This window comes from Gigantopelta aegis, chromosome 9 (assembly GCF_016097555.1).
Source record: "Gigantopelta aegis isolate Gae_Host chromosome 9, Gae_host_genome, whole genome shotgun sequence".
NCBI lineage: Eukaryota > Metazoa > Mollusca > Gastropoda > Neomphalida > Peltospiridae > Gigantopelta > Gigantopelta aegis.
Genome location: NC_054707.1, coordinates 72,828,567 through 72,890,884, shown reverse-complemented (window position 1 = coordinate 72,890,884; position 62,318 = coordinate 72,828,567). Strand labels below are relative to the sequence as shown.

The 62,318-nt window shown below is 35.5% G+C and overlaps 3 protein-coding genes across 13 annotated transcripts; 2 read left to right on the top strand and 1 right to left on the bottom strand.

Annotated features, from left to right (window-relative positions):
* Positions 1-3,567: 3,567 nt before the first annotated feature.
* Positions 3,568-16,481, bottom strand: LOC121380552 (probable splicing factor, arginine/serine-rich 6). 8 transcript variants are annotated; one of them, XM_041509410.1, is made up of 6 exons: positions 16,323-16,481; positions 12,621-12,632; positions 10,366-10,406; positions 6,576-6,668; positions 5,140-5,318; positions 3,568-4,347 (listed from the first exon to the last, which is right to left on the bottom strand). In XM_041509410.1, the coding sequence occupies exons 1-6, from the start codon at positions 16,441-16,443 to the stop codon at positions 4,017-4,019; spliced, it is 777 nt and encodes a 258-aa protein (XP_041365344.1). In that variant the 5' UTR covers positions 16,444-16,481; the 3' UTR covers positions 3,568-4,016. The 8 variants fall into 8 exon arrangements, with proteins under 8 accessions (XP_041365344.1, XP_041365345.1, XP_041365346.1 ...); XM_041509411.1 differs by having other exon boundaries at positions 5,140-5,315; XM_041509412.1 differs by having other exon boundaries at positions 6,582-6,668.
* Positions 16,482-22,578: 6,097 nt separating this feature from the next.
* On the top strand, positions 22,579-36,986 carry LOC121380529 (ADP-ribosylation factor-like protein 1). Its single transcript, XM_041509375.1, has 6 exons — positions 22,579-22,700; positions 28,119-28,253; positions 29,289-29,370; positions 30,059-30,170; positions 31,394-31,572; positions 32,388-36,986. Exons 1-6 carry the CDS (start codon positions 22,697-22,699, stop codon positions 32,416-32,418), a joined length of 543 nt encoding a protein of 180 aa, XP_041365309.1. The 5' UTR covers positions 22,579-22,696; the 3' UTR covers positions 32,419-36,986.
* Positions 36,987-39,037: 2,051 nt separating this feature from the next.
* Positions 39,038-52,968, top strand: LOC121380789 (serine/arginine-rich splicing factor 2-like). 4 transcript variants are annotated; one of them, XM_041509762.1, is made up of 7 exons: positions 39,076-39,164; positions 45,059-45,070; positions 45,887-45,927; positions 46,393-46,698; positions 47,453-47,539; positions 48,223-48,356; positions 51,663-52,968. In XM_041509762.1, the coding sequence occupies exons 4-7, from the start codon at positions 46,606-46,608 to the stop codon at positions 52,003-52,005; spliced, it is 657 nt and encodes a 218-aa protein (XP_041365696.1). In that variant the 5' UTR covers positions 39,076-39,164; positions 45,059-45,070; positions 45,887-45,927; positions 46,393-46,605; the 3' UTR covers positions 52,006-52,968. The 4 variants fall into 4 exon arrangements, with proteins under 4 accessions (XP_041365694.1, XP_041365693.1, XP_041365696.1 ...); XM_041509761.1 differs by having other exon boundaries at positions 47,453-47,545; XM_041509760.1 differs by lacking the exon at positions 46,393-46,698 and having other exon boundaries at positions 39,038-39,164.
* Positions 52,969-62,318: the final 9,350 nt, after the last annotated feature.

Sequence of the window (62,318 nt, the reverse complement as noted above, 5' to 3'; positions counted from 1 at the left end):
CAGCTCTCATAGACTTTCAAATTTTACATGGAATTAAATCTTTAAAATTTTGTTAAAAATTCAAGTTTGAAACTTCCAAAATATCTAAGACTCTTACTAATAGTCTGTGGAGACTGCCAAGGAGAATCATAGTATCGAATTACAGAACTATTCAATCAAAAGCTAAATATTAAAAAAAACACCAAGTTATTAAAAATCACAAATTCCAAAATACCTAGTAGTTTGTAAAGACGGTTTCTAAAAATAATTATACTAAATTTCAGAACAATCTAATCAAAACTCTGAAGATATACCTTAAAATTCCTGTGTGAAATAAGTAGTTAATTTTTTTTTTAATTAAATAAAAAAACTAAAAAAAAAAACTATTGTTTTGTCAAGTCTATCCCTGGGTAAGTATTGTACTGATTTTCATAATTATATAATCAAACCTCTGTTGATCTGATTAAAATCAAGTCCACTGGGTCTTTAATTGCCAGTAGTAGGCCTACAGGCCAGTGGAACCGATTTTAATCAGATTAAAACTTTTGAAAGATCTATTACCGGTACTATTAGTTTGTGAAGACTCCCCTGAGAATGATTGTTTTGAGTAGTGGAGGAGTCTGCCATGTCTCTCGGTTGCATCGTGGTTAAGCCATCGGATATAAGGCTGGTAGGTACAGGGTTTGCAGCCCGGTCCCAGCTCCCACAAAGAGCGAGTTTTAACAACTCAGTGGGTAGGTGTAAGGCCCTCTTCTCTCTAACAATTAATAACTAATCCACTGTCGTGGACAGACAGCCCAGATAGCTGAGGTGTGTGCCCAGGACAGCATGCTTGAACTTTAATTAGATATAAGCACAAAAATAAGTTAAATTGAAATGAAATAAGTTGTACATTACTGAGCCAAAACTAAGTTTTTCCAACTAAACAGATCTGATCACTTAAGCTGACATACCACAAATGTTTGAAAAGATGTGCAATTTACTGGTATGCAAAAATTACATAATTTTAATTTTTTTTCCATCCTCAATGTTTTTCCTTTTTTGTCTCATGGGAGCTTGTATGAATTTTGAATGTAGATAAACCTAGCAGGGAAGATTGTGTTCATTATCATGCCACGATGATTCACTATGCAACTTTCAGAGATTGCTACACAATTTTAAAACATGAAGCAGTAGTTGCTGATCAGTTTTCAATCAACTAGAAATATCGCCAATCAAGATTCTGCAAACAATATGTTCCCTGCCTAGGTATATATCCCTACAAGGATAAATAAAATTATACTCATAGACAAACACAGAATGTTGGCTTCAGTCATCGAGTGAAGGTAAGAATGCGGAACTACACAAAACTTCAGACGAGAATTCCCCATTCTTCCCAAACAGGCCCCTGCTTATAAACCTTAAAGTCTAGACTTTAATAAAGTCCAGACTTTAATGTCATGGCAACACCATTCAAATAGCATTACGTTAAAGTCTGGACTTCATTAATGTCTAGACTAAGTTTTATAAGCACAGGGCCTGGAAATCATATTTTTATTCTGTAGCTTGTAGCAGCAAAGAGCAGTTTGTTTTGTTTAACACCACCACTAGAGCACAAAGATATATCATCAGCTGTTGATATCAAACTGTTGGTAATGTTTTAGAGAGGAAACCTGCTACTTTTGCTATTACAGGGATCTTACCCTTGAAAAACATAAAATTCAAGGACTTTTCCAGGATTTTTTTTTTTTTTTTTTCCAGGACATGAAATGAATCAAGGAATATTTTTATTACAAATTGTCTGAATTTTGACAAGTTATGAGAATAAAAATATAATAAAGATATGAACAAATGTTTGGCCTAAACGTCCATGACAATAAAATTTAATGCTTTTTCCTGGAAATTCCATGCCTAGATTTTAAAATCACAAAATTCAAGGCCATTCCAGGATGCATAAGAACTCTGTATTAGTAGCAATGGATCTTTTATATGCAATATCCCACATCCTTTGATATACCAGTCATGATGCAATGGCTGGAACAAGTAATAGCTATATAGGCCCACCAATGGGGATTGATCATTGACCAACAGCATATCAGGTAAATATTTTACCATTAGCCCAAGTCTCACCCAGATATTTGATAATTATGAAATATAGTCAGAGGAAATTCACTATACTTTTTTATTAACAGAAAGGGATCTTCTATATGCACATACTAACTTGTGTAATTATGACTAAGCTATGACATTTTTGGGAAGCAATATTATAACACATGGCTATCCCAATCTTATCTGAGAATTATTTTCTTTATGAAACGCATTTACTTTATTGCACTTATACATACCCGAGTAAGCAATGTCCAGACTTAAGTCTATGTGCAATATTGTAACCACATTTCATTGATAAAGTTCATTATAATTTTATTTTATTTTTTGTCATTGATTGGTCATTGTATTTTCTAACCAGTCATAGGGCACTGATTGGAATGGGGGGAGGGGGGGGAAGAAAAAAAGAAAGAAAAAAAAAAAAGGCTCGGAGAATGGTTCGTTTTGTTTAACAACACTATTGGTTGTCAAACATATAGAGATTTATTATAACAACTTGTGTGTCGTACTGATTTTACGAAACGAGGGTCAGGATTATTGTATTACCCGAGCGAGAGCTCGGGTAATACATGAATCCCGATGTTATGACGTCGCTTCCCAAAATTAAGTCATTACACTTGTTATTGCACGTGTGCTTCGTATGATTATTATTAACTCGGTTATGTTGAACCACATGGATAATAATTGGCAATTTTTAGACTTAGACGAAACCCACTTACATTTGTCTATTAACAGCAAGGGATCCTTTTATATGCACCATCCCAGACGGGATAGTACATACCATAGCCTTTGATGTACCACTGGCTGGTACGAAAAAAAAATAACCCCGACATTGACATGGATAGATCACAAACAGACGGTGCATAGAGCGAACACTCAGAGAATGAAATCACTAACCAAGATGGAATCCTAAAAACTACTTTTAGGTAAGGGCTCTACCAATCAAGCTAAATCCTGCCCTTGCTGAATGTAATTTTTATTATTTTTTCGTTTACACCCAGCGAAGAAAATATTGCGACTTACAGGATCATATGGCAATACCCAACACACTTGGCAGATTGACGTGCAAAGACAATGGAGGATTCAGATGTCAAAGCCGCATCCTAAAAACAACACTACAGGTACCAGTTTTTATGCCTATTTTTAAAGAAACGTAGAAGAAACAATACTAAATTCATGTCCGTTAAAAGCACATATTTTACAACTTAAACGTATCCAACGTCTTTTCAATTATCAGACATGTTTTGAAACACTATATGCACCAGTTTTTATGTCCATTTTTTAAGAAATGTAGAAGAAACAATACTAAATTCATGTCTGTTAAATACCACATATCTTACAACTTGTTTAAAAACGTATCTAACGTCTTTTCAATTATCAGACATGTTTGAAAACAACTCATAAGATAAATGGTATTTAACACGGAAAACATTAAAGCTAGAATAATACATCATATCAACAAGATTTTGACATAAGCCTATAAATAAAACCCAAAGAGTATCAATCTTTTAAAAGATTTTTATTATTACTGTAATGACAAAAAAATGCATGATTTTACATAAAATATTACCAGTTGTAATGTCTTGCAGTACATGATGTAAACAAACTGATGTACTACAAAATAAAAGAACTGACACCTCTCTACTAAAATGACAAAATTCTTAATAAACCTGCCACGAGTAACTTTCAAAAAAACTCACACCATGATAAAACACAATGATGAACGAACGACAGAACAAATAAGTATCTTATGCCAAAATATGCCTTCACAATGGATGAGGATAGATCCGTCAAAATACAAGAATATTAATGAAGGCCCTGTAGGGCTTGCTTTTATAAACACAGATCTGCTAATTTCAGTCATATTTATAAACATATTCATAAGGCATAACATTTCGAAGTCTGTAAAATCCAGGTAACACCATTTTTGTTTAAGACATAATTGTTCAGCTTCAGAACTGGTCTGGCTTGGGGCTTGCTGATCTACTTCGTGCTTTAGGTGAGCGACTTCGTGACCGTGACCTTTGATTTTGCTTGTCTCCGTTTAACTCAGGACTCCTTGACGGACTCCTGGATTTTGATCTGGAAAGTGATCTGCTCTTGGACTTGCTGCCTAACTTCCTCTTTGGACTACCGGACCTGCTCTTTGACCTCTTCCGTCTGTCGTCACTGGGACTCCTGCTTCTGTTGCTTCTGCGTCTGCTCTCTCGGTCCCGACTCCGGCGCTTTCGGTCACTGCTCTGACTCCGACTACGTCTCCTGTCTCTGGACCTTGAACGTGATCTGAAAGATGGGGACACAAACATGAATACACAAAAGATGGAAAAAAATATATGAAAAGAAATATAAAATCAACTTCTAAAAATCAACTAAAATTGGTGACCAATTAATAGTGACATTCTGATGAACCTGATCTGAAGATGAGGACATAAACATTACATGAATGAAAATGAAAACAAGAAAAATCATACGAAAAGAAATTATTTAAAAAAAAAAAATTGGTGATCATTAATAGTTACTTCTGATAATCGATTATAAAACAAAAGAAATTATTTGTTCGCTTCTATCCGATGTGATGATTATGTAATTTATATGATGAAATATATGCAAAATCTACTGTAGTTCAAGCTTGTCGTCGTGTAATCAAGGGAAACAAATAATGTATAGATATTTAGGTGAAATTTGTGTGGAGTATTTAAATGAGCTCAACCAAACATGTCATAGTTCTAATAATTTAAATCTGTCTCAAGTTTATTTCAAGTTTAACCATGTGTAATCGAAGGTCGGTTGGTGCAAACCGATTACAACTGGTGATAGACGATGAAATTACAGGGCACAATATTTCAAGCAAACCGTTTTTCTGTTCATGTGTCAGGTACACAACTATAAATTCACATGAACTGCTAATCACTTAAGTGGAGAACAATTGTACAGTTTGAAAGTCATTTCATGAAAAAAAATGTTAGTTTGTTTTGTTTAATGGCACCACTAGAGCATCATACTGCACTGGCTGATTTAGTAAGCGATGCTGAAATATTCTATGTGTTTATAAAGATGTGTAGAGCAAAACTTTACCGTCGTCTTCTGCGAGGAGAAGGTGATCGATTTCTCCTATTGGAACGTCCCCAAGAGCCACCGCCCCCACCACCCCCTCCGCCTCCGCCTCGTCCACCGTAACCTCCATAACGCTCCTCTGGACAGTCTCGAGCCCAGTGTCCTACACTGTGGCATTTATAGCATTCATCATATCCCTGCTGAAAAACCCAAACATCACAGCAAATATACGAAGAACTCTTGTAAAATTATAACTATCTGTAATCCAACTGCACATTTTCACAAAAACATAACATTTATCTTTGTGTGTGTAACTGAAAATATGCTAACCACTCATTAGAGCACAGTTGAATTTCTAGTCCAATGGGAGCTTCATATTTGGTCACGTGAAGTACATTTATATCCCGATAAAGTACTTCAGACATTCACTTTATAAGCGGTATTGCTGCACGAGATTTTGGCTCTGCTCTAAGACAGTTAGAGGACGAGAACAATACTTTATCGGCGTATAAAGGTAATGTCGCACGAGAAAATGCTCGGCTAACGCCTCGCCTTTGTCTCGTGCGACACTACCTTTATACGCCGATAAAGTATTGTTTCTCGTCCTCTAACTATTACTTAAGTACTATCAAGTCATCCACAGACATTAATGTTTTTTATGTAACTCAAATGGCATAGTAATTACATTAGTATTATTAAATTCATTAACTCCTAACCAGTTCCACAAATGTCAAAATGATTTCAAGTGATGCTACAAAATAAAAGCAGTAAAAATAAATATCCAATAAATATTCAAGTATAATGAACCAAACACTTCACGGTATGATACTCACCATGGTTTCTAGACATTCATGTATGAAAAAAGACAGTGAAAATTTTATTCTTCATTTCAGAGGAACTACAACTCTGAACATGATTAAGTATTTCAGATGATACTGATTGCATGAAAGCAGTTTTTAATCACTGCAAATTGCATTTGGTAACTAAATAGATGACAAAGTAGGAATTGTTTTTAGATCTGCATTCTCTGCAATAAAAGAGGGTGTTGTTTTGTGCTCCTCAGATTCAAGTCAGGATTCTACCAATTCGATACCTATGTATACCAAGTGGCCAACTTCAAGATAACAACGGTCACTGACAGTTAAATAAGCCATAGTTTAGTTATCAATTATAGATCTCTCGAAAAGTTATGCCATTTCTTTTTTTTTAATCTTCAATATATCAACAATGGATGTAAAAAATTCCATATTGTTCCACAACTTCTGTACTAAGCATGAACCCTGACATATTTAAATATGCCATGGATTAGTTTATTATTCTCTAAGAAGGTTATGCAAAAACAAAAAGTGTTCAATATGTGAACAATGGAACATATGATTCCATGACTTCTGTACAAAGCATGAACCCTGACGTGTAAGCAACACATAAATATAAATAATAAGAAACTATCAATTTACCCTCACCATGGGCTGCCTTGGATTTCCTTTAGCCCACTCAACGATTATCGCTTGACCGTTAACTTGACGCCCATTTTCATACTTCACACAATCCTGAAGTAAATAACCATTTTTAAATTGAAATATAAATGTCATATGACAGTAAATCACTTTCATTTAATAAATCAGAGGAATTCACATATTAAGCACAGGCTTCCTGTCAGAAAATAATTTGAGGGTACGTAATAAAAATAAAACGTATCAAAAGTGCCATTAGTAGGTGGTTATTGGTATGAAATCTTTTGAAATTGGACACTGCATTTCACGTATTTTCACAAATTCTAAACAGCAGATCTTATACTATCATCTATCTAAAAAAAAAAAAAAATATGCATTAATTAATTAATGCATTTTAGGGCACATCATTTTACCCTCCGTACTTTCTGGCAGAAACTCTGAAGAAATAAATCAAGATGAACACACGTTTATTATAATTAAGTATTTACCATAATGAACCACATCGGAATTAACTATTACGATACACTAAAACAATTTCAATTTACAAAAAGACATTAAATTATCAATTAATACTGAGATTCCCAACAATATTAAATCTATGACAAAAATAGTGTTCAACTTTTTTTTTTAACTTAAAAATCATTGTAACTTAATAATTTAAAATAAATAAACACACACACACAGCTGACAGGGTAACAACAATTGTATCAGTTTTCAGATGATAAATTGCCAAATCATAACCCTTCTGATTGTAGTTAATAACTACAATTATATTAAATTAAATATTAAATAGCATTTATTAGCGGTCAAAGTTATCAGTGGTTAGCTTAACAACACAGAACATAAAAATGTCTGTGGAAAATAATGGATGTTAATAAAACTAGTAAATCCCATGCTGCATGTCAAATCATCCTTGACTATCCCTGTGCACCTGTTACTGACTGTACAGCAATAAACTAGCAAACTGATAAATGGTAATATAAAAGAATAGCCAGACCATACCAGTACCGTACCAGTTATTCGCTATCAAACAAATGTGATGTGCTTTCCAAAACGATCACCACATGTCACCAGCTATCGGTGCCACTAATGCAATTACATTCAAAGGAATAAATTACAATTCAGAGCACCCACTCACTTTTCTACAGAGGTTAATTAAAACAGTTTAAGAAAACGGTACTATACAATCACTGCAAGTTTTATATACCAGTAAATTATTTGAATATACTGGTAACCATACAAGTATTACAAGCTCAAGCTTCCATAATTTGTAACATTGTTCAAAATTCCTGAATGAGTTAATACTTGTTTTTTCCACTCACCCCCCACCCACCCACCCCCACCATTTCCAAATAAAAATATTGTTTCAAGTAGGAATATTTTATGACACAAGCTCATCCACATAAAAATGCAGGCAAGCTACATAATACACACACCAAAAAGGATCAAGTATATATACATGTAGAAAGAAAAAAAAATCTTTCAAGCACATACTGAAATCCATGGAGGTTTATGGTCCACCTGGACAGATTTGAAAGATGATGCAACATGGAGGAGCAACATGTAGGCATGTTCGGCTTGGTCAAACATGGTCAAAACTTTGGAGACATGATCGTGATCAGGTCATGCACAAAACTGGCAAGGGTTTCGACCCAGAGACATGGGTCATTGACGCGTGGGATTGGCCTGGGTTATGGCAAATGTAGACTTGCTGCTAAGGGTCATTGTCAATGGCACCTCAGTGGTTCTATGGAATTGGCATGCCTCTCTTTGACGGAGAAACTCAGAAGAAATTTTCTGGCAATGGCTGGTGCGTTATTTAATCGAAATACATGTAAATGCAAATGATCCAAGTGTGCATGATCAACATGGAACAAAAAATTCTTCTTGCAATTTTGACTGAAAAACAAAACCTACAAAATAAGAATATTGTTTTAAAAACAAAATTTTATCACAATAGTCTTCATACTGAAATCACTAGTTAAATTATAATACAAATATTGTTTAAATTTTCAGCTTAACAATTTAAAGAATAAACTATTAAATGAAGTTAATGGTAATCACAATTAAAATCTTGCAAAATGTTTTTAAATGGGTGTCAAATGTATATGCTCAAATATGCATTTAGTCAGTGTTAAAAAAATTACATTAAGTGACCAATTACAATTTCAAAAAGACAAAGCACAACTTTATGCAATGCAAAATTATTTTATGCTACTGACCTAATTAAAACAGAAGCAACAGTGGGGATGGTTACACTAACAAAGTCACATATCAAAGCTTATGCATTTGGCACCAAAAGTTAAGAATTATGAAATGCAATATATTCGTAAATATAAAAAAGCTATGTTTGTTTATATCTGTAAAGAAACTAGTATCAAAAACATTTATATTTAAAAATAAGCTTACAAAATGACACGATTACTTTAATTTAAATTAATAAAAAGTCCTATGTAACTACATTCCAGTGACGATATATACAGAAATTAATATCACAGAACTTTTTAATTTGTAATTTTGTATGAAGACTATTAGTAGATTCACCAAATAAGTGTTACATTTAACAGAAAAGACACCTGTCATTCACCAAGCCATATGATATATATATATATATATATATATATATATATATATATATATATATATATATATATATACACACACGATTTGCATCTTTGAAAAAATTCAATTACTATAATAAAGTTAGTTTGTTTTGTTTAAAGACACCACTAGAGCACTGATTAATTACTCATCAAACATTTGGTAATTCTGACACTTAAGTCATCAAAGGAAACCTGCTACATTTTTCTATTAGCAGCAAATATATATCTTGTATGTGCAATTTTCCACAGACAGGAAAGCTCACACCACGGGGCATTTAACCAGCTGTGGTTCACTGGTTGGAATGATTAAAAAAAATTAAAAAATCAGTTGAATTGATCCACTGAGGTGGTTCAATCCTGCAACGCAAGCACTCAATTGATTGCCCCTTATTATAATAAAGGTTATAAATAAAAATACTTCAGTAAAATAAACTCATCCATGTTTTAAAAGTCTCTTTCCAGAACAGGGTTGAAACAGCTACTCATGAATTAGGTATTGTCACTGCAATGTTTCAGTCTCATTAAACAGCAAAAACACCCAATTATATTTCAAAGCAAAGAAATAATAATTTTCAAAATATATTCCAGTTATTTGAACCGAACCTAAACCCATTCTTGATTTAACTAAACAAATATTGGCTACAATATACAATAATTAAACTTCTGTTACATTCCCAATGGTTCAGACGTAGCAACAGCAATGTGTTCATTACTCGAACGTAAAAATTATGTCATCAGGAAACGTCACATCTGATTGATGTCAATTTATATGGACAACTTGTCTTATGGACCAAACATAATTCAAAATATGTTTCTCCGATTCATACACTTTGCGGACTATTTTTTGTTCATACCCCAATGAACGTAAACGAAATAACAGACAATCGTTTAAAAACCCCACAATACATGATTATTTCTTATATGTCTAGAACATACTAAATTTTATGGAAGGTGTAACAAGTTTTGACTATATATTATTAATATTATGCATTACACTGCATTTGACATTGGATATAAAATGGAATAAACAAATTACTTCTTCAAATTAGATGTTGAAATTTTCTTTCTATCAAAATTCCTATCAACAACTTATCAATTTTAGTACATGTACGCAGATGGTATCAACCCTGGCTGTGAAACTATTTATTTATGATGGTCAATAACAAGACAAAAGTAATTAAAAATCTTACCTCGGCATCTCTCTTATCTTCAAAATCAATGAAAGCGTATGCTGAAAACATGTACAAGCAAAATCAGAAATGATAATGTATGCATTTATCTTCTACTTTGTTACATGAAGGCAGGGCTAGCTCTGGTCAGCAGAAATTTTTACCAAATTATCTATTAAATTTTCAAAGTTTACACACACACAGTTTGTGACAAAATATCAATTATTACATGAAATTAATTGGCCAAATTCAAATAAAAATTGCCATTTGTTATTAAAACTTGCAATTGGCGAATGCCAACACTGTGAAAGTTATTTATTCAGTTTCCAATACATGTATTAATAGTTGACCAAGATACAGACAACCTATAAAGATATGTATGCATCGAAATACATGAATATAGACTTACTTCAGTCTAGCTCAGTATACTGTGCTGTGCAGAAGAATCAAAGAAACACCAGCGTAAAGTTGAATTAAATCTCACCTACAGTAGATAGTTAGCTCCCCTGTGTACCATGTTGTGAAAAGTTTGCTTCTTGTTTTTGCACAAATCCATATTTGAAGGATAATTATAATGAATATAAAATAAATTCTTAAGCTTTGTGATACGGACAGTTGTTTAAAATTACATTTGATATTTCACCAAGAATCCACATGGTTTGGCTGTAATGAGGTTCGGTATTCATGCACACTGGGTTTCTCTTGAAACGAAAGTGGGGTGTGACCAATTTGGGCATTTTTAAACATGCAGAGTTTATATATAAAAAAACAACAACTGATACCTAAAATTCTATTCAAATGAGGAATTTTGAAGGGTGTGATAAACAAATCTTCTGCAATAAACAAAATTTCCATAAAATACATCTACTTGTCTAATATCTGTCAACTCCCACTTGTGTTCCGTTCATGTCGGTTACGTAATTTAAAAGCATTAAAAATTACGGAACATCCAGAATGTGTCTTCTACAACAGAAAACCATACAATTTTTTTTATATACAAATGATATATGCAAATACATTAATCAACACTTAAACAGTAACACAAATAACTCAAGCACTAATCTAGCCGGAGAAATGGCTTTTATTTTTACCATAAATTAGCTTGTTACCACCAGCAGTGAAAAGTAAAGTTGCTATATATTTAGTGTTTTCCCCGTTGGTTTTAGCATGGTGTGGCACCATACCTCAATAGTATATTGTCATCTTGTTGTAATCAGCGTCAAACAAGCCTTTTTCAATAATTAATTCTAAAATTGCCTTTATAAAACACTCAGAAAATGTATTAACTATTAAAATATCACTGTTATATACCTTGCCAATCATTTATTAAAGCAAGCACATTAATTACATTTATATTTATTTCAATAAACGTTTAGTCTTTAATGAAAAAATAAATTGTGCCATGAAAATGGTTAAAAAAAAATACAAAAGTGTTTAGGCTACCATGCCTTGCCACATTTCTGGGGAAAACATTAATATTGGACCTCATCCGATTTCAAAAACAAAAGTTACACAATTATGAACAGATATCAACATGACTGTCCAGACTTGATTAAACTAAGTACATATTGTAGCTCACTTAGAACTGGTCAGTCTCATGCTTCACTCTGGCATGAGACTTTAGGAATGGAATAAAGCATGTTTACTAAATGTATGGTTTCCATTCTACAGGGCTGCAGAAAGTACTCGCTTGGTCGCCCAATGCGAGTAAAAATTCTGATGGATGAGCTGAAAAATGTGACTACCAGTCTCCGACAGGTGATCCGTCGTTTTTTTACCGACAAATTTAATTTGTTATATACATATTTTGATATTGCATTGAATCTGCGGTGTATTCTGAATAGATTGTTCTGTTAAACACTTTCGACATGCCACTTGAATTTTGTAAATCTATATTTTAAAAATGTGAAAAAATTAGTATTTACCAGAATGTTTCAACATTTACTGATTTATCAGTCAAGGTTTGGGTCTTGTTTCCGTTTGCTACATGATGTTTATGTTAATTTTTTGCTATTAAAGAAAAAGAGAAATTATATATATATAATCTGAAGTGAAGACAAGAGTATATTATAATATTGTTGAACAATAATATATCCTACAGGTTGACGGACTAGTAGAAAGTCTGCCGGGCTAGTAAATTTTAGTTTGTTCTGGTCCGGCGGGCTAGTGAAATATTTTCCATTTCTGCAACCCTGATTCTAGATTAGTGCCTGCACTAAACCAATCAAACCATATAATAAAACACCAATTGTGTGCAGGATCTTCTCAACTCTTACCCATTTCAGCTCCTGAAAAGAGGAGAGCAAAATTCAATTAGAATAAATGAAGAAAAGGTATTTAAGTCCAAGATTATACCCTCCGTCAAATATAATTCAACAAATTATAGCTTTAAAATACTTTACAATTATTACCTACAATGTTAAAATGATTATGTCGCATCCTATGTTCATAAATTAGAGTACATGAAACAAACATGTCATATGGCAGGCTTTCTGCCAGAAAATAATTTGTCGGTACATAATAATAAAAAAACCCATATTCTACAAGATTTCTTAAGTCTCTGCACTTACACAAAAAAAATTCACGGATAATAGTGCATACAAACCGCCATTCTGTCCGTATGTCAGTTAAGCAAAATTAAATTTTACGCGAACCGCAAATCGGTTACGTCGTGACCTGTAGACATACAGAAATTAAAACTTGCAAACTTCATGACCGATTACAGGAAGTTCATTGTACAATTGAGTATTGTAATTTCAAGACCATGAGGTTTAACTAGTATTCCGACAAATGTTTTAGACATTTTTAGATACTTGATTCGCAACAAACCAGTAGACGTTATATTGCAACTTGTGAACAGTCTAAACTAAATGCTCATTATGAGTAGAGCAATGTACACTGACCGCTATATATTAGACATTTTATAAATGTTGAAAATGATTTTAACGCAAACAGGAATCCAAAAGTGTCAAAAAAGTTGAAAAGTACTAACATCGCATAATGAGCTTTAAAAAACAAACATTTGGAATGTCACTGTAGTATAGAAGTACCATTGATAAAGTGAAAGTAACTTGGCCACGGTTATCTCAGATTTCAAAATTTGTCTCCTGTTAGTTCACAATATTTTTCTTCTTTCATTGACGTTTGTTTGATAAATGGTCATAGCACAGCCACGGTGGAAGCAAGTCGACATTGGGGGGGGGGGGGGGGGGGCCTGACGAGATTGAGGGCACAAAGTTTCTAGGGAGTTTTGGGGATATGCTCCCCCATAAAATTTTGAAAACTAGATGTCCTCAAATGCAATTCCTGCATCTTAAAAGTTTGTTTTGTTTAACACCACCACTAAAGGGGTGACCCGGCCCGCCCCGCCCTCCTTTCACGTTTAGCCGCCCTCCTTTACTTTTCTGCGCCCCTCTTTATTTTCCTGCATCCTACTATATTTTACAGCACCCATCTCCGCTAAATGCAAATGCACACTTTTTTCTACACATTAAAAAAACCCCACTCAGTCTGCACACTGGACATCGAAGGAAACAAGCTGTGCTGTGGGAAGAAAAAGCAACTGACGAAGCATTTACGATAGCTACCGTAACATAATTTAACAGCCTTTATTTTGTCCCATATCTGTATCCATTTGTATGTCTAATACACACAATGAAAGTTATATTTTATTTGAGCAATGAAAACATTTTATATTTTATGGATTTGGCAATCTTCGATTGAAAACCCCCACTTATTTGGTGCCAAACTTGTCACGTGATCAGAACTCATTCTGTCTTGTTTCCACGAACTATCGTCTGATCATATTTTGTTCATGGTGATTTTTACTTTATTTCATGACTTGGGGGCGAAGTGGTACTGCCAATTGTCGAAAACCATATTATTTAACTTCCGTGTATTTTGTAATATGTGCATGTTCGATCGTTGACACAACAACAACTTCTTGCTAAGGAAGTACACTTAAAACAAATTTCCTTAAAAATGATTAAATTTGATGCACCATGAAATGTATTGTTACAGTTAATTTGTACCCTGGAATCTTACTGAATGCTGCAATGCATGCCTAAACAGCAACAGGTGCACAATGAAATCCACACAACCAAACATGTCTGCTAGCACTCCCAATTCAGTAATGACAAGTCACTTCCGAATAGCTGCTTTCAGGTCACATGACTGTTTTCGCGGGAAAAGCCGATTTTGTGTTGTTGCCATTACGTTGATAACGTCATAGTATGTTTTTCGATAATGCTTTTAAAATGACGTTTTCTTACCACTTGGTGCAATTCTTGATGGAAGAGAGATAATATGTGAGTATGTACTTACCGGTTTATACATTTTATTTCTAAATTGATCAAGGTAATCATTAATGTTGTTAAATTGATAGCCTGACATGACTGAGCATGCACACCAACCATTTCTCCTCTTAGTCATACGGTTTTCGATTAAATGAGGACACATGGGGCAAAGAGGTCAAACTGGGGGTGAAATGTCATGGATTCATAACACTATTATACTATAACTTATTCAACAATATACATTTTTTTTAAATTATAAACCATTTGTTGGAGCTGGTCTAGTTTATTTTTATCCATGTTTTTTCTTTCTTTCTAATTACTATTCAGTAACGATATGATTGACTGTAAATTCATATCTGCGATAATCTGGCCTAACACCGGGAGGATCGTAGTCATAACGGCCCCAGTACTAAACGGCCTTAACAATAATTGGTCAAAACGGCCCTTAAAGAAGTCAAAACGGCCAAAGTGAAAAAGTCGCACACCCTACCTAGTTCCATCCAGTGAAAATAAATTATAATTTGGTTAATCTACAAACCTGTAACACACTTAGATCACGTTTTTATCAAATGGAGTGAAAAAGCAGGTTTTATATCGATAAATACCATGGGAATCCCCATGTCCCAATTGCTTGAAATACTGCCGGTTTGTCTTTCGGAAAAATATGCAAACTTCTTTTGCCTTTAACTGCAGCTTTTGTACATCCATACACCGAACAATGGTTCACCATGTTTCACATTTGAAAGATATCTTCAGAATAATATTCCAAACATACAATACAATTCAATAGAATAACATTTTTGCGTTTTAAAAATACACGTGTTCCACTTCCATGTAAAATGACCGAAAGGTTGCGAATCACACCTTCATGTTATGCCGGTTAGCGCGTCACAGGGTCACGTGACTTGAGTTCAGAGGCTTTTTGGCAAGCGATGGGAAAAACGCAACTTTTTATTGCGAATATATTAAAAGCGGGTCAATTTTTAAAAATTTATTTTATTGATACTTCATATATATTGTGAAAGGTATACATAGATACTAAACAATAGTGAATTACGTTTTTGATAAATGTAAACCTTTAAATAAAATGTTAATTGATAGTCTTAATTACAATAGTAAATTGCATTGTGTAGGCTAATAAATTGTTACCAGTGATTCCGTTGTTTTTATACATATTTTTGAACTGCCTGTGATATAGGCTATATTGATTAGGCCTACTAATTATTACTAATGGGAATTACTTTAACGTGATAGTACCTATTGGCCGTTTTGACCATTTCTTTTGGCTATTTTGACTTTTTTTCTTTGGCTGTTTTGACCATTTTCTTTGGCCGTTTTGACTTTTTTCTTTGGCCGTTTTGACTTACATGTTCAGGGCCGTGTCATCATAGGGCCGTTTTGACCGCATACCACGCCGGGCTTTGTCACAAGTTTGTGACATGTTGATGGCGACCATTTTCACATTTGTAAACATATTGGTTTTTGATTTCAGTGCATTAAACTAAGTCTAATAATGTGGTGGGTGATTGTACAATATAAAGTGAGGTAATTAATTACTTCCTCGAGTCTCAACATCAGAGTCTATGCTCAGGCGAGAAAAAAAAATGGCTTCCTTTTTCAGCGGTGAAAAAAAAACCTTTTGTTTTTAATATTTTTATTATCAGAAAAACTAAATATACAAACCATATTTGATGTCGCATCTAATCATACGTCCATATGGCTCAAAAAGCTCTTCAAGATCACGAACTCGTATGGATTTATTTAAACGCCCAACAAATAGCTGTCCGTCTGACCTGCGAGACATTTTTCTTCCTTTTTATTCTGTGATAGTTTTCCTCCTCCACACTGAAATCCAACAAAATAACCAAGGGTTGTAACTACTAAGAAAGGACACAAAACTGCCACTAAGTAGCCGCAGACCAACTGCTTTCTTTCATAAATAAGTATGGGTTTTAACTCATCTGATAACTGTTAAGAGTGCGAATAATTTTAACATGCTCATATACCACTAGAGTTTCGAGCATGTCCGTCCCGGGGCCTGTCTCTGGATAGCCAGTGACTTGCTCCGGGACAGAAAAAAATAATTAATAGGACAATTTTGAAATTTACATCCAAAAAATTAAATAGTGGGCCTTTAAAAATTTTATGCGCATCTCTAATTAATATAATTAATAAAGAAAATTCTACTCATTAAATTTGGTCGCTAGATTAGATCGTGCGGTCAAAAAGAAATTAGATAGATAGATAACTAGTTTAAGACGCCCATCCTGCGTCCGACCTCCGATACAATCGGTGGCCTGACTTGGGATGGATGGGGGGGGGGGGGGAGGGGGGGGTGAAAATTAACAGAATTTAGAAAATAGCAATTAGTAAAAGAAATTAGTAGGATAAAAAAAAAAATTACAAGCCAAAAATAAAATGAATTTACTGCTCGGCCGAATATTTATATAATTTGATGCATTTTAGAAGGACAGTCCAAAAATAAATAAGAGAAAGAAGAGAGGATCGGACTATTTAATAATATTAAAAAAAAAGAAAAAAGAAGTAATTTCGACATAAAATTTTGAACGAAGGTATAAAAGTTTAAAGTCTGATCTATACGGTCCGGGCCGGAGGGGGGGGGGGGGGGGTAAGTTTGAGGTGGGCGGAATTTGGAATACGAATTTAGTAGTTAGGTCGAAGACCGAAACCAAATTGAGCTACACAAATTTAAGTGAAAAAAAAAAAAAAATTAGAATACTCGACCGAAAAGGTTTGAAGATGATTTGAGCAATTTAGACGGGCTGCCAAAATAAACTGCGTCGGACTGTTTACAAAAAAATAAACATAAAATTTTGAATGCAGGCCACAAATTTTAAAGTCCGACTAAGCCCTTGGAAGGTTGGTGACTTCGAAGAACTGAGAGGGGCAGCCTTGTCCAGGCTGGGGAGCAGATGTTTCTTGTGAAGCAGGGTCCGTATCACGTGCAGGTAGGCCTACACAGCGTCGCCGCAGACTGCCTTGACCATCGGGTGTCTATAGACGTCCTGACGGCGCTGTGTGACCACAAGTGCTGGCTCTCCTTCCAACCTAATGCTGTGAAGTTCAAAATGCGTGTCGTCGGGCAGCTTGGTCCATGCCACGTTGAGGAACTTCCATCTCAGCTTCTTCGGATCAGCGGTGTTCCCCTGCAGAAGTTTCCGGTACTGTGGCTTGATCTTATCCACAGCTAAGTGCCAGTCTCCTGCCGGTTCTGCTGGGGGGGGGGGGGGGGGGGGTAGACGGATGTTGCGGCGGTGCCTTGTCGGGCTGGTGGGTCGGCGAAGTAGCCTTCCTCTTGCCTGCAGCAGCAACAACAGGCGACTCAACGGTGGCGGTCGATAAAGTTGACCGCCGCGCCGGAGACGCAATCCTCGGAGTAGAAGTCGGTGGCTCCCTCCTCTTCCTCTGGTACATCGCTGTATCCAGGACCGAGTAGGTAGTTTCTGGGGACTCCTGAGGCCTTCGTAGTTCCTCTGGGGACTCGGCTGGGGCCTTCGGCTCTGTCGTCCTCTGCTGAGGTACCGGTCGGCGGGGGCGGCTTTGCTCCCCCCCCCAGGTGGGGGGGGGGGGTAATTGTACAACTTCGCCCCGGAGTCATAGCTAGGAATGAAAAAACTGCTAAGAACATATTTATTCTTTGTTTCTTCTACACCTTCCTCTCTTCAAACCCCCCCCCAACTATCCGTGTTATCTTTATTGTAATATTGTTCTAGCCATCTTGATGTATAATATGTATATTTGTTAAATGCAGGGACAGGCCTTAATATAGGCACTTGCCTGTTGGCAAATCCCAAATTTGATCTGCAAATAAATATTGTTTAAACCAAGAATATGTAAGTGGGAATGTGTGCGTGCGCGCGCGCGCGCGCGTGTGTGTGTGTGTGTGTGTGTGTGTTTATTACTTTTTAAATTTGCATGTGCAGATGGGGTTTTGCTAATTCAAAGTGGACCTGGCCCGAGTACTCTGACAATAAAAAAGCTAGACGGACATTTGGACAGTGACTATATTATCAACGCACTTTAACCGACAGAACCCATTTTATATATTCTGCGCAATCTCTTCCTATCAAACGGTAGTCAAGATTCCCGCCCTAATACAACAATCCTGTGTTTAACGTCAAATACTTGTACATCGATCATTTTCGAGCTTCTTGATTATTTTTTTCCCCAGTCCATCCAGTAATCCGTCCGTCTCTGTATCTCGTTCTCTCTCTCTCTCTCTCTCTCTCTCTCTCTCTCTCTCTCTCTCTCTCTCTCTCTCTCTCTCTCTCTCTCTCTCTCTCTCTCTCTCTCTCTCGCCAGCAGCAAAAAGAAATAAGAAAAACAAGACTTGTTACAATGGGAGCTGGTCAAAAATGCTGGTCAACTCGCCTCCAAAACCAACTCGGTGGTTAACTCGTCCCAAGATGAGTTGATCTTCTCCCCTGGTCAAAACGTACTCAAACCGAAACGTTCCCAACCAACAGATTAAGGCCTACCCATTTTTGGACAAAATCGATCCATGCTAAAACGTACCTATAAAAACGTAGGCTACCTAGCAAAACGAACCCATATTATGATCAAAACGTATCCTGTTTATATGCTAAAATTAAAAAATGATACTATATTTTCAATTGCCGTGCTGACCAACATGTAACAATAGCATAGCTCTATTGGGACATGGATACAGTAAGAAATAATTTGTTAGCTAAAACACTTATTAAATAATATATGGCAAGTCCCTATATAGCACAAGTTATCTCAGGGAAACAATCTAAACTATCTATATTAATATACAAATCAATGATGAGAGACCATGCAATGGAACTTATTATAACTGAATTGCTGCTGTTAAAAATATTTTTGATCACTGAGAAATGAATAATATCAGGGCCGTAGCTACGATTTTTATTTATTATTTTTTTTTTTTTTTTTTTTTTTTTTTTTTGGGGGGGGGCAACTGAGTAGTTAATAGTCTAAAACTCCTTAAACGGTTAAGAAGAGAATTTTCTTTAAGTTTCTATACATTTTTCAAGATTTTTTTCTACCCCCCTCCCCCCACGCCCCGATAACTACGGCCCTGAATATATGGCTATCACAAACCTTTCTATCTGTAAAATGGCTATCACAACAAATTAGCATGAGACAAAACAAAATTTACAAAGATGGAAAAATAATATTTCAGTCATCAAGTGGTAAAACCTACGAACTTTTCAAAAAGCAACTAAATTTAAAAAAATATCTTAATATTATTCATGACAAATTATCGACCGTTATGATAAAATTTAGGACTTCTAACTATTATTTACCTGTTGAGACTGGACGTTGAAATACAGTTGTATTGGAAAATAGACTCTGTACTATTTGCGATGAAAACGATATAGGGGACGAATTTCTTGATTTATTTGTATGTCGTTTTTTTCGGTAATATCCGGAAAGATGTTTACGTCCATACTATTATAGCCGACCAAATATATATACATTTAGAGAACTTATGAGCAGTAAAAAAAGAAAAAAAGCACACTAAAAAAAAAGAAAAAAAAGAGAGCTTAATTCATGAATACATTTTTTAAAGTATTTAAACGCTCATAACAACAATAATACCCAACAACAACCAAAATTACTATACTTTAACCAGTTAATGAAACTGAAGGTATACATACAAAAATTGTACACAATTTTAAGCCATATTCAATTATTTAACGTCTTTAGTGTTAATTTATGAAACTTTATTTTTAACATCTAATTATACACGTTTATAAAAAATAAAATGCACTAAATATTTATATTTATATATTGTAATATCAAGAATTGTACAGTACACAGTTGTAACTGAAATATTCAGAATAATTACATTTGACAATGTATCTCTACTCTGTTACATCACAGAATGTGTATATATATTGTTAATACATGCAGATAACTCTATAATGTAATATCATGTATCTATATTGTTAATACACATATCTTTATAATGTAATACCATGTAGGGCCTACTGTATTTGTATTTGTATTCATATACGGGCAACGGGCAACTCTATTAACGTGCCCCTATCCACAAGGGTTCAGGCAGCCCGCCCCGGATCTAGCCACTTCCGGGGCGGGAGTATTCATATAAGTACCAAGCAATGCATTCCTATTATTTGTACCCTCCTGTAAAACCATCAATCTAATTAAAATTAGCTCCACTATTACACGTGGATCTAACAGCAGACAGTTGGAGTTCATGTCCACTAATCAAAACCTTACTTGCAGAATCATGCCAGTGATTTGAAAATAATTTGAAAATATTCCGAATTATTCTGAGGGTATAGGGGGCCTACGATATGTTTCATGTGAATTACGAATGCCTTATTTAGACCAGTAGAACTAATTTTAATCAGATTGCGTAGTCTCCAATGTCCAGGTAACATTTCGTCTGTAAATAATAATTTAAATATTGACCAATCACACTTCGCCTTTTATAACGTTATTTGGGGGCATACAAATTCTAAAAATATCGAGCGAGTCTATTTTAGTGGCCGCAGTACAGCGAACCATACCAATACGTACGGGATGGGTTACCAGTCTTCAATTTTACATTAAAAATTATTTATTTATTTATTTAAAAAAAAAAAAACTAAATCAGTCTTCAGTTTTACATGTTTTAAGGTATTCGTAATTCACACGAAACATGTCGTATACCCTCAGGATAATTCGGAATGTTTCAAATTATTTTCAAATCACTGGCATGATTCTGCAAGTAAGGTTTTGATTGGTGGACATGAGCTCCAACTGGCTGCTGTTAGATCCACACGTAATAGTGGAGCTAATTTTAATTAGATTGGTAAACCATCTTGTCAAAATCGAAATATGTATGTTCCTCTTACGCCGTTACATAACGGCCTGAGTGTAATTAAGTTCTGTTCTGTTCTGTTCTGTTCTGTATATCTATAGGCCAAAATTATTTTATCTTGTTTAACGTGTATATTTAGTTGTTCACTGTTCTTATAATTAGCTTTATTATTGCTGGGTTACCAAACTGTGATTATATGTAATATGTAAGCACGATAATAAAAAAAAAATGGTATTGCATTGCATTGCATTGCATTGCACACGTACTGTACTGTACTGTACTGTACTGTACTGTACTGTACTGTACTGTATATAAAAATTTGTTTGCATTCAGGTTGGGTACTTTTTTTTACTTGTATCCGTTACAATGGTTACAATAATGTTTAAGATAATGCCTATATTGCTAACTGTATGTTTAGAAGTTACTATTAATATATTTTTTTAATATAGGGCCTACTCTTTAAAAAGAAGTAGGAGAACCTGAAATATTAATGTTAATATCAACTATTAGATCGAACATACGTGTTGACCACAGACATCCTAGTAAAGAACGTTCAGGTCTGTTTATCAACACACCGAAACACATTCCATAGTTTGCACGTGCATCACGCAGTTGCCCCCTACACGTGCGTGGGGTGTCATTTTGACAATTTCCAGACAGGTCCATTAATCACTGTGGAACATTACTTCTTTTTCATTCTGTTGATCATACAGTTGTTATTGTTTTGTTTTTAGTAATTTTTATTGTTTGAATTTGCGATTTACTGATAAAAAAACCCGTCAACTTTCAAATTTCACTTCTGATCCCAAAGCACCTTCAAAATCGTTGGTGGTCATAAAACCTATTGTAATACTGAACTACCGGCTGTAATGTTTGCTAATTAATTTACTATTATCACATAACCATTCCCCACAGCTAATATACCGTACAATTTTGGCAATTGTAAATTCTTATTAGAGTTCCCCTACTTTTTTGAAGAGTATAGTACAGACAATTTGAACGAGTTACATGTTGTCATATTTTGTTTTGTATGTCCGAGGTCTGATTCGTGAAGAAATTCCGAGTAAAGACGAACACACTTGTAGACCGGTATTCGATTTTTTTTTACTAAAGCGGAAAAAGCCGTATGTTCTCGGTGTATTGAGTCATTTGTACACGTTGATGCGTTTCTTAATTTTATTATAACCGTCTTTGTCTGAAAAAGTATTTAGGAAATTAACAAATGGGTGAGTGACAACGTCCCGTGCCATAATATATCTGTAAAAATATTTTTTTATAGTTCCGAGCACTCTTCCTTTTTGTTGTTGCATCGGATTTATGTTGGGACAAACAAGTCAAGGGACGCAACTCTAGTACTGAAGTCCGAACCACATTGTTAATCGGGACCGCGGACACTTTTTAAATATGACAAGAATGATATTGATTGTTTGCTATACTGAAGAAATACCTTTAAAAGAATTTATTTTTTTAGCCCTGATCCCCCCCCCCCAATTTTTTTTTTTTTAATCGGGGTAGGTAACTGTGTTTTGCCAAAAAAATATTAAAAACCCAAAAAGTTTGACACACTCAAAATTGTAGGAATGTATTCATTATTTTCAAATAAAATACCTTCAGTACCATTAATATAATCAGTATAATCGACTAATTGGTCATTATAATACCCATCCACCCCCAAAAAGGATTCAACATAAGAAAACGGCCATTTTTGTTGCATAAGCATATGATATATCATACAACATGTGGAATGTAATAAAACTCGTTTGTACATTACAAATGAACATTACCATCATCATCATGTGCTACATGTAACTCCTCATTCGTTACCCGCATTATCACATCATTCAATTGTACAGAGTAAAGAGCATCAGTCGGCCATGGAAAAAGTGATATACAGGTCAATGGTCAATATGTAAGAGGACAAAATGTGTACCATTAATGTTGTATCTCTGTCAAAATGTCAATTTGTGTGTGTGTGTGTTATATGAGAGATAGAGAGAACAGAGAAGTGAGACAGAGAGACCGTGAAAGAGGAAAAGAAAGACAAAAGCAAGAGAGATAACAGATGTATGTGTTAGGTTTTGGGACATTGAGTTTCTTCATAATTACAAAATTTGGAATAATTTGAGAATGCTTCACTGTTTGTATGGCTTATTAGCCAGCCTGTCTTTGATTTTTAAAAAATAAGTTAGTGGCATTAAAAAACAAAATTACATCACCCATGCTGTGTTATTGAGACAATTATATACACATTTAGTGCTGTCAAAGGTGTGCAAACAGTGGTTTAATTGGTGAAACGAAAAGTCATAGAATATATGGTTAGGATTTTTTTTTTTTTTTTTTACACATTAAGTATAATATCAAAGTAGACATTTTTACCTGGGTACCACTTTAATTGATTACAGCCAGTGCTCCACAACTGGTGTAACAAAGGCTGTGGTGTGTACTATCCTGTCGGTGGGATGGTGCATATAAAAGATCCCTTGATGCTAATTGAAAAAGAATAGCCCATGAAGTGGCGACAGCAGGTTTCCTCTCACAATATCTGTGTGGTTCTTAACCATATGTCTGACGCCATATAACTGTAAATAAAATGTGTTGAGTGCGTTGTTAAATAAAACATTTCCTTCCTTCCTTCCACTTTAATAGTTGATATTTTGACTTGACATTTGTTTCCAGTGACATTTTGTCCTACATCTGTTAATTATAAAGATGTGGTTATAGTGATTATTTTTATGTGATTCCCTAACAACAGATGCGTCGGAGCCACCATAAATGTATTCATAATAACAAATCTTTGAAAATGTAAACAAATATCCGCCATCTTGGATTGTAGTAAACAGACAAACAGGAAGATGTTAACGGGCGATCACAGTTATACAATAAATCAAAACATTAAAAAAAAATTCAATAATTAAATGCGATATCGCTACTTTTTCATTTTGCCACTGAATAAAACATAAAGTGGCAAGTAACACGAGTTCTATATTTGTTATAAAGTTTTATTAATGTATTTTATACCTGTTACAAGTACTGGTATTCTTCCAATGTTAAACAATAAATGTTTTATAGACGTTAACTAACATGTGCTTTTCAAACCTTGCATTCGGCAATGGTGTAACGGATGTGAGTGGCGCTACCAGTCTTCCGGTGCGGTCTCTATTGTTAACAACTACGATCATTTACTCTCCTACCTTTCATTACAGTTAGATTTTTATCCACATTTTCTCCAGACATAAATCATTAAAAAAATCCCAATACAATGACATAGATTCCACATATTTGACTGAAACCACAGACCTTGCCTTTTAAGGTGCGCGGGTGCGATCGCGCTCGTACAGCGCATGTAATTTCAGTCTGGCGAGTGTGAAAAATAACGCAAGTTACACTTAACAAACAGCGCACGTAAATTAATTTTGTATATTGATTGCCACTAAATAGTATAATAATACCTTATGTAACTGATAGAAAAAAAAAAGTTACGAGAATGGTAGCATCCATGCAAGATTTTAATATATGACTGATACTTATCTTTACTATACAAATTGGAAAACACAGGTTTAATAGACATCTTCGAAGACGTACCAATCCGATCAAAACTTAGGCCTATTTGCCTATTTAATTTATTATTAATTATAAACAGTCCACTTTTGTAAGGTAATAGATCAAAACGTCTGATAAGGATAACTCATTTATACTGTTCATATAGTTATGACAAAAAGTGAAGAGGGACTGAATTAAATAGTGACTTATATAGCCTACACAAATTAACTCATTATGGAAATCAGCAAAGTCGGTAAAATTGTCTCGATAAGTTCATAACTGTTATCCTACAAAGCTTACATGAGGTCCCGAAAATGGCAATCATGTAATTTTATACTTTCTTTAAAAAAAAAAGAAATGAAATTTAGATGGAATAATAAAAAGAAGGAAAAGAAATGATAACAGGTATGTTGGAATAAGTGTAAGTATTTTTTTTACCTCTATTATTATTTTTTTTTTATCTGTAAAAAACAAAATCAAATAAAACTTCATTTGAATATTTGTATTTCAGCCAGAGGTTAATGAATGTGCATATGTTATTTAGATATGTATATATGTACACACTATAGTAACAGTAATCAATGATTATTTAACTTTTGTTTCGTTTGTTATAAAGTCACAGACCATGTAACTGAAACATGATTTGATGGGTCAGATTAATTTTACTCTTGGAATTCTGCACACACACACTGGTCTACTTGACAACTTATTACGCATTGATGATGGCAGTGTTCTCGCTGCTCCATTTAAGCGGGGCGGCCCGCCCCGCTATTGCATTTTGCCGCCATCCTTTCACGTTCTCCGCCCTCCTTTATTTTTCTGCGCCCCTCTTTTTTTTCCAGCACCCTACTATATTTTCCAGCACCTATCTCCGCTATTTCTAAATGCACACTTTTTTCCACACACAAAAAACCACAATGATCAGTCTGCACACTGGACATCAAAGGAAACAAGCCGCGTTGTGTACGAAAAAGCAATTGACGAAACATTTACGACAGTTACCGTGACGTAATCTAATAGTATTTTTAACAGCCTCTATTTTGCACCATACCTGTATCCAAAGTTATATTTTATTTGAGCAATGAAAACATTTTTATTTGTTTATGGATTCGGCAAATCTCCAATTGAAAACCCCCCACTTATTTGGCGCCAAATTTGTCACGTGATCAGAACGGTCACTCTATCTTTTGTTTCCACTAACTGTCGTCTGATATTTTGTCCTCAGCAGGGCTAGCTCTGGGTGAACATAAAGTTTCGCCAAATTATCTATTAAACTTCAAAAATGGCAGAAAATTGGTTATTTTCTGATAAAATATAGTAAAATTATTTCGCCAATTTAAAATAAAATTCGCCAGTTGTTTTTAAAATTTGCAATTGGTGAATTTGGCGACTGCCAGAGCTAGCCCTGCTCAGTTACAGATATAATTGATTGTAACTGATGATTTTTACTTTCTGTCATTCTGTTTATTCAGCAGTTCTTATAACATATTGTAAACTTTTCATTTTGGGGGGATATCACCGCTTATAAAATCAACGGAAGTGGTAGTGTTTAACATTAAAATAATTAAAGAGATTTTTTCAGAGTTTATATATTTTGTTATTAACAACATTGGGGCCGTTCTAGATAAATGACGTAACGCCGTCAGGGCCCGTGCTTATAAAACTTAATGGTCTAGACTTTAATAAAGTCCAGTCTTTAATGTAATGCTATTTGAATGACGTTAAAGTCTAGACTTTAAGGTTTATAAACTCATGCCAGAGCCATTCGTAACTTGTAGCGGTAGGTAATGACGTGTTACAAAATGTTGAGGGAAGGAGACTGGTTGTGTAATTGTTGAATTAAAAATGCCACGTGAATGTCAATGTCCAAACTAACACTATCAATTGAAATAATTGTAGGCCTATGTTTCACAAGTTATTTAATACACTTTTTTTTTATAATATGAGTCAGTAGTGCACACCTGAGATGCTTGGGTTCATGAACCACCTCCTCGGAACTAGTAGTTTTTCCCATCCCAACTATCCTAATCATGTTCGTTGTACATAATGAAATTCAAGTAAAGTTGATTCATATATAGGTTTAGCTGCACGTTCAAACCATCTAACACTGAAAAGGTATATATATAATTGTGTGCATCAAATTATCTGATTAGTACATACTGTAATTAAAAAATAAAATGTTCTGCATCAGTGTATGTCATAATTATATTTCTATAGTACTACTCCTGAAACTTTTTAATAAAGTATAACTCCATTTCTGAAAGGGAAAAGAAGTCAGACTACACTAATGAACCAAAAACTTAAAATTAGAAGAAACATTATTGGTTTATTGGTTAATTTTTGCAACATATGTTTTCACTTGCCTTAGCATTTTGATGAGTACAATTTTTCAAAAGGCAAGGACTGAAACCATGTCACCTATATATACTTTGCTACTTAAGATACCCGTAACTGGCTCAAGTTCAAACCAAATTGTTTACAACTATCGTCTCGTTATGTATTATGACACGGTATGTATTTTGGCGCACTATCTTTAAATAACAATTGTGCGTCATCAAAGAAAAGCTGTTACATTAAATGCAGAAGTTTTTGTTGACAGAAGTATTTTTTATTGATAAGAATAAAGCAGTGTTTACAATTTGCCAGTTTGCGGTAAATATAAACAATTAATACCATTTAACTAAAAGTACTATCATCTGTAAGGCTCTTTTTTAACATACATAAACATCCCTCTATCTCCAGATTTTCACAATGAATTTTATTCACCTGCTGCATGAAACATTGTCGTCTGCTACTATTAAAATAAACACAAGGCAAGTGCTGAACTGACGTGTGGCTGAATGCTTCTAGATGGCTTCACTAGGTTTGTTTTAATAATGGCCTGCGTTTGTCCTGGTATCAACAAACTTTGAAAAGTGTTATAGATGTCTGTTTTCATGTACATGTTGTATAACATGAATGACCTTCTTGATAAAAGTTTTGACACATTTAAATAGTTTGACTCACTTTTTATACAGTAAGCAGGTACTTTGTGTGTTGACCAGCATTCCTGCTGTTTTATTCTATTCCTGTCTGTCTTGTGATCCCAAATTAATTATTTTTAGGTGGTCTCTTGAGCTATTTCTCAGGCTGGTTTGGTCCTAAGGAAAGGCGAATCCTTATTCTCGGATTAGATGGAGCTGGAAAGACAACTATTTTGTACAGACTGCAAGTTGGAGAAGTCGTCACTACTATTCCAAGTAAGTGAATCAGTAGAGGGGATGATTTTCCGCGATCATGGACAAATTATTGGAATCACAGAATTTAGTAGGTACCAGTAACTGAAACAAAATTTGCATTATTTAATTACTTTTATGTAATGTTTTGGTTTCATTTAATTTTAACAGACAATTTTTATTGCATAATTGTGTTTATTCTTTAATTGCTAGCTCTGCCACTTACCAAATTTTCCAAATGTGAATTTTAAAATGGTAAAAAAACACATAAAAGAGTATTGATATTTTGTTGAAAAATAACTCTCTTTTTTGTATTTTCAAAGATAATTTGGCGAGAATTTCTGCTGTTAGACCTGCCTTTAGTTATTCTTAAACCAAAGAATATTGGAAATAATTTACTTATAGACATGTTTTTTAAAAATATATTGAGTATTTCCTTGAACATGATTGAAAAGGACTAATTTATACAACTTTTTATTAGCCATCTACAAAATATTGTAGCCACTTTTGTATAAAAAAAAAGCAATTGGCTAATTTGGCAATAGGCATCTCCGTCCTTGTGTCTGTCTGTCTGTCTGTCCCACATATAGTTTTTGGGATGTTTTTTTTTAGAATGCCTTGAGATATTGAGCTGAAATTTTGGGTATATTTTTATCATGTACTGTTACAGATCAAGTTTGACTTTCATGGCGATTTAACAATTTTTTGACATACCCCTTGAACTTAGGAGATATAAAAATTTGTTCTCCAGACTTTTTTCAGAAAGCCATGAGATACTGAGCTGAAATCATGTTTACAGCTTTATCATATAATGTTACAGATCAAGTTTGACTTTCATGGCAATTTAAAAACATTTAACTGAGTTATGGCTCTTGAACTTAGGAGATACAAAACATTCTTAAGTTCGGTAGGGGACATGTATTGCTTTAGCAGTACTCTCAGAATGCTTGTTCATACTTGTAGCTCTTTAGAACTAATTGTATGGAGGTTAAATACCACAAATCAGTGATCTCTTAACTGCATACATGTAATAAATTAATCTACATGTGTCATTTGCAGCCATTGGTTTCAATGTGGAAACAGTAACGTTCAAGAATTTGAAGTTTCAAGTATGGGATTTAGGAGGACAAACAAGTATAAGGTTAGTAACATACTGGATATTATCTAAAACGGATCTCAAGCAACCAAGCAAAGTGATAAAAACAACCCTGCTTTGATCAGTGTGACTTAACCATGTCATTGAATGTTCATGGTGAAATCGATGCATGTCTTGTGAAAGGAAGGAAGGAATGTTTTATTTAATGATTCACAATTTAATTACGGTTGTATGGCATTGGACATATGATTAAAGATCACACAGATAATGAGAGAGGAAACCCACTGCTACCTCACAGTGGGCTACTCTTTTCAATTAGCAGCAAAGGATCTCTTATGTACAGCATTTCACAGACAGGTTAGTACATACCACGGCCTTTGTTGCACCAGTTGTGGAACACTGGTTATAACGAGAAATAGCCCAATGGGCACACTGATGGGGATCTATCATAGACGGACCATCTATCAAGTGACAGCTTTACGACTGGGCTACATCATGCCCCCACTAAAATAAGATTCACATTATTAATCTTTATACATTGGTGGTTACCTCTCAGTAACATAATTAACTAGATGTGGGGGGTTTTGTGTTTTTCAAACACATTTTGCAGTTTGACCAATAAATTTAGGCCAATGTGCACAAATTTGTGATTTTTAAACCAACATTATAAAATTAGCTAAGCAAAACCCATAACTGGAGCAGTTTATAAATGATCTGTGACTTTCTCTTGTAGACCGTACTGGAGATGTTATTACTCGAACACGGATGCCATCATATATGTAGTGGACAGCATGGATCGTGACAGGATAGGTATTTCCAAACAAGAGCTGGTGTCTATGTTGGAAGTAAGTTCTAAACAGTGAAAATTACAATGTTGTTTGAATATTTCTAAATATAATTAAAACTACTGATCTTTGTAATTTTATTAGATAAAAGTGTTGTTGTATTTTATGTACACACTGCTAAAATTAAAGCTTAAACGATGAGATTGGGTAAAATATTAATTAAAACACTTTGAGATATCTTGTTGCTCAGATATTTAACTATTCATATTCCCATGTTGGCTAACAGTTTTCATTGGTTATCTAGTGGTTAGAATACTCACCATGGGTCATAGTAATGGTCCCTCACAGTAAATGGCAGACCTTAAAGTTTATAGTTTGTTTTATTTAATGACATCAAAGTTTAGTCAAAAACAAGGATCCCATATATGTGACATCATTTTCAGTGCTTATACTATATAGCAGATAGGGAAAAAAATCATACAAACTTTATCACTATTCATGAAAGTTATCTCTCGGTTCTTTTCTTTTCAACATCACCTGTCCTCAAACTAGTGCACATTCCCCTAAAGGATAGTAGTCTGTTCCTAACATCCCAACAGCCAATGGGATGGCCTAAGATTCTTCTACTGTGTACCCCTTCCTGTCCCAGTCACTATTCAAGAAAGTTATCTCTTGGTCCTTTTTTCTTTTGGCCCAAAAAACTTTTTTAATACAGGATTTAAAAAAAAAGTTTTAAATTGAAACATCTTTTATTGAAAATGAAAGCATGTAATATTTGATATTTGACTACAACTTAGCACAACATTTTTTGTCTAGTTTTAATTTTATTATTATGTTAACTTTCCCATTTTCTTTTGTAAGAAATGAGCTGTTTTTAATACTGAGGAAGTTGATTCAAAAAAGGCTGTAACACTGGCAGGGCTCGATCTTAGCAGTAGTCCGGGGTGTTTTGGCTGCCAATTTGTTGCTCGGGCTACCAGATATCTAAACCCAGTAGTCTGCTAGGCTACTAGATTTTTCAGGTACATCCAGTTACTCCGCAATCAACAAGACGCTAAAACCCCTAAAAAACACACCTAAAACAACATGATTAAATAAAAATAAATTATTTAGTTTTTTACTCTTTTCTTTTAATTTATTAAAATTATGGGGCTACCAATTTTTACTCAGGGCTACCAGATTTTTTAACCTGGTAGACTGATACCACTGCAAAAAGTTATGGTCAAGGCCTGCCAGTGTACAATTTCTTTCATTTTGTAACTTAAACTATTTTAAACATACAGGAAGACGAATTGAAAAAGGCTGTACTGGTGGTCTTTGCCAACAAGCAAGACATAGAGGGTGCAATGACTGCAGCCGAAGTTGCCAATGCCCTCGGCCTCTCAAGTCTGAAGAATAGAAAATACCAAATATTTAAAACTTCTGCAATTAAAGGCGAAGGTCTTGATGAAGCTATGGAGTGGTGAGTGGATCTAATGTTCGTCAGATCTTTAAATGTTTAAGCTCGTAGAACTTTTAAATGTTTAAGCTCGTAGAACTATTAAATGTTTAAGCTCATAGACCTTTTAAATGTTTATAGTGTTTTCCCTAGCTTGTTTTAGCATGGTGCAGCACCATGCCTCAGTAGTCTAGCACCATCTTGCCTCAATCTGTGCCATGCTGCCCTGAGATTAAACAAGCCTTTTTCAGTAATTAATTCTAAAATTGCCTTTATAAAACACCCCAAAAGGTATTAGTAATTAATAAAATATGCCTTTTATATCTTTTGCCATTCATTTATTAAAGCAAGCACATAAATTACATTAATGTTTATTTTAATTTTAAAAAAATAGTATTTTTAATGAAAAAGAAGTGCCCCAAAAATGGTGAAAATGCCCTTTTAAATGTTAAACTCATAAATAATTTGGTAAAAATATTTTAGCATAGTATTACTGTCATGTTATTAATGATTATTATTATTTAGCAAGCTATTTGTGATGGAGAACACTTGCTGTTTACCTTTTTTTAAATACATGTATAATGTACACAGGTAATCAAAATAATTGTAATTCTTGTGCTTTACTATTACTCTTCATTTTATTTTATTATTTTTTATTTTTATATTGTAATGTATAAAATAGGCTTTTTTTTCTTTTTTTTAAATTCCTATTCTAATAATACAACAAATGAAATTGTGTGTGCAAAATAAATAAAAAAGCCTCTGTTTTTTTTAATCCAGCTATTTTTTAATGTTTGTTGTTTACTAACTTTACAGTTGAAATTAATTTGTCTTTTCAGGTTGTCAAATACAGTTACACAACAGAAATAAATTGGTGTCAGCATTATCAGAATGTAGTGTGTTTGGATGAAAGTTCACTGAATGAGATCACTTACATAAACTGTGAAATACATTATTTCTCATGAACAAAGCACATTTGTTGAAGAAAGGTAGATGAATTGAATGTTTACCACATGATACATGATTTATTACATGAAATAGATTCTATTGACATTGACTGTAAATAAACACACATATTTATACATTAATAGTCTATTACTGTAATATAGCATGCCTAGGAGAATGGGAGATAAATACCAGACCCCGAATTTTGTGATGAATTCCGTATGTGGAGATTGTTTCTGGTCAGAAAGAAAGTTAAACATGATGATATCATTTCAATTTTGGTAGTCCGTTACGAATACCTTTAACACACTGTAGGCACATTTATTTTGGTCAGTTAGTCGGGACATTTGGTTGATGCAATCTCTAGAGTGGAGCTTATAAATCAAGCCTGATTCTAAAATTTTATAAATTATGATATAAAGTGTAATATTGTAAAACGACCAACCTAAACAGTGTGACTAAAAAAATTAGGGGTATCTTTTTCAAGTGTTACCAGTGGTGGTTACATATTTTTTTAATAGTGAGGACTTTAAAATGTTGTAAATGATAATGTGGTAGAATGCATAAAGTATTAATGACTTTACTAAAAGTAGAAAACAATAGTTTATTGTACAAAAAAAGGAAAAAAGAAAGAAGATAAAATTCAGTATGCAAATACATTTTAATACTAGTAGGGCATTGGTAGGTCTTCCAGTGGATTTTAAGTTTAAGGACTGTATTTAAACAGTGAAAAATATAGATATAAACACAGCACTATTAGTATGTTCGTAATACATGTATTTTGCAGCTTTCTGATTACCTAGATAGGATCTTAAAAATGGTTCATTTTTTCAAATACGTAATATGCATTATACATCTGATGACCTTTGGGCAATCTTCACTAGGAAAGGCAAGTGAGCTTCCGTAGAAAGTTTTTGAAGAATGATAAACTGATTGCCTTACAGTAAAATTGGCACCATTCTCAGGAGAATAATCTTCAGTTTACCTTGATTTTGCCCATGGTGAAGACTGGGCCTACGTTCATTTCCATTCCCTGATATATATATTGAGTGTGATGATATGTTTGGTGAAACATGTTGTAAAGCTGCTAGCCCTAATTTCAATTGTACATAATTTTTTGGTAAAATGCATTTTTACCTACCACAAATACTAGAACAACCAAAATATAAAACACATGTAAGTAATACTAATGTGCAAGTTAAAAGCTCGAACTAATGATGGCAATTGCCGTCATTGAGATATAAATTGCCTCAATGATGGCAAAATTTTTACGTCAGGTGTACATTATATGCCAGTATATACCATTAGTACATTTAAAATATGTCTACATACAGCAAAATAACTTTTCAGTGGTGTTTATTTGTTGCAAAAATAATTTTTACAAAAATTGACACAAGCAGGCTTTAAATTGCCCTTGGTGAGCCATTGCACCCTCAATAATTTAGTTTTTACATTGCTGTGGGAGACAGATTCTTAAGTTCGAGCCTTGAGTTAATGATAAAAAAAGCTATAATAGCCAAAAATATTTTACACTGCCTAAAAACGAAAATCAAGGATTAGCAGCTTTAAGATGTCACCTAAAGAAGTATACTGATGGAAAGAAATATGGGAACATATGGTATTGTAGACCAAATGTAGTTCACTACTAGCATTGTAATGTCTGTATAACACTACAAGGATGTCATATGGGATCGACTGTCTGTAATGTAAATTGAATGTAAGGAACACAGTTATCTTCCTGATACTGTGGGTGAGGGTTCTGGTTGCTGTCATTGTTTGCTGGTTTTGTTTATGTGTTCCCTTATTTCTTTCCATCAGTATATTTATGGTGGTTACTTGATGCTAGTTACTCTGCTACATTTAGGGGATAATTGTACTGAGTTTTCAGATTGCTAATGTAGATTGGTGATTTTATCATAGCAAATTTAGTAGAGTTCTAATCCGATTAATTTTACAAATGTGTTGAATTAGACTAAGATGTTTTACAGCCACAAAAGATTTGATTCTTAGAACAGGTGACTGCATAAGCATATTCACTTTTACAGTAAAGGCTACTTATAAATACATTTAGTGTTGAAGATTGTGGGCCGAATTTACAAAGTTTGTTTTTGTTAAATGCAGGGGTTAAAATATAGTAAATGTTTGTAGTTACAAGCATGTAAGTCTAAAAACAAGGTTGTAAATTCGGCTATGTATCTTTGACATAGTGTGAGGTGTTTAAGAAGAGGTTGTTTACTCGTTATGTGGTTTTATTAATAATTTTTGTTCATTAATGTTTGGATGTTGTGTGTAGAGGTTTAAGACAGTAAAAACATTGTGTGGGGGGTTTGTGTGTGTGTGTGTGTGTGTGTGTGTGTGTGTGAAAGAGACAGAGACAGAGACAGACAGACATAATTTACCAATTATATTCTATTTACATCTAAGACTAAAGTTATAATTTCAGTTTTTTATTTGGTATAGTGCATTTGAAACATTTGTCACTCTGGTATTTGAGTAATACATACCTTATTGTATATTGTAATGCATCTTTGGCATTATTGGCTTTTATAAAAGAACAAAGAAACCTTACAAATAAAAAAGGAAGTCATGAGTAACCATGCTAAAATATGTGTCATTACATATGTGTACATATGATTTTTGGGTATGTTGTACTTAAATTAAATTTAATGCACAAATTAATAAAAAAAATATACTAGTCAACATTTGCTAATGTCCAATATAATGAAGCAAATGAATAAACTACAAACCATGAGTTGTATCATGGTAATACTATATAGTGTGAGGGTATGTTTAGGTGTGATGGTGATACCCAATTTTCATGAATGTCTTTGTTGCTTACGTTAATTTACTAAACTGGTTGAATTTCATACCGAGGGTTTGGTCCTTAGTGGTCCTTAGCAAATGTTGGCTAGCACTCTATATTAAACCATTATCCATTATTCAAAATTATTTGTACTAAATATCTACGATTCGTTCATTCATGTTTTGCAAGAAATAAAATATTTTGTGTATTCATCTTTTTGCATGACTTTGGATGTTTCCATGAAACGCTTCATTTACAGATTACAGGGTGTTCATTATAATAAAAAGTAGGATGCTGTTTTTCCGAAGGAGGCTGTTGCATTTAATGAGCCTAGAAAACAAAACTCAAGATTCAATTTTAAAAATGCCGAAAAGTAGGTGGCTGCATTGGTAGTAGAGCTAGAAGACTGATTTAGTTGGCTGAAAATGTAATTTTGATGGGGAGGGGTTTGCAATTTATACTAGTATTTCATATTAAACATGCTATAATAAAAAGCTGTAACATTTTATTTGTATCATTGTTTCTTTACTAGGTTGTATCTGTGACTACGTACATTTTTTTTTAATGAACCACCTGCTCAGCAGCACCACTTGAACACCTACATATGTCATTGATTATTTTCGTGCTTTCTTGCTTTAGGTTTAGTGCCATTATATTTTTTATTTCCTGTTGTAAATTCATAACAAGTAATTCCATGTCTTAAAAATGTGCTTGTCATTAATAATGATTTCATTATTAGGTAGGGGTGTGGGGGGTATTGCAAAAATTATCACATGCAACTGCAGTGTGAGGGAGTTACTGAAATCATATATATTTATGGTTCAGCTAGAGTTGAAATAAAACAGGTATTTTCTTCTTTGTCTTAAGGGCTCTGGATAACTTGAACCATGCCTTTGTGTCAGTATGTTACCAAGTGTAATAAATTTCAAATTAAATTAATAAACTGAAGAACTAAATTAAAAGTCTTGTTGTACTCTGTTTATTATTGGTGTTTATCAATTAGATTTCTGTAACCTGTGATTTTTGTGTATTAACCACCATGTGTCTGATGTATATTTTCAAGACTTGTGTGTATTTTGACTAATATGCTCTAACGGTTTTTCATAGTTAATGTTTATATTTATTGAGGTGTTGTTGAACCGTGTTGTGTAACACATGCTGTTTGGTTTGTACTTGTTCTTCACTATTATCTGTGAGTAGAATCGGCTTTGTTGTTGTTTTGTTTATTACTTTGTGTAAGTCATAACTTTGTTTAATACCATTTTAATATTAAAAATGGTATGATATAATCCATAATAATTGGACTTGTTTGTCGACTTTCAATTGTAATGTGAAATTGTCATTTTCTGAAAGAAAGAAATATAAGTAAATATTTCATAGTAGTTATCTTTAAATCCATGACTAGTATTTTGTTTATTCCAAAATTTCATTTCTTCATAAACATATCAAAATGTTCATAGGTATAGCAGTCCTAATAGTGTTTTCCCTAGAAATTTGGCAAGGCATGGTAGACTAAACATTTTGGGGGAATTTTCGCCATTTTCAGAGCACTTGGTTGTTTTCATTAAAGACAAAAATAAATTATAGAAATAAAAATATATGTTATTAATGTGTTTACTTTAATAAATCAATGGTAATATATATATATATATATATATCTGTAACAGGGATAGTTTATTAATTAATAATAATTTTTTTTAGTTTTTTTATAAAGGCAGTTTTAGAATTAATTATTAAAAAAGGCTTGTTTAATCTCAGGGCAGCATGACACCGATTAAGGCAAGATGGTGCTAGACTACCGAGGCATGGTGCCGCACCATGCTAAAACCAGCTAGGGAAAACACTACCTAATATACATGTATGTGTTAAAAACTGATGTCAAACCACTATTTAATGTGCTAAAGATGTATGTCATAGAGGTGAATAACAACAAATATTGTTAACATGGCTCTCAGAAAAAGTGAAATGAATGGGTACTTTATTCTTGCAACTTTACACTTCATGAACAAAACCCCCCATTATTTTAAGCAGATACCACAATACTGGTGCATCATACGAGAATAACCGAATGCATAGCAACTGATGATTCAGATACAATTGTGATGATGTGATGTATTCACATGGCTGTTCTCGTATGAGGTATTTGTATTGTGTGCTGTTGCCTTTAGTGTGTTGACTGATCCCCTACATACATTTTGCCATCCTATTTTGAAAAGAATCAAGGGTGGGAATTTCCCTTGGATGAGCTGTTTTCCTCTCATGGAACATTGCGTTTCCTCACATTTTAATTTCCTCTTTTTTACAGTTCACTAATTCCCACCCCTGAAGAATTCTTTAAATGCTCCCTATTATTAAAAAATGTTCCATTTATAGTCAAATATGTAACAAAGCATTTCAATGATTGTTGTAATAGTATTTCAGTATTGTAATAATAATTGTTTATCTTTCAATTCAAGGTATATCAAGGTCATTGAAATCAACACGGTTGTTGCTTATTATTATTTTGTTGATTAAGACATATGTTGAGGATGTACAAAATTAATAAATCTTTGAATTTGTGCTGTCAGCGTTTCTTATCTGTTTTCATCTACAATACCACTTCATATTGCTGCAGGTGACTGATAAGCCTAATTAAGTTTTTGTTTAAAACCAACAAAGAAGTTATAGTTGGTGTACTTGATTTAATGGTTGTACCTATAGTCCTTCCCACAGGGAACACCTTTTATCATACTATGGAATTTACTACAAGTTATTATTTTTTTAGACAATTGTTTTCTAAAATGAATACAATAATAGTTTTTTTTTAAATTATTATTTCCAAGACACTTACTTTTCTTCTTTCGTCAAACCAAACAGAAATTATTTACAAAAATAGTTTTTTGTAGGAGGATGGGACAGACTATAGTGGGGAATGTGGGCAGTTGTCTCTGCCATGAAAAAAAGGAAGCAGTGCCTTTTGCATTTAAAAAAAACCGTATTATGCTATAGGCAAAGGAATGATGACAATACTAATTTTCTGTGATGTGTGTATGTGTGCATGGATGGATGGATGGATGTATAAATAAAACTGGTGATTGTGCATTGAGGATCCCCCCTCCCCTATATTAATAATTGATATTGATAATTACTCTTATAAATAAAAATTAAAAGAAAACAGTATGCTGGTTAATGTGGGCCCTACAGTGGCTTAAGTGACCTCTATCTCGACTTTTTTTTTTTTTTCTTCTCTTTTTTATAGATCAGTGCACCACAACTGGTACCGTATATCAAAGGCTGTGGTATCCCGTTTGTGGGTTGGTGCATATAAAAAATCCCTTACTACTAATGGAAAAATTACCAAATGTTTGACATCCAATAGCCTATATTAATAAATCAAGATGTAGTGGTGTAGGATTATAGGTATTGTGAATTGATTGTCCAAATTTAACGTAAGCAAAAGATCAATCGGCCTAGGATAGTAGGTCAAATCATACATGTATCCTAAGAATAAGATCAAATGCCAGATGATCACGGTGGGTTATAGGCTACTGTTCTTGACCCATAATTTTGACTTTTATTGTAAAGAGGAACCCTATTACTACTACAATAAATCAGCCTTAGTCGTGTGGAGGGAGGGGGCATGGGGGTTAAACGGCTGGCTACGATAATGCAGTAAATTATAATTATTTTACGAACAACTATCGTTCAGAATCACTATCGGTCGGTGCTCCTTCCAAAGTGAGCAATGTACATATAGAAAGAAAGACAATGTCGCGCAGGGCGGATGGACTGCTTTTTGTCGGTCGTTTGAGTAAATCGACAAGAGTCCGTGATTTAGAAGAAGTATTCGAGCCATATGGACGTATGATCAGATGCGATATCAAATATGGTTTGTAGATTGAATATAGTTTTGTTACAGTCAGGTAAATTCGAAGATTTCTACGACCACGTAGATTCACATAAATAGGTCTCACTACACACATTGTTTTGTTTGTTTAACGACCCTATTACTTTGCATGGGATCAGGCTAAAACAGCACCACTACCAAAACGGAACCATTTTCGTGAAGTAGGGCGATCTCGCCACGGGCGAAATCGCCGTAAATTCCATATACTGCTGGGCGAAATCGCCGTACTATATATATCTAACTAAAGAGGAATTTTATGATTTAAAATGTTTATATTACTAACATTAATTACCTTATAAACTCATTGTGTGGATGTTTATATGGAAAGAGTTCCGTATGTTCCTCACTATTGGGGTATTGAATTAGCCATATGAACTGGGTATTGCATTAAACACTACAAACGACGTAGTGCTAGGCCTGGATTTGAACTCCAGACCATCGGGACTGTAGCCGCGCACTGTATCCACTCGACCACGCAGTGGATCAACAAGTGAAACTGTATTTTAATACTTATAAATCTCATAGGTGTATTTTGACGGAATGAACCGAATGTCTCCGGAATAAAACGAAGATTTAGTCCCATAATGCCTCATTCTGTCTTCTGTGCTATATTTCTTCCAAAAGCACCATCAAAAGCAACCTTATGGAGGAAATTTTACACAGAATAGTCAAAATGTCTAATTTTTCAAAGGCAAAACATAGCGATACTGGATTACGAAATATAAACATTATGCTGGTTTTATAGAACAAATTGTTTTGAAATATATTGTATATAACTATCGCTAACCCTAACCCTAACCTTTTAAGCTATAACGGAACCATTTAAGCTATAACGCCACCTCAATGTTGGCATAAACCAAGGAAAACAATCCCCCCACACCCCCCAGGGGAGGTGGATATTTTGCCCCAACTTTATGTTTTAATTATAATACCATAAATAGTGTGCATGTTATCAGTTTTTCCTAATGCAATATTTTGGTATATCCAGCTATTACTTCACACTTTAGTAGAGTCAACCCAACATGGGCAAGAACTGAAGACCTCTCTACATTTCTGACTGGATGGTGTCACGGATAGCAGTCACAACACAGGATAGAAACATTATTTGTTGTATTTTGCCAGATAATCCCAACACCATCACACAAATTTTAGGCAGTTATCTGTATTTTCTGAAAAGTACAAAACAAATTGTGGTTTTTGAGAATTATATTGTGTACTGTTACTGTAAGATGTGAAGATATATATGGACAGTCCGGCATTTAGTCACATTCTAAAATAAAGCTGAATTACCCTTACAAAACCTACACAAATATGTACAGAAATATTTATAGTCTTAAAAAAAAAGTAGGAGAACCTGAAATATTAATGTTAATATCAACTATTAGACCGAACATACGTTTTGACCACAGACATTCTAGTAAACAACGTTCAGGTCTCTTTATCAATACACCGAAAAGCGTTCCATAGTTTACACATGCATCATGCAGTTGCCCCGTACACGTGCGTGGGGTGTCATTCTCGATTTTGACAATTTCCAGGAAGGTCCATTAATCACTGTGGAACATTATTTCTGTCAATCTTTTTCATTCTGTTGATCATACAGTTGTTATTGTTTTGTTTTTAGTAATTTTTATTGTTTGAATTTGTGATTTACTGATAAAAAACCCCGTCAACTTTCAAATTTCACTTTTGACCCCAATCATCCTTCAAAATCTTTGGTGGTCATAAAATCTACTGTAATACTGAACTACCAGTTGTAATGTTTGCCCCATTAATTAACTTTTATCATATAACTATTCCCCACAGCTAATATACCTTACAATTTTGGCAGTTGTAAATTCTTATTAAGAGTTCCCAGGACTTCTAGATTATGGTAGCCCCACTCCCATGGCTAGTGATATTCAGTGTTGGGCTAGAAAATAATTAGTGTAACTAGCCTGACGGCTAGTGGGAAAAAAGCCCTTGCTTCATTTACATATTTTGTAAATATGAATATCCTGCCCCCTCTTTCTACCCCAATCTAAGGGTTTTTAAGCGCAATTTCCCTCTTTAGGTGACGTATCTGATTATTACTATTAGTAAAATTAGTAAAATTGTATTTATTTAAAGTAGGGCTAGTACATTTTTAATCATGGCTAGTGCATTTTTAAAATCACTGATCCTATTGCTAGTGGATTTTTATAAAATTCTAGAAGACCTGGTTCCTTACTTTTTTTGAAGAGTATTTATGTGTAGGCTATATATTACTTTTAACAATGTTATGTTTTCTTATATTTGAAGTGATTCTTTGTTAAATTTAATGTTAGTTCAGAAAATACAGAATTATATGAAATCAAGAGGCAACAGTTTCAGTCATTGACAGTTTCTAACCAATTAAAAAAGGTTGCACAACTTGAACAATGTCATGGTTGTATTTTGTCTACTGTCAACTCCTGACATGTGAAATATGTATATAATGATTTAAAAATGTTAAAATGAACGTACTAATTTCTTGGTCCATCCAGGCCGATGTCACAATGTATTCGATAAGCCAGTCAGTTTGGTATGGTACTTTAGCATCCATCATATGTGTTCTGGCAACATATACTCTTCAAAAGAAGAAACGCAAAACCACATTGTCGTAACATTTGGAGAATTGATTTAATTATTGAATGGTGAGTCCGATAATTACCAAATGTTGCAGGATTGTTCACAATTCACTCTAGTCCATTGTGAGTAAGTGATAGGACACACCACCAAGGTCAAGGTCATCTGGAGTCAATACCGGGTGTGGCCTCCGCGTGTGTTGACAACTGCCTGGCACCGCCTGCCCATTGAAGCAACCAGAGTACGGATGACGTCCCGGGGGATGGTGGCCTGCAAGGCTGCTGCCAGCTCGGGCAGGGTCTGGGGCTGTGGTTGTCGCTGTCGGAGGCGTCGGTCCAACTCGTCCCATAGATGCTCAATTGGGTTCAAATCCGGTGATATCGATGGCCAAGGAAGGACATTAATGTTGTTGTTCTGTAGGAAAGCCGTTGTGAGACGTGCTGTGTGAGGCCTGGCGTTGTTATGTTGGAACACTGCGTTGGCGTTGGCCATAACTGGAACGATGTGTGGCCGGAGGATCTGGTCAATGTAGCCCTGTGCATTCAGGTTGCCCTGCACGTGGACCAGGTCAGTTCTGCCAGTGTGTGAGATGGCTGCCCACACCATGACACTACCCCCGCCGAATCTGTCCACTTCCTGCACGCAGTTTGCCGCATAACGTTCACCACGACGCCTATACACGCGACATCTTCCATCATGACGTCGGAGCAGAAATCGGGACTCGTCACTGAACCACACCTGTCTCCATCGCAGTTGAGGCCATTGTCGATGAATCTGGCACCACTGCAGTCGGAGTCGACGGTGTTGTGGTGTTGAGATGACACCTCGAACTGGACGTCTGGCACGAATTCCTACCTCACGTAGGCGGTTCCGTACGGTCTGGTCGGATATCCTGCGCAAACCTGGTATTGCTGCGGCTGTGGAGGTGGCAGTAGTCAATCGTTCCCGAAGGTGGCGTACCCGGATGTAGCGGTCCTGCCCGGGGGTAGTGACCCGTGGTCGACCGGATCTAGGGAGGTCACGTGTTGATCCATGTTGCTGGTAACGGTCCCACAGTCTGGAGATGGTGCTTGGGGACACATGGAATGCCCTGGCAACGGCCGTTCTGGATTCGCCTGCGTCTAGTCGGCCGATGGCATTGTTTCTCTGCGGTTCACTGAGACGTGGCATGTCCTGGATTGTCAACTGTCGGCCAGATACAGAGGCCAGGCAAGCGAACACCCTGCACTTTTATACTGTCGGTGTTCATGTTGCACGTGCAGACAACGCACATGCAGTGGTGACATGGTTTGCACGTGGCTGCGTTTTTGCGAATATTCACATTTTGGAACTTTATTGTACAGTAGCTGCGTTTTATCGAATGTAACCGTGGGAATGTGTTTGGGACATGCAATGACCTTATATTCACAAAGCATGAACCGGTAGGAAACATAAAATCGGAGTTATAACCCATTTGTACCCTTTTGCGTTTCTTTTTTTGAAGAGTATATATACATTACAGACTGTATCCATATTTATACCTGCAAATTGAATTAGAAACGATTGTGTTAAATGACTGAGAAGAAATATCATTATATATAATTTTAGTTAATATGACCCTTGTACACAAAATTTAAGTTCCATTCTTATATCATCATTTACTAATATAAAATGCATGTTTCAAGTTTAATACACTTGGGCCTCAACTGTCAACAGCACTGATATCTGATAACATAGAAATCTTGTTATGTTTTCAGTGGCAATATTAAGCTATTTAGTGATTTCCCTAGAAATTTGGCAAGACATGGTAGACCAAAAACTTTTGGGTCATTTTCACCATTTTCGGGGCATTTTTTTTTCATTAAAAATACACAAAAATTAATTGAAATAAACATTAATGTAATTTATGTGCTTGCTTTAATAAATGAATGGCAAAAGATATAAAAGGCATATTTTATTAATTAATAATACCTTTTTGGGTGTTTTATAAAGGCAATTTTAGAAACAGTAGAAAAAGGAGCCATCTTCACTAACATCACTTCGTTACGGCATTTTGTAACCTCTGGGGATACCTCTTGTTGTGCGTCAAAGGCTAAAAATAGCCCAATTGGCATCTGGCAACTTGTTTTTTTCATCAAGGCTTTTCAGAAGAAAAAAATACTAATAAAAAAAACATGGTCGCTATTTTAAAAATTAACTATCTGATATATTAATATAAACACTATTCCCTTCCATACATCTAATTAAAATGTGTCTTTACTGGGGCACTTTAAATTATGTTGGTGAGCTGTGTGTTATACTAACTTGTAGGATCAATTCCTGTAGGTAGACACATTATACATGGATGGATATCCAATATATAGGCCATTTTGGACATTATTCTTGTTTGCTGATATTCGAATCCAGCACCTGAACGACACGATACAAGAGGTGGGACATAGTCCAGTGGTAAAGTTCTCTCCTGATGCAAACTCCGTCTATTGATACAGGTCTATCAGGTCCATTGAACTATTTTTCATTTATGCCAGTGTTCCTCAATTGGTGTAATAAAGCCTGTTGTATGTACTATCCTGCCTGTGGGATGGTGCATGTAAAAGATCACTTGCCCATTGCGTGGCAGAAGTGGGCTTTGTCTCATTATTTGTGTGTTCCTTTAAAACCATATATAACCAGTAATAAATCTGTTGAGAACATTACAAAAACATTTCTTCCTTCCTTCCTGGATACAATTTAAGTATTATAAGGAATGTGACATTTAGTTGGGAGTCCAGTATTGGTTTGTTTTAAGAGACATGATGTACATAAATTTAAATAAATAAGTGCCAAATTATATGAGTACATGCAGCTAGATTTTCCTGTTTTTTAGCACTACTTAAATTTTTACTGGACCACTGGACAACCATTGGGGTATATCTTGCTTGTCCGAGCAGATTTTCACTTATCAGGACAAACGGACTTACTTCAAACACTGGAAACCCTGTTGATAAAATTATTTCTTACAGAATAAACCCAATATAGTAGATTTCCATTTACAAATGTTGACAAATTAAAACATTTGTTTTCTTAGATGTCTCCCGTAATTTTATTGGATCAGTTGGAGGAATTTACAATTAAATATTTTTCCCACTGGAAATTGCAGTAGTAGGGCCCAGAAAAGTATTTGCACCACTGTGACAATACAATGAACTCTTATTCAGATGTCAGTTTATTTTAAATGACTGACTATTGCCACTAATGCCAAACAACTTTTTGAGTACTGTATTTGTGATTAAAATTTAATAATTTATATATTTTTTGTTTTTGTTTTGCAGGAGCTGAAATGGGTGAGACAATATGACAAGTGTATCAAGTAGATCAATCTGTGGTTTGATCAGTGGATATTAGGACTGACTGGGGCATGGGGTTTATATTGGCACAAAATTCTGACAAAACACACGTCTTAATTTTCTTATATTAAATAAATGACCTACAATAATCATAATTTTAGCTAACTTTTACATTGGTGTCCAAAAAAGGAAGGTCATCAAGCAGGTTAAATAAGCTAACAACTGGAATTTCATTGACTTTTGGAACTTCCTAGTCAGCTATGAATACAGATTAATAATATGTATAAAACCAGTGGTTTTCCGTTTCCAAGAAACCTATTTTCCAATTCATGTTTTTGTAAATTCTGTTGCAGAATACAATATGTAATTAACAATTTAATGATAACATATAAACAAAAACCGAAAAATTTAATGGTTCCAGTAATACAAAGTAACAAAATATATTTGCAAAACACCAAAAAAGAGTTTATAGTATTTATTTCAATAACTTGGCGACATATGGGTATTACTTTTGTAATGGTGGCACTGGTCATCTTTTGCAATTAAAGAGCTCCAACATAAAGTTTTCACATGTTCATCTATATCTCACAAACTATAAATCCTAGATTAATGAAACTTTGTTTATAGTAATTCTAATCTATAAAATATTGCAATGTATCTTTTACAAATTTAAACTTTATGAAATTAATTTGTTTTTAGTTTTTCTTTTTTGTAATGAATTTTTTTTAAAAACTAGATTAATCCTGAATGTTAAATAACAAATCAGTTTATGATAAGTGATACATTTAATCCTGTGGAATCTTGTTTTTTTAGCTTATGCTTTTATTGATTTCGAAGATCGGAGAGATGCAGAGGTAAGCATATTGTTTGTTTCTTTAATTAATTGTTAAATAGTACTAATAAACATTACCATGTAAAGCCAGAGTTGAAGCAAGTTGTATTGTTAGTGATGTCATAAATGTATTAGTTAATTTCAATTGCAGAATGAACTAGATGTTTTATTTTAGCTGGAATTTTTTGCTGAAATTGAAAACAGTATTTATTCTACTTTATGTGATGTATTAGGTCAATATTTGAAATAACTTTGTTTCTTAATATTATAGAACATTAACGTAAACAATTTAGTTTATTGTTATTTCTTGCAATTATCATTACAATGTAATTTTTGTATATATGAAATAAGTTTAAAAATTCGTAATACAAATGTAATTAGTATGTAAAGACAAAAGTTTTGTAACATATTGATGTTGATTTTTTTTTTCTTAATCATTTTTTCACACACTTGGATCATTTGCATTAATTTTGAATTGATAACGTAGCTGCCATTGCCAGACACACTCTGAACCTCGCTGCCGAGGCCAAAGCAATCCATTGAGCCAGGTGCCAATGAGTTTTAGCCACGACCATGACCCTTAGCTACCAAGACTACATTTGCCTTTAGCCAGACCAGTCCCAAGTGCCATTAGCCTATTTCTCTGGTTGACACCCGGCCCGGCCTGTCATTACCATAAACTCCAAAGTATTGACCATGTATGACCGTGCCGAACTTGCCTACATGTTCCTCTCCATGTTGCAAGACCTTTCAAAGCCATGTCCAGGTGGCAAGCAAACCTCCGTGGCTTTCAGTATGTGCTTGACGGATTTTATTTCTATTTCTATATTACATATGTGTAGTGTTATCTCGATCATTTCTTTGTCTGTAACCTTTCTGTGCTCTTCATTTCTTTGTGGGGTTTTTTTTTTTCCTTCTGTGTGTATTTGTTTTTGTATGTAAATATTATGTAGTATTTAGAAGCCTCATTATTCTTGTTTTACATAATTTTATTTGGTATGGGTGTTTTTTTAATATGTATTTCTAAATAGAGAATGGTATTTGTTCTTAAATTATGGATTAAAAAAATCAATGCTTATTTCATATTGTTTAAAAACAAAATACAGTGATGTGAAAACCAATTAAGTGAACAACTACTTTCCATTGATCTTCTTTAAGATATGTGGAAAGATGTGGCAGTATTAGAACATTTGAACAACATCTAAGCAGTTCCATCAGAATTCATGCATTGGCATTTCACACCTAGTAGATACAGATGTATTCACACCTAGTAGATACAGATGTGTATGCTACGAACAAATCCTGTTGTAGTCTGTAATTAACTATTTAACGATAAATACTGAATGATTATAATACAATATAAATTCCAGTATATGATGTAATAATCTTTATAACGTTCAATGTGTTGGCTTAACTTAAATGAAAATGTGATAAGAGGTTAATCATGATGATTTTAAAACAGATTTACTTTTTAAAAAAACCCATTGTTTATATCCAGTATCATTTATTGAGTTTTAAAATATTTTTGTACTCTTTCTCCATCTCAGGATTGTTTGAAGTATGAGAATGGTCGCGAAATTTGTGGTGCGTCCATAATTGTTGAATGGGCCAAAGGCAATCCAAGACGTTCCTTGGTGAGGGTAAATTAATTTTTACACATAGCCCTTTTGTTGCTTCTATTTCTTCCTACAGTGTGCATAGTTGGTCTGAAGTCATCCTTTAAAACAATTTGTGTTTGCTTTTAACCTAATACATCATTTTATAAGTGTATCAGTCATTAAGTCTTTTTCTAAATGTAAGATAACACATTGCACAAGCGCAATAAATAGGAAGCGAAACCAAGATATGTGAAGTTCTGTGTATTTACATATTTTGAAAAGAAACATGCTTTTACTGCAATGTGATGAAGCATATTTATCAAAGAAAGCAGTGTTAAGATTTTGTTCAATGGACATCGATCGCATTTTGGCAGAAACACTATTGTTGTATTGTCGAGGTGTAGTAACAGCAATTGAATCTTCATATATTTTTATTTGAAGGTAGAAGATAAATGTAGATATTTTCTGTAACTGACAGACAGTACATGGCTTGGGGGAAAATTATTATCGAAATTTGTTTAACCATAGCGTTTCATCATTATGTAATGGGTGAAAAAGCATATTCTTTGACACCAAACTAATTGCATCAAATGTTATGAAAGTTTTTTTCTATCCACAACAAAAAACACACCATTTGTTAGACTTCAATGTTTTTACCACTGCCCAGCAACAAGAAAATTTACCTATGGTTCTGTTTGAGTGTTCTTTTTTGTTTGCAGGGAAATGACGAGTGCTACAAATGTCACCGAGGTGGCCACTGGGCAAGGGACTGTCCTGATGAGCGTTACGGTGGAGGTGGTGGCTGGCGATCCAGTCGCAGATACAGATCCCCTTCGCCACGCAGGAGGAGACGGTAAGATTGTTTATTATCATTGGTAGTATGAAGAATAAACAATCATTAAAGCAAGGACAGCCAAAAGACGAGTGGGCTATATCTCACTGCTAGAATTCACATCTCTGGTATGCAGGGTCACTGTACAGGGCTTCTAGAATTTTTATAAAATCCACTAGCCATGGGATTAGTGACTTAAATTTTTTTATTAGCTATAATTTAAAATTCATTAGCCCTAAAGAGGGAGATAGAGCTCCAAAACAATAACGTTGGGGTTTGGGAAGGATATTCATATTTACAAAATAGACTAACCGTCGGGCATGGCAATAGTAGTTATTCACAAGCCAAACATTGAATATCACTAGCCATGGCAGTGGGGTTACCATAATCTAGAAGGCCTGTCTGGCATGGCAATAGTAGTTATTCACTAACCCAACATTGAATATCACTAGCCATGGCAGTGGGGTTACCATAATCTAGAAGCCCTGTCTGGCATGGCAATAGTAGTTGTTCACTAACCCAACATTGAATATCACTAGCCATGGCAGTGGGGTTACTATAATCTAGAAGCCCTGTCTGACATGGCAATAATAGTTGTTCACTAACCCAACATTGAATATCACTAGCCATGGCAGTGTGGTTACCATAATATAGAAGCCCTGATGGGCATGGCAATAGTAGTTGTTCACTAGCCCAACATTGAATATCACTAGCCATGGCAGTGGGGTTACCATAATATAGAAGCCCTGTCTGACATGGCAATAGTAGTTATTCACTAGCCTAACATTGAATATCACTAGCCATGGCAGTGGGGTTACCATAATATAGAAGCCCTGTCTGACATGGCAATAGTAGTTATTCACTAGCCTAACATTGAATATCACTAGCCATGGCAGTGGGGTTACCATAATATAGAAGCCCTGTCTGACATGGCAATAGTAGTTATTCACTAGCCTAACATTGAATATCACTAGCCATGGCAGTGGGGTTACCATAATATAGAAGCCCTGTCTGACATGGCAATAGTAGTCATTCACTAGCCTAACATTGAATATCACTAGCCATGGCAGTGGGGTTAACATAATCTAGAAGGCCTGCAGTCACAGGATCAGTGGACTTCAGGTTTTGTTTTTTAGTCCTAACTGTTGCCCACAACTGGTACATGAAAGGTCGTGATGGAAACATTCATTTGCTTAGTGGACAATGTATTAGACTGTAATTATCTCCAAAACCATTGACTGCCAATACTAACATAGATACATGTTTCACATGGCTAACAGTTCATTCTTCTGCTGTCAGCAATTGTTTGATCAGTGCACAAGCTTTGAGTTTCAAAGTCTTATTATTACACATCTGTATAGGATTTCGGCATTAGTGTTAGAGATCAAACTTTGCATTATTGAAGTTAACTGAATGTGGTGGACATCAAATAGCCATATCCTGTCTATGTGAAAGCGTTTATATAGAAGATTCCTTGCTGCTATTCAGAGAGAGTAGCCTGTGTGGTGGTAGCAGGTTTTTTTTCTCTCTGTAGAACAACTTTAACAAAATAACAGTTTGTTGGAATTTAAATAGCTGTAACTTAAAATGTGCTGAGGTGCTGATAAACACATATTCCTTTTCTTTCAGGTTTATTCTCTCTATAGAAACACATTTTTAAATTAACAGTTTGTCACAATTCAGATAGCAACGGTGCCAGATGTAGCCCAGTGGTAAAGTGCTTGCTTGATGCACGGTCGGTTTGGGATCAATCCCCGTTGTGTGCCCATTGGGCTATTTCTCGTTCCAGCCAGTGCACCACGACTGGTACATCAAAGGCCATGGTATGTGCTATCCTGTCTGGGATGGTGCATATAAAAGATCCCTTGCTGCTAATTGAAAAGAGTAGCCCATGAAGTGTGGACAGTGGGTTTTCTCCCTCAATATCTGTATGATCCTTAAGAGTTCAACAAATCCGCTAGCCCGACGCCCGGGGCTAGTGCTTTTTAACACAGGGCTAGTGACAAATGCAAAACCAGTAGCCCGATGGGCTAGTGGTTTTAAAAAAAAACCCAATTTATTCTGATATTGGTCATCGCATAATGTCAACAAATCAATAAGTATATATTAATATTCAACTTGAACTAAATTTCTATAAAATGTAGTAACCAGAAGTTTCTATATTGTCAATTACAACAATACACACGATACAGACTTGACACTTAACAAGTTTCATGGACAGGAAACAACCTTAATAAAATGCGTGTTTTGATTGGTTATACGTCACGTGGTAGTAAAATCTGGCACAATCATGTCAACAAGGTAACAAAAGTGTGAATAGCCAGTCCCAATTAATTAAAAGGCTAGTATAACTGAAGTACAACTCAGTCATCTTTAGAATTACTGTGTTTGTCTTATGTATCTATTGTCTTCTAATTTAATGCTTACTTGCGATATGGATGTTGGCTATCACGGAACGCAATAGTGTCTGTACAAGATAATACTCTTTTTTTTGTCTATCAATTAACAAGTTAAATCTTGCCAATATATTTGATGATATCTGTCTGACAATGGATATATTGCCCTGCAGGTTACTTAAGCAACTGACATAACCGTTTTTGGTGACAATTCACTACCGAATAAACTGAACAAAACCATGCATTATTGTGTTGCATTGTATTGCGCATTAAATTCTTTTGTTTTGGGTGGTTAGAGAGAGGACTTGGTTAAATTACTTACCCACTCCGGATGAAGGGGCGGGGATGTGGGGTGCAAAAGCAAAAACAGAACAATGGTTTAGGATCACACATGACAAAATAGGATAGGTCATGCAGTTTAAAAAACCCACAACTATATTATTAATTTTGTTTTGAAACTTCATTCAACTCTACAGGTTGAGATAAATTTTCACTAAATAAAAAAAATTAATACTAATAATACTAAAATATATATATATATATATACTCATGTACATAAAAAAGGAGAAGAAAACAGGTCAGCCGTTTTTTTTAGGTAGGCCTACTATAGGTCCTTGAAACATTGTTTTTCAGTTTTATATAAAGTGTGTTGTAATTGATCAGAAATTTGGGCTAGTGCTTTATTTTGTCGGGCTAGTGGAATTTACAAACCCACTAGCCCTGTGGCTAGTGACGTTTTAACAAATTTGTCATACCCTGCCATATGTCCAACGCCATATAACCATAAATAAAAGTGTTAAGTGCGTTGTTAATTAAACCATTTCCTTCCTTCAAATAGCAAATATTCATTACCTCTTCTTCGAAAATAGCTGGAGTTCAAATTGCATGGATGTGTTGTTAGACAATTTTTAAATTTCTTTTTTCTCTCTAGATCTCGTTCACGATCAAGAGACAGGAGACGGAGTCGCAGCAGAAGTCGAGATCGTCGCCGACGTAGTCGTAGCCGGAGTGCTGACAGAAGCAGCAAGCGAAGACGAAGGAGCAGGAGCCTCAGCAAGGACCGGCGGAAGGAGTCATCAAAGAGCCGATCACGCAGTCCTCGGAAGTCTGAGAGTCGATCTCGCTCCAAGTCTAAATCTCCCACTCGGTCGAAGAGCCCGGAGGCAGCTAGAGATGGACAAAATGGCAGGTCGAGATCACGCAGTAGATCGAGGGCATCATCGGCTAAAGTCTCACGAAGCAGATCTGCCAGTCCCGAGCAGGAACAGTCATAAATCACCCACTGTCGTCGTGTTCATCAGATCATGTTGTGAACATTTTACTGGCATGAAACCCAAACATTTTCTTATCAGTTGTAAAGGAAGAGAAATTAAACTTTTTAAGTAGCCAAGTGATCTATGCTGGTTGTTCTGCATATAGATGTACTTGATTACTTAATGTGACTTGTTTTTTTATTACCTGTATATCATGGTATATGACGATGAACTCTTTAATTCATACTAACAGTTTGTCATCCAATTTAAGATTTTTAGAGAAATTGTTTATTCCAAACTTGATAGATTTTTATCTCTCTCTCTGTCTCTCTTGTTGGAAATATGAATTTTTCTTGCCTTCATAACATCACAGTTTTTCATTATTCATTTAATTAAAAATGTTTCACCAATGGTGGAGTCCACGATTTTCTTCTTTACAGAAATTCTTTTCATTAGGCAGCTGTAGATTAATACAACACCTACTGAGCTCCTTACATTGGAGTGATGTCGCATCCCCAATAGTTGATTTGTTTATTGGGTGGTGATCAACTTTAATTCAGTTATTATTACTAAATCACAAGGGAAATTAAAATATTATGTCTACTACTCGGGTATGGAATATTTCTGGTATATTTTGACCAGAATTTTGAATAACAAAAAATGCAGGTGTCCTGGGTAGGTTTTCTTTTTTATAAATACCGAGTATATCTCCATTATTTTATGTCCGAGTGTTTTAATTTTGATGTCTGTTGCTGTAAAATGAGAGAAATAAATCACTTTTTTTTCCCCCAGAAGTGTGGTTTTTTTTTTTTAATAATACAGATTTTTACGATGTTTGTAACTTATTTTATCTAGTTGTGTTTGTCTGGACAGTTTTCATAATTAATATTTAAATCGTAAATATACTCTCAGAAAACACATTCATGTGCCAAAGGTATATGTTTATTAGTAATGAAGGGAAAATAAATTGTTTTCTAGAAATTATTTATTAGTCGTTCATTAATATGCACAATTTTGGTGTGTTTTCACACACGTCACAAACTTTACAGTTGCTTTGAGACCATTTATTTGTGGTTTAAACAATATTTATTTCTGTTTATATATTAACATGGGATTGGTCAACGGGCGTAGCCTATGCCATTTTCTCACACACCTATTGGTGAGAACACCATGCGTTATTTTTGGTTGTACATAGAGGATAATAAACGAGTTACCAGTTATTATCAAATTTATGTCCCAAGTGAAAATTATTTCACGAGGAACATAAATTTGATAATAACTGGAACCAAGTTTGTTATTCTATTTATTACCTCAGCTATTTTTTTTCTCGAAAAACCTTTATTTTCCACGCACATGCACGAAGGCCAACCTGTATAGAAATGATGTAAACCACTAAATACGCACTGTTCTGAGAATTACTATAACGTTGTAATTTAATCACGTTCAAAGATAATTGAAAAAACACACACGTTCTTTTTATTCTGCTTCAAAATCTATAATGAATTGCATTAAAATGACATTTTGTTATTAATTTAACACCCAAAACCGAGACCCGTAAAGGCAAACTCTTTAAACTACATGACGTCATTTTGGGTTTGTCAAATCGTAATGACGTCATATTTAGTACTGACAAAGTCATTGGTTTGTAAGCGTCAAATTGTCCAATAGTATTGTTCGTTAAACCAATGCAGAATATTTCTCACTGAGAAAATATGGAAAATATTTTCCCTGTTATGAGTGACCGCTGGGGTAATAAATGGTTGTTAATACATGTACGTGCGTTAACAAGTTCAAGACATACGACTGGTTGCTCATAGGTGATGACCAGGTCACCAGTGTCATACAACCAATGAAAACCGACACGATGGAAATCAATTCGACTATACCTGACGTGTGTCTGTGACACATAAGTCAGCTACAAGTGCAACATCTGTAAGTTACTTTTAGTCGAAAAAGATGTTAAAATTAGCTTAAAACCTGGTTTTTGAGGAAATGTAAGAAATAGAATAATACATTCCATGTCTATTGGATACCATTTATCTCACAACTCGTTTAAAAACTTTTCAAACTCGCTTTCGCTTGGTAAGATACATTATAAAACAACTTGTGAAATAAATAGTATCTAATGGCCACTCATGTATTATTCTCTCTTTATTTGATGCACGGGAATGTTTTTCCATGAGTATTAACTTGAGTGGCAGTCATGTTTCCTTTTAGCAGTATATCTGTTTCTCATATCTTTATGTAACTGGATAGCATTAGCCATACAAACTTGGTTTTTTCTATTCACTATTCATTATTTTACAGCTTTGTTAAAAAGTTCCATTTATACCCACTTTGACTTCATGTTCTTGTCTCATAACAGAACCTGTGTCGTTTGCCAAATCATCAAATGCAAATTAAAGTTGAATTTTGCAGATTTTAGTTTTGGCAAATACCGGTACATTTTATTATTAAATCACACACACACAAAAAAAGAAGCAAATTTGAAAAGCAAATAAAAATTATTCTTCAAAAAGTCTTAATTTTGTTTTATTAGTCCCCTACCGGTCCACCCGGATAGGAGCTATAGGTTTCATCTCTGTCCTCCTTTCTGTCCGTCCGTCTGTCTATCCCACATGTTTTCCGGATGTCTTTTGCAGAAGGCTTTGAGATACTGAGCTGACATTTTGTGTATAGCTTTATCATGTACTGTTACAGATCAAGTTTGACTTTCATGGCGATTTACCCATTTTTGATAGAGTTATGGCCCTTGAACCTGGGCAATATGAAAATTGGTTTTCAGGACATCTTTTTTAGAAGAGAGATTGAACTGAAATTTTGTGTATAGCTTTATCATATACTGTACAGCTTTATCATATACTGTACAGATGAAGTTTTAACTTTCATGGCAATTTATCCATTTTTAACAAGAGTTATGGCCCTTGAACTTAGATATGAAAATTGGTTTTCCCAGACTTTGTTTTGCAATATCTAAAAATATTGAGGTGAAATTTTTTATATAGCTTTATCATGTTTTGTTACTGATCAAGTTTAACTTTTATGATAATTTACCCACTTCAGATGTTTGGCCCTTGAATTTAGAAGATAAGAAAAATTGTTGTCAGGTAGGGGATGTGTATTGTTTTAGCAGTACTCTCAAAATGCTTATTTTCTTTGGCTAGCTAAAAATTCAGTTTGGTTACGGACTTCAAAATCATGAAATTACCAATAGTCAAGTTGCCATAATGTTGACCTTGCAATGTTAACTACTGTAAACTTTTGTTATGGATATGTATTATATATGGTTAGGAGAGCAAGATTATCTTAGTTGCTACTTGTGCAACCTTTAGCATTTCTCAGAATTCAAGATGGCGGTCTCGGCCATCTTGAATTTCGGCAAATTTTCAACTTTTGATCTCGATGACATAGAGGGTCATGTAATACCTCTTTTTAAGGGTTTTCCAGGATGGGGAGTCCATTTCTGGAGTTATTTTTTGGATATGGGGTCAAATCAGAGGTCAAAGGTCAAATTTGACCTAAAATCAGGAAAAAATCACCTCTATTGACCGATTATATGTGGTTCGTTGCCTACCTATTCCAGAATGTCAGGGTTTACTAGGATGGGTAGGTAGGTACATGTATGTTTGATATGTCTACATGTAGATAGGTCCTGGGTATCATTAGTCAAGTTGCCATAATGTTGACCTTGCAATGTTAACTACTGTAACAAGGAAATAAAGAGTATATTTATTCATTATCGACACTTGGCTCCCCTTCATCGTCTTCGATATCCATCTGCTTGCTGGTGAAAGGACTACAGCAGATGTCTCCTCCCTCGCATTTGCAGTAGTCCATGCATGAAAGGTCTGCGCTGTTCCAGCTGCAGCGTGTGCCACTGCATGCCTTGCACTCTGCAGTGCAGCTACAGCTAACTACATCCAGGAGTGCTTGGGGAGCAGCTGGCGCTGTTGAGATGGCCGGTGTGATGGCGGAGTCTTCGATGCTTCAACCAAAGTTGGCAATATTTCGAGCTTCTTCAGGTGGATCACGTTGGTCCGCGGCCTTCCACAGTAGAATTTGAAGATGAGCTCGGAGCACGTGGAAGTTTCTTCAGTAGCGGAGGTTTCTTATGGCCATGGTAGAAGTGAGCACGTGCATCATTCATTGTTGTACATCCCTTCTGTCCGTAGAGGGGTAAGAAGAATGTGTATGCTGACTCCTGGAGCTGAGCGTGGGTCGCGCCAGGCTGTCCAAGCACTTAATCGAGACCTGGTATATCTATCTCTAGGAGCTTGAGCGCTGACTTTTTTCCTTTTCCAAAGGGGTACGACACTGTATCGCAGCCTGACAGTGCGTGGATACCGAGAAGTTGACTGCACTTTCTGGGGCCTAATCGCTGAACAGTTTCGTTGATGTCCAAGACATCGCCATTCCACTTTTTCATTTGAATCTTGGCAACAACTCGCATCCTCGATGTCCAATACACCAAGAGAACAAAGACGTCGGTATCATCACTGAGGATTCGGATGGTCTGGGCGCCTTCTGCCACCGCTTTTAGCATATAGCTGCAGAGGGTGACGTCTGCCTCATCATGGGTAACGACACAGTCCAGCATGTTGATGAGTTGGATGTTGTGTGGAAGGTTGTTAAGCAGAATCTTGTTCTTGGAATTGTGAAGAATAACGTCTCGGCATGGAAGGGGGGTGTTTGGGGTTAAGACGTACTTCCTTGGCTCTTCCTCTTCTCGTCCGCTCATGGTCCTTTGCGCTGGGAGCTTCTTGGTCATATCTGTCGAACAGAACGATTTTCTTGGAGACAGGAGGATAGTGGGCCAGTCGAGTGCCGAAGCTTGCAGCCAGGTCTCCTGTAGTCCCGGAGACTGGCCACACGATGTGGTACAGAAGCTGGCCGGCATCAACCAGCCCCACGTCTGGAGCACATGGAGTCGTGACAGAGACACTGAGAGACTTGACGAGCATGGCCTTGTCACCCTTCCTCAAGCAGCCGTACTCATCGATGAGGGCCGGACTCGGTTCAAACTGGAAGACACCGGCTATATCAATGCTGCGCTGCTGCCCCACGACTAACAGCCGACTGAACAGCGTCTCGACGTCGTAGATGGCCTTCCCCTTGACAGTGACTGCCTTCTTTAGCAACTCCATTGTTTTGACCTTCTTCTTTATTGTCTTGTGGAATTCACTGCTTAGCGAAGCGGAGAACTGCCTGCTCTGCTCACTCCCGATGGCCAATGCGTTCTGAACATTCACTGTGTCTGGCACCACTTGGCCATTGCAGATGTTATAGACACCTGGTTGCTGGTCATTGACTGTACTTCTCCAGCTCCACCGCGATCTTCTTCCGATCGGCCTCGTCCAGTCTCCTTCCCTCTCCTTCCCCCTTGTGCTTATTCTTCTCCTCCCCATCTACTTCACTGTGTGGCTTCTGCTCCTCCCCAGCTTCATTGTACGTATGTTCCATGGCGATGTCAAGGTGGGCGCACACACTGAAACTATTCACCCACACAGCCACTTGCTCGGGGCTCGTTGAAATGCCCTACATACCTCCAGAACCCTTCCCTCGCTTGATATATGTCTGCTGTCCGAACTGATCTGCTGGCACTGCGGTTCCCCCCCATCCGAGTGCCGACAGACGTGCGCACCTGCCAGTAGGTCCTCCTTGGCACGCTGGGGAAGGTGCTCCATCTGTCGCACATACCAGCTCAGGTAGCGGGCATAATTGTGGTGACCTGCTGCGAAGAAGTATGGCAGCATTGCCTTGAGACAGTGCTGCTGGAGGAGGAAGTCACCGTTCCGCTCTCCGCACAGGAACATGAGCGACAACAGTATAGGCTTGACAAAGCAGTCCACCCATAGCCTCGGGTCGGGTGCTCTCTGGCTGTCTCCAGGTAGACCGTCAGCTCCTCATATGTCATGGCGCCATTCGAGTAGAAATTCTGCAGCAACACGGCAATGATGAGACGGTATGCCCGTAGAGCATTGGTCAAGGCCTTTCCGTTGACTATGCTGGTGATGCCAGCAAACGCTGTGCTGATGAGAATGTCCATGCCAGATGCCTTCATCAGTGTTACTATACAGCCCAGGAAACTCGTGAGAGTGTGCATCATACCCGGTTGAAGTATGACATTGGTCCAGCGCAGAGGATCGTTCCATTGGACTAGGCATGTAGTCTGATACAGTTGGAGGTCGACTGTGATGTGGGTGTACTGCATCCCAAAACTATTGAGAGCCCTCTCGAGATTCACAAGCGTAGTTATTAGTGTCGGGGTGAGCAGGCGGTGAGTCGATCATCGGTCCGAACACAACCAGTGTCTTGGGCTTCTGGGCAGAGCCTGCCACCAAGCGGTCTTGCTGAGCATTGAAGCCCGCCCACTCAACTGGCCTGTCGTTCCCGTGGACTTGCAACAGCCATGCCGCTTCTTGCTGCTGACTGAATATGACTGCCGCAGACTGAAGCTGCGATTCTTCAGCGGACAGAGCTTTCGTCGGAAGCAGAGGTGGGTTCACCTTGGAAGGCCCCATGTAGTGCTCCAGCTGTATACACTGGTGGGTGAATCACAGAGGACGCCTCATGTTTCTTGAGTTGAGGGATAGTCAGCTGCATGTAGACATATCAAACATACATGTACCTACCTACCCATCCTAGTAAACCCTGACATTCTGGAATAGGTAGGCAACGAACCACATATAATCAGTCAATAGAGGTGATTTTTTCCTGATTTTAGGTAAAATTTGACCTCTGATTTGACCTCGACTTTGACCCCGTATCCAAAAATAACTCCAAAAATGGACTCCCCATCCTGGAAAACCCTTAAAAAGAGGTATTACATGACCCTCTATGTCATCGAGATCAAAAGTTGAAAATTGGCCGAAATTCAAGATGGCCGAGACCACCATCTTGAATTCTGAGAAATGCTAAAGGTTGCACAAGTAGCAACCAAGCTAATTTTGCTCTCCTAACTATATAAAATACATTTCCATAAAAAAAAGTTTACAGTAGTTAACATTGCAGGGTCTCATATAGGAAGTATAAGGGCGGCAACTTGACCACAATGTTTTGTGTCCAGCTTAAAGTCTATATAATGACTAATTAATCAATGTGCTTTAGTGGTGTTATGATGCAAAAATTAACCCTGTGCCAATGAAATTAATGTATTCATTCACTCTTGTTGTTGTAAGTTCGTGCAAGCAGCAGGGTCAACAGTATTAGTTGGCGTCTCTTGGAAAAAAGTTTTTAAAAATGTTTGCGACATACAGCTATTGTAGAAGGGATATGTCATGGTAAAACAAAGTTTGATAAACAGGATAGTATTAAATATTTTCCAATATTTAATTCTTGGTACCCCTTTACATAGTCGGTGATCAGGGGTAGGAAATAGGTGAACTGTAAAAAAAAAGAGGAAATCTAGAAATTCTTGAAATCCTAGGTTAAAATCTGTGCCATCTGACACATTTTGGAGGAAAGGACGATTAAAATGCGAGGAAACTCAATGTTTCTTGAGAGGAAAACTGCTGATCCGAGGAGAATTCCCACCCCTGGGTGATTAATAAGTCAGTGTGCTCTAGTGGTGTCTTCAAACATCTTCCTGGTACCCCAGTTTACCCAAATGTAGGGATGTTCCTGGGTGTCACTTCCTTGGGGTTTCTAAAATGTTTTTGTGCAATTTAAACCAGCTGAAGACAAAAGGAACATTTGTAAACTATCTGGTGGTGTTTTGACATTTGCTTTTGAGGAAAATCTGCTGATGCTACACAATCAATTCCTACTGATAAAGCAGCAAGGGATCTTTTATATATACATCCCCATAGGCAGGACAGTACATACCAAAGGGTTCAAACTTATCAACAGCAATTCTGTCGTTGAGATATAAATTGCCGCAGCACATTTGTTCTTCAGTGATGGCAAAATGTATACATCTGGTGGACATTTATCTGCCAGTATGTAACTTTTGTACATTGGAAATATGCCTACATGCAGCAAAATAACATTTCAGTTGTTTATTTGCTGCAAATGTTGCTTTTTAAAACATTTACCCGGATACCACAGCCTTTATGTGTGGAGGATTAATCCTGTGACCCATCAAATCTCAGCTGAGTACTTTACCTACTTCCCACTGATGATGACAAAGTTTGTTTTGTTTAATGACACCACTAGAGCACACTGATAATTATGTGGACTCAGACTATTTCCCGTTCCATGCCAGTGCACCACAACTGTTATATCAAAGGCCATGGTATGTGTTATCCTGTCTGGGATGTGCATATAAAATATCCCTTGCTACTAATGGAAAAATGTAGAATTGTAAGACTTGATGCCGAAATGACCAAATGTTTGACATCTGATAGCCGATGATTAATAAATCAATGTGCCCTAGAGGTGTCATTATACAAAACAAATTGTAATCATTGGCTAATGGATGTCAAACATTTGGTAAATTTGACATATAGTCTTACAGAGGAAAGTTTAAAGTTTGTTTTGTTTAACAACACCACTAGAGCACAGTGATTTATTAATCATTGGCTATTGGATGTCAAACATGATGATACATAGTCTTTGAAAGGAAACCCACTGTTTTTCATTAGGAGCATGGGATCTTTTAAATGCACCATCCCATAGACAGGATGGCACATATCACAGCCTTTGATATACCAGTCATGGTGCACTGGCTGGAGCGAGAAATAGCCCAATGGGCGAGTGCTTTATCCTGTCCCAATGAAGATGAGCTCCAGAACATACTGGAACCAACACTGGTTGCAAAGACAAATAAAGTAACACTTATTGTAACATGGTTAAGCAATTTTATTACCTTCAGTTTTAGTTTAACTTTTCTTTTTCCTTTTTTTTCATTAATAGATATTTACAACTTTGCCATCTGTAATAAAAGTCTAGTGTAAACTGTTAATTGCCCTATTACTCTTAACTTTTAAAAAAAGAAAGAAGAAATAATAATTAAGAAGAAAAAAGAAATATGATAACTGAACCAAATTTACTTCATTACTCCCAAAATTACATTTCAAGAGTTTTGCCATAGTGTGCCATGAAGCTAATACACCCAAGTAAAAACACCTTTATATTGATGCATTGACATTTACAGACAGTATAACACATATTTTGTCATCAACCAGCGACTCGTAAAAAAAATGAAGATGCAAAAAGACGAAAACTGAACCAAATATAATCCATACATCCTTGGGGTGGGGGAGGATAAAAATTACCCTAGCTTTGTTAAGTAAAATAATCACAAATTTCCTGAGTCACCTCGGTTAAGCAACCATTTGTGTTAAGAGGCCACTTAACTAATCTACTGTGGTACGAACTGGACCTGTATTAAGGAGTCAGCTATTTGTGGGCTACATTTTGATTGGTGACTGTCTTAACTCATAGATCAAGCAAATCCAGCACTGCATTCGGAAATTGCATAGCCCATTAAAAACCACCTATTTTATAAATATGTAGTTGGTAGAAATCTGATACCAGGGTTTTACTTCTAAAATTTGACTTGACACCCATGGCTTTGACTTTGAAATTTTAGCATTGTTTTATAAAATGTTGGCAACTTTCAGTTTCATTTAAAAAACATCTTGGTAAGCTTTGTTAGAATCGAAAAGACTAATACTATACATATGTATTTATTCAAATTAATATTAAGTCTTATGTATTGTTTTCAAAATATGCCTTTATATAATAATAAAAAATGACAGTTATTTACATTGATACTAGAATGGTGGGGAATGGTGCCGATTATCAGTCTAGAAACAGGTAATAAAACCCTGGATAAAGACCATTTTAAAAAACCCAGCCTAGTAATGACCTAAATGTAAAAGTACAATTTACCAAGCTGTTTTCAAGTCGGTTGTGATGTTTAAATGTAATGATTTACAGAACATGCAGTCATGCCTGAACTCCTATACTTAGATTGAGACATTCATTTGTAGTCTACTCCATAATACCAATTAACACTAGCTATGGTAAACAACAATGCATCCCTGTCACTAGTGTTACCAGAATGGGGGGAGGGGGGCATGGCACCCCAATCACACCTCTTTTTCCTCACCACAAATATTTTCCTGTCATCCGATAATATGACTTAATATTGTGGTAGCCCCACTCCCCCTCACGCAAAAAAAATACAAAAAAAATAATACTAGCTATGCCATTGGTCTCTGTTGACACCAAACAACTGACTTTTAGTGACGGCCAACAAGAGATCCTGGTATAGGGCTTGTTTAAAAATGGAACTAACAATACCTTGCAAAAAACCCAAACCCAATACAAACCTTTTCTCATTTGAGAGTATGGTTCAGATCTGTATTTAAATAAAAGTTACTATATTT

Bases quoted from the DNA above. Each gene is read 5' to 3' on its own strand.
- LOC121380529 (XM_041509375.1), top strand. The intron at 30,171-31,393 runs GTAAGTTCTAAA...TTAAACATACAG, and splicing joins AGCTGGTGTCTATGTTGGAA to GAAGACGAATTGAAAAAGGC. The intron at 31,573-32,387 runs GTGAGTGGATCT...TTGTCTTTTCAG, and splicing joins CTTGATGAAGCTATGGAGTG to GTTGTCAAATACAGTTACAC.
- LOC121380552 (XM_041509410.1), bottom strand. From the start codon at position 16,443: ATGTCTCGCAGGTCAGACGGACAGCTATTTGTTGGGCGTTTAAATAAA. The intron at 5,319-6,575 runs GTAAATTGATAG...TGGGTTTTTCAG, and splicing joins CAAGGCAGCCCATGGTGAGG to CAGGGATATGATGAATGCTA. The intron at 4,348-5,139 runs GTAAAGTTTTGC...CCCATCTTTCAG, and splicing joins TCTCCTCGCAGAAGACGACG to ATCACGTTCAAGGTCCAGAG.
- LOC121380789 (XM_041509759.1), top strand. From the start codon at position 39,044: ATGTCGCGCAGGGCGGATGGACTGCTTTTTGTCGGTCGTTTGAGTAAA. The intron at 45,928-47,452 runs GTAAGCATATTG...TCTCCATCTCAG, and splicing joins AAGATCGGAGAGATGCAGAG to GATTGTTTGAAGTATGAGAA. The intron at 47,546-48,222 runs GTAAATTAATTT...TTTTGTTTGCAG, and splicing joins CAAGACGTTCCTTGGTGAGG to GGAAATGACGAGTGCTACAA.